Raw genomic sequence first — 57,968 nt, 5'->3', positions numbered from 1 at the left:
GGTTAACAATGCGTCTAAACTACCGTACAAAGCCGAAATCTGCATATATTGCTCCTCCCACTTTTGCAGCTGGCCCTGCCCCCAGAACGGACCTCAGCCCCCCGGCCAGAAAATGCTTCCCCTATGATGATGATGCAACATGGCTCAGTTGGCAGAATCGCAGAATTGGAGAGGATCCAATGCAGGAATCGAACCCACAACCTTGAGATTAGGAGTCTCAAGCGATTGCAGCGGTCTGGGGCTTTTTAGCTTAGGGGAACTGCGAGCAGAGGAGAAGGGACCCCCCCCCCCCGTAGCCCAACTCTGTGCAATGCAAGAATCTTACGCCCAAGGTGAACCTCGAACTCGCAACCTTGAGAATCTTTCGCCCAAGGTGAACCTCGAACTCGCAACCTGAGTCTCAGGCTCAAGCGACTGCAGTGGTCTGGGGCTTTTTAGCTCAAGGGAGACTCGAACGCGCGACCCGGTGTTTATAAGAGCCTCGCATTCTACGGACCGAGCTCTCCCCGGCTCAGAGCAGCTCGGTCCAGGGTTCGAGCCCCGCGGGTCCCTCGCGACTCTTCTGCGATCCCACTGGGCAGAGAGAGGCGCCCCCAACCCGGAACTCAACTGTTCTCGAGGCGCTGAAGGCTCTTGCGCCCTTTGGCCCGGGGAATGAGATCCGAGTTGCGTATGGCTTGGTTGATATAGTACTGCTTTCGCTTCGCCGGGGAAAATCTCTTGGCGGTGGGGCTGGCCAGCGGCGGCAGACAATCCTCGATCCTTCTGCAAAAAGGGGAAGCGAAGCGTTTTTAAAAATTGGCAGGCGCTCTGCAGCCGTGACCCAAATAAAATAAAAGAGCCCCCCAAATTCAAGAGACCTGCATCAATCCATTTTTATCAATGCAAAGAGCAGAAATAATCCAATTTATTGCAAACAAGCGTCGTATTCTAGGAGCGAGCGCCGTTCCACCTTGCCAAGAGCAAGGGTGATTCAGCCTTTTTTATTTATCCCCCCCCCAATAATATTTATTAAGTTTCCTACAAATACCACACATACAATATAATCAATGAAACGAAAAGGAAAAGGAAATAAGACAAATATAGCAAATGATAACCAAAAATCCAACCACAAACATATAGACAATAAAAATTAATTAATCAATTAAAAATCCAACAAATTACTTGACTTCCTCTAATCTCTTCCATCTGAATTTCCCTGTAACTGAACGTAGCAGTTTTCCAATATTGTTAATCAAAAATAAAATATTCCAATTATAATCAAATTTCTTAACATTCTATTTCTCATTTATTTATTTAATCCTAATTTAATCCTAGGCCTATTTGGTGCTTTCAAGTAACTACTAATCTTTAATGTTACAATATTTATTCAAATATTCTTTAAATTTCTTCCAGTCTTCTTGATATTCCTCTTTTTTCTGGTTGCGGATTCTCCCCGTGAGTTCAGCCAGCTCCATAAAGTCCATCATCTTCATCTGCCATTCTTCCACAATTGATAGTTCTTGTGTTTTCCATTTTTTGGCTATTAAAATTCATGCACCTTTACATCTTTCTTGGGCAGTTCAGAACCTAATATTCCAAGGAGAAAGGCCTCTGGTTTCTTTATAAATGTATAGTTCATCATTTTAAAAAATTCATTATAAATCTTTTCCCAGAAGTCTTTTACCTTGGGACAGGTCCACCACACATGATAAAAAGTGCCTTCCTTTTCTTTACATTTCCAACATACATTTTTTTAAATTGTATTTTAACTTGTATTTTAAATTGGTTTTTTTCTTTTTCTTTTTTCCCTATTATGTTTTTACTGTGATTTTATTGGTGTTATCTGCCCTGAGCCCGGCTCTGGCCGGGGAGGGTGGGGTAATAATAATAATAATAATAATAATAATAATAATAATAATAATAATAATAAATTATCACAGTTATGGTAAATCTTGTTTAACAGGGGTCAAGTTGATTCAGCCTTTTTTAGGAATGCAAACAAACAACTTTGCAAATAAGAAGCGCGACCAGTTTGACTACCGGCCTGAAGCAGGAACTTCGTCAAAGGAAAGGACGGCCGTACCCAGCCTCACGGACGCTTCGAGCGAAAATTTGGGGTCCCTTCCAATGCTGCAATTTCTATGGATAAAGATCAGGTTTGCAGAATTTACAGCTCTCGCGGCAGTCCACTACATGCTGCAAAGCTCTCCCCCAAAACTGGCATTTGCAGGTATTTTATAGGCTCTGGCAGCTGACGTCATTCAAGGAAGTTTATTCAGAGATGAGTAAGCGAGGCAAGTCATGTTTTCCTCCGTTGCTCCCGGATACATTCTGTGTATGTTTTTGTTTGCTTGTGTTATCTAACAACCCCGATCGGCTCTGGTGAAACCATGGCAAAAGGCTGCCTAAAATGTACTGTCTTGCCGGCGGAACTACCCACCACAAGAGACTGTTTCAGTACCTCTTAGGCCAGGCAATGAGGAAGGGTCCTTCTGCCAAGATGAAGCTCCAGCTCCGAGGCACCTTCAAAACGTCAGGTAAGCCAAACCGGCCGTGTGTGTGTGTTTGCACGTTGCGTCCCGCGCACCAAGCTCACGGTCTCCCCAGGGATTGTTGTTGTTGTTTAGTCATTTAGTCGTGTCCGCCTCTTTGTGACCCCCTGGACCAGAGCACACCAGGCCCTCCTGTCTTCCACTGCCTCCCCCAGTTTGGTCAAACTCATGCTGGTAGCTTCGAGAACACTGTCCCACCATCTCGTCCTCCGTCGTCCCCTTCTCCTTGCGCCCTCCATCTTTCCCAACATCACGGTCTTTTCCAAGGAGTCTTCTCTTCTCATGGCCAAAGTCTTGGAGCCTCAGCTTCAGGATCTGTCCTTCCAGTGAGCACTCAGGCCTGATTTCCTTCTGAATGGAGAGGTTGGATCTTCTTGCAGTCCATGGGACTCTCCAGAGTCTCCTCCAGCACCAGAATTCAAAAGCATCCATTCTTCAGCGATGAGCCTTCTTGATGGTCCAGCTCTCACTTCCCTACATCACTCCTGGGAAAACCAGAGCTTGAACTATACGGACCTTTGTTGGCAAGGTGATGTCTCTGCTTTTTAAGATGCTGTCTAATAATAATAATAATAATAATAATAATAATAATAATAATAATTTATTATTTATACCCCGCCCATCTGGCTGGGCCTCCCCAGCCACTCTGGGCAGCTTCCATAGAAACCAAAAATACAGTAAAATATCGCACATTAAAAACTTCCCTGAACAGGGCTGCCTTCAGATGTCTTCTAAATGTCAGGTAGTTGTTGTTCTCTTTGACATCTGGTGGGAGGGCGTTCCACAGGGCGGGTGCCACTACCGAGAAGGCCCTTTGCCTGGTTCCCTGTAGCTTTGCTTCTCGCAGTGAGGGAACCGCCAGAAGGCCCTTGGAGCTGGACCTCCATGTCCGGGCAGAACGATGGGGGTGGAGATGCTCCTTCAGGTCTACTGGGCCGTTTAGGGCTTTCAAGGTCAGCACCAACACTTTGAATTGTGCTCGGAAACGTCCTGGGAGCCAATGAAGGTCTTTCAGGACCGGTGCTATGTGGTCTCCACTCCCAGTCCCCAGTCTGGCTGCCGCATTCTGGATTAGTTGCAGTTTCCGGGTCACCTTCAAAGGCAGCCCCATGTAGAGCGCATGGCAGTAGTCCAAGCGGGAGATAACCAGAGCATGCACCACTCTGGCGAGACAGTCCGCGGGCAGGGAGGGTCTCATCCTGCATCCCAGATGGAGCTGCCCTGGACACAGAGTTAACTGCGCCTCCATGGACAGCTGTGAGTCCAAAATGACTCCCAGGCTGCGCACCTGGTCCTTCGGGGGCACAGTTGCCCCATTCAGGACCAGGGAATCCTCCACACCTGCCCGCCTCCTGTCCCCCAAAAACAGTACTTCTGTCTTGTCAGGATTCAACCTCAATCTGTTAGCCGCCAGCCATCCTCCAACCGCCTCCAGACACTCACACAGGACCTTCACCGCCCTCACTGGTTCTGATTTAAAAGAGAAGTAGAGCTGGGTATCATCCGCATAGGTTTGTCATTGCTCTTCTCCCAAGAAGCAGGCATCTTTTAATTTGTCACCATCTGCAGTGATCATGGAGCCCAAGAAAGTCAAATCTCTCCCTGCCTCCATTTCTTCCCCTTCTATTTGCTAGGAGGTGGTGGGGTGCCCTTCTCCAAATCAGGAACCCCCAAACGGAGTCTGATATGGCGAGCTCTCTGCACCCCGATTTCCTGAGTTGTGCCTCCGCAATGGAACCTCCAGTTACAGGAGAAGTCTATCTTAGGGGATGGATCAACTTGCTTGCTCCCGGAAGGAAACAGCTGTTGCATTGCCTGTTTGCTTGCAAGCTTCTTGCAAAGGTTGCTGAACCCACCCTGCTTTTATTGTTTTAAAGAAATCAATTGAAACCTCCTTTTTCCCAAATAAGAGGCACAGACATTCAGTGGCAAGGCTGCCCCCCTTACTCACCCATAGGGCTGGTTTAGGGGGGCTCCCGGTTGCTCCTGGTGGCCGCCTCCTCTTGCACCGCCAGGATCTGTCCCCTTGAGCACCACCATGGCTCGCCCGGATTGCAACCCCAGCCCAGCAAGATCCTGATGTCCGGGACCCGGATACCACCCCAGGTTTTTGCAAAGGCACCCGGCCCGGCCGCCTCCCCGGCTGCACCGCCCCAGGAAGACGCGTCAGCTGGGGGGGGGGAGGAGAGGGGAGCAAAGGGCTGGAGGAAGAGGCGGCGCTACGGGCCGGGAGGGAGTTCCTTGTAAAAAGCAAAGCTGATGCAACGGGCGACGCTTTTGCAATGTGCAGTTGGCTCCGGGCTATGCAGGGCGCGGCGCTGCGCGGGATGTGGTTGCGTGGCGATGCATTGCAGCGCGTGAGAGTTTTGCAGTTGCATTGCATGGAGTGTGTGTGTGTGCATTGAACGGAGTGTGTGTGTGCATTGAACCGAGTGTGTGTGTGCATTGAACCGAGTGTGTGGCTGCGTTGCACGGAGTGTGCATGCATTGCAAGGAATGTGTGTGCCGTGTGTGTGTGTGTGTGTGTGCATTGAACGGAGTGTGTGGCTGCGTTGCCCGGAGTGTGTGTGTGTGTGTGTGTGTGTGTGTGCATTGAACGGAGTGTGTGGCTGCGTTGCACGGAGTGTGTATGCATTGCAAGGAATGTGTGTGCCTTGTGTGTGTGTGTGTGCATTGCACGGAGTGTGTGGCTGCGTTGCACGGAGTGTCTGTGTGTGTGTGCATTGCACGGAGTGTGTGGCTGCGTTGCACGGAGTGTCTGTGTGTGTGTGCATTGCACGGAGTGTGTGGCTGCGTTGCACGGAGTGTCTGTGTGTGTGTGCATTGCACGGAGTGTGTGGCTGCGTTGCACGGAGTGTCTGTGTGTGTGTGCATTGCACGGAGTGTGTGGCTGCGTTGCACGGAGTGTCTGTGTGTGTGTGCATTGCACGGAGTGTGTGGCTGCGTTGCACGGAGTGTCTGTGTGTGTGTGCATTGCACGGAGTGTGTGGCTGCGTTGCACGGAGTGTCTGTGTGTGTGTGCATTGCACGGAGTGTGTGGCTGCGTTGCACGGAGTGTCTGTGTGTGTGTGCATTGCACGGAGTGTGTGGCTGCGTTGCACGGAGTGTCTGTGTGTGTGTGCATTGCACGGAGTGTGTGGCTGCGTTGCACGGAGTGTCTGTGTGTGTGTGCATTGAACGGAGTGTGTGGCTGCATTGCATGGAGTGTGCATGCATTGCAAGGAATGTGTGTGCCTTGTGTGTGTGTCTGTGTGTGTGTGTGCATTGAACGGAGTGTGTGGCTGCGTTGCCCGGAGTGTGTGTGTGTTTGCATTGCACGGACTGTATGGTTGCATTGCACGGAGTGTGTAGCTGCGTTGCCCGGAGTGTGGTTTTGCATTGAACGCAGTGTGTGTGTGTGTGTGTGCCTTGCACGGAGTGTGTGTGTGTTTGCATTGCAAAGGGCTTTTTTGGCATTCCACTGCAACGGTATGTGTGCTTGTGCGCTGGACATCACTGCAATAGATCTGCAGTTGTGGCCGCTGCGAGGACCTCCAGATGTTGCTGTCCTCCTACCTCCCAATCCCCAGCCCCTTAGCCAGCAGGCCCAATGGTCAGGGACGAGGAGAGATATAATTCAGCTCTGTTGCATGCCAGCAGCATGCACAAAGATCAGGGCTGGATGGGAGTCCAGCAACCTCTGCCAAGCCCCTGGTTCCCCACCCCTCGCGCCACCTGCAAAGGAAACTCCTTGTTGCCCCTCTGCATGAGTCCCTGCTCTGTCTTGCATTAGGATTGACAGCCAATGGGCGTTCCCATGGGAGAGGAGCGTCGCCTGACGACAGCACCCCTCATTTGCATACTGCCGTCCCCACAATCCAGTGCGGTTGGACACCATTAGGAATGTACCATACTTCACATATGCGTTGGAAATAAAGCGCCAAGTCATCTTTCGGAAGCGAGAAGAAGATTTTAAAATAATAAAGTAAGCAAAGACTTGGTAAATAAAGAAATAAAAAATTAAAGGGCAATTCATTTTAGTTCATCATAACTTTGAAGTCCTCTGTAAGGAAGCCTTTAAATAGGAGATGGAGCAGATGTGCATTTGTGCTCGCTTCGGCAGCACATATACTAAAATTGGAACGATACAGAGAAGATTAGCATGGCCCCTGCGCAAGGATGACACGCAAATTCGTGAAGCGTTCCATATTTTGATGCATCCCTGCATTACTTTTCTTGCAACGTGGCTATTGCACCCGAATAATGTTATATGCATGCATGCAGCAATTGATGCACCCCATAATCTCACCTTTTGGGAAATTAGGACGCCCCTGAAGGGTTTTGAACAAAGGATGAAGCAATAAATAATAGTATGTTTTGCTGGTCTTAATGCAGCCCCATGCATAGGCTGGGCTGGATGAATCCCTTGTTGTTGTTTAGTCGTTTAGTCGTGTCCGCCTCTTCGTGACCCCCTGGACCAGAGCATGCCAGGCCCTCCTGTCTTCCACTGCCTCCTGCAGTTTGGTCAAACTCATGCTGGTAGCTTCAAGAACACTATCCAACCATCTGTCGTCCCCTTCTCCTTGCGCCCTCCATCTTTCCCAACATCAAGGTCTTTTCCAGGGAGTCTTCTCTTCTCCCGAGGTGGCCAAAGTCTTGGAGCCTCAGCTTCAGGATCGGTCCTTCCAGTGAGCACTCAGGGCTGATTTCCTTCAGAATGGAGAGGTTGGATCTTCTCGCAGTCCATGGGACTCTCAAGAGTCTCCTCCAGCACCAGAATTCAAAAGCATCCATTCTTCGGCGATCTGCCTTCTTTATGGTCCAGCTCTCACTTCCATACATCACTCCTGGGAAAACCAGAGCTTGAACTATACGGACCTTTGTTGGCAAGGTGATGTCGTGGCGAAGGGGCTTGAAGAACTCAAAGAAGCTATGAACTATGCTGAGCAGGGCACCCAAGATGAATCCCTAGGCGGAATTAAAATTGCTGGAAGAAATATCAACAACCTCAGATATGCAGATGACACAACCTTGGTGGCAGAAAGTGAGGAGGAATTAAAGAACCTTTTAATGAGGGTGAAAGAGGAGAGCGCAAAATATGGTCTGAACATCACAAAAACGAAGATCGTGGCCACTGGTCCCATCACCTCCTGGCAAATAGAAGGGGAAGAAATGGAGACAGGGAGAGATTTGACTTTCTTGGGCTCCATGATCACGGCAGATGGTGACAGCAGCCAGGAAATTAAAAGACGCCTGCTTCTTGGGAGAAAAGCAATGACAAACCTAGACAGCATCTTAAAAAGCAGAGACATCACCTTGCCAACAAAGGTCCGTATAGTTCAAGCTCTGGTTTTCCCAGTAGTGATGTATGGAAGTGAGAGCTGGACCACAAAGAAGGCTGATCGCCGAAGAATGGATGCTTTTGAATTCTGGTTCTGGAGGAGACTCTTGAGAGTCCCATGGACTGCAAGAAGATCAAACCTCTCCATTCTTAGGGAAATCAGCCTTGAGTGCTCACTGGAAGGACAGATCCTGAAGCTGAGACTCCAAGCCTTTGGCCACCTCAGGAGAAGAGAAGACTCCTTGGGAAAGACCCTGATGTTGGGAAAGATGGAGGGCACAAGGAGAAGGGGACGACAGAGGACGGGATGGTGGGACAGTGTTCTCGAAGCTACCAGCATGAGTTTGACCAAACTGGGGGAGGCAGTGGAAGACAGGAGGGCCTGGTGTGCTCTGGTCCAGGGGGTCACGAAGAGGCGGACACAGCTATCTGCCCATCACCCATTCCCACCACCCTTCGAGTAATACCCCTCCCCACCTTCTCACTATATAGAAGGGTCTGGAAACTTCTGTTTCAGTGTATCTGAAGAAGTGTGCATGCACACGAAAGCTCATACCAAGAACTGACTTAGTTGGTCTTTAAGGTGCTACTGGAAGGATTTTTTTTGTTTTTTGTTTTGACTGTTTTGCTGATTTTGAATATGCTGCATGCATGCATTAATATATCATTATTCGGGTGCAATAGCCACGTTGCAATCAGCTGGCATTTTTGGAAAGAGGGTTTTTTGGGGGGGTGGTTGGGGGTAAAGAGGGATGGAAAAGGGGTTGCAAGTAATGTGGAGTTTGCAAAGTGAAGGGTGAGGGGGAGCCAAAGAGGCGTGTCTTCGGCCTGAGGTGCAAGAAAAGTAATGCAGGGATGCATCAAAATATGGAACGCTTCACGAATTTGCGTGTCATCCTTGCGCAGGGGCCATGCTAATCTTCTCTGTATCGTTCCAATTTTAGTATATGTGCTGCCGAAGCGAGCACAAACCTAACCACTACCGCAGCCATATATAAACCTCTGATTTGAAAACATTTCCAAGTTATGGTATGAAAATGTTATTGTCTTTCCTTCCTGTGTTTTCTCCTCCTGTTCTGTTTCTAAACCCCCACCAAGCTACCCCTTAGTCTCCTCGCCTTCTCAAATTAATCCATCCTATTTCTTTTAATTTCCCGCATCCCGATGCATGCTGGGAGGCCGCCTATGCAAATCTGACCCCTCCTAGTCTCTTCCTATTGAACAGGCGAGAGGCGGATTGAGAGAGAGGTCCCCACTCTGTCTTTCGAACTGCCTGAAAAGAAAAGGGGAGATTTGACTCGCCCCACTGAAACGAGCCCGTCTTGACAGAAGAGGGAAGGGATGCGTGTAGTTGCCGTGCGGTTTTTAAAATTATTTTATTCCGGCGGTTTGTTGTTATTTTTTTCAGGCACTCCTGAAGACAGCCGAGAGGAAGGGGTCCTTAACTAGGGCAGCAGGAGTTCGCGCAGGCGCAGAGCAGCTGGGCAGCCTGGATAGAGCGTTGGTGAGTAGGGGGGGAATGGAAGAGTTCATTTGTTACCCCTGGGGGGGGGAATATGCCCAAAACTAGCAATTTAACCATTTTAAGTGCTGGGTAATCACCCCAATAGGTGTTTTTCAGGGCAATTTCCAACTCCAGGGGGATTTCTCCCCTTTTTCTTGCTGGGGCAATTAATCTTTGCGGTGCAATTGAATTAAACCTGCTGTTGCAATTCCTTGCACTCTTAATTTTGCAGATTTAAATGCATGCCCTAGCAGCTGGATTTGCAAAATTAAGAGTGCAATGATTTCTCCTAAAAAAATAATTTAAAAAACCGGTTTGGAAAAATGCTCCATTGGCTTTCTTAAAAAAAAATGAACTCACCATGTTAGCTGTCATTGCCAGTGAAATTCAATTTTCCCTTTCTTGCAAAGCAGAGCTCTTGGGAGCCAGCAAGAAAGGGGTGGTCTTAACTGAACCAAACACTAGGAATTAAAATTGCAAAATTGCAATTTCTTGCTTTCTTTTATTTTTAAAAGCTTCCTGGATTTGCAAATAAATGATTATCAGGTCATTGAGGGCATTCGAAATAATTGCAGGTGCAAAAATATTTATTTTTACTCCCTTCTTTCCACAAAAGGAAATCGATGGTAACGCCATGCTATAAGTGGCTTTCACAGGAAACTTAAAATAAATAGGGTTTTGGTTTAGCAACAGGGGTGTTGGGCAGTGATTCAAATGTGGGGCTTTTCCCATGCAACCATGTAACAAAATACAGGGGTTCCTTGGATTATTGGTTTTTCAAAATTTTAAACAAACAAACATACATCTTAACTGTACTTGGTTTAATTTTAGTTACATTGTTAAGTGACTTCCTTAAATCCCCCTTGCTGAGTTTCAATGTATATCATTGTAACAGTTTTCCAAAACCAATTTTCTCATAAAATTAACTTAATCGCTTAACATCATACTTTAGCTTCATTTTGACTTTAAACATATTATTCTCTAACATCACATAATTAAATCCTAGGCCTATCTGGTATTTGCAAGTATTCCCAGTTAAGTTATCTTGGCATATTTAACTAAATAGTCTTTGAATTTTATCCAGTACTCCTGGTACTCCTCCTCCTTCTGGTCGCGGACTCTTCTGAAAAGTCCATCGTCTTCATCTGCCATTCCTCCACTGTTGGGACTTCTTGTGATTTCCCATTTCTGGCCAACAAAATTCTAGCTGCAGTTGTGGCACACAAAAACAATCTAACATCTTTTGGGGGCAATTCCAAGAAGAAAGGCCTCTGGTTTCTTAATAAATGTATATTTCAACCTTTTTTCAATTCATTATAAATCTTCTCCCAGAAGTCTTTCACCTTGGAGCATCTCCACCACATATGATGAAAGGTACCCTCTTTTTCTTTGCATTTCCAACATAGATTATCAACTCCTGCCCCGCGCCGCCGGTCTCGGAGCAAGATGGACCTGGCGTACGTCTGCGAGTGGGAAAAGCGCCCCAAGAGCAACCACTGCCCCTCCATCCCCCTGGTCTGCGCATGGTCCTGCCGCAACCTGATCGCCTTCACGACGGACCTCAAGAACGAAGAGGAGAAAGGTAATTTCTTGCAGGGAAAAGCCTGTGGAGAAAACCCAGAGCGGCTTCTGATCTCCAGCTGAGCATCCCTCGTAAGTCTAAGGCTGGCTCTCCTCGTTTCTTTTCGCCTTCTTCCTTAGACCTCACCCACATGATTCACATCCTGGACATGGAGCACCCCTGGGACGTCTGCTCCATCAATTCCGGACACGTGGAAATCATCACTTGCTTGGAATGGGATCAGTCGGGTAAGGAAACCCTCAATGCAGCTTGCGAAATAAACGTAGCAATGAAATATATAAGCGTAGCAATTCTGTGTATGTGTTTGTGTGTGTGTGTGTGTGTGTATGGAGGCAGTGAGAGATTTTACTTTCTTGGGCTCCATGATCACTGCAGATGTTGACAGCAGCTACGAAATTAAATAACGCCTGCTTCTTGGGAGAAAAGCAATGACAAACCTAGACAGCATCTCAAAAAGCAGAGACATCACCTTGCCAACAAAGGTCCGTATAGTTAAAGCCATGGTTTTCCCAGGAGTGATGTATGGAAGGGACCATCAAGAAGGCTGATCGCCGAAGAATGGATGCTTTTGAATGCTGGTGCTGGAGGAGACTCTTGAGAGTCCCATGGACTGCAAGAAGATCAAACCTATCCATTCGGATCGTCCCTGAGTGCTCACTGGAAGGACAGATCCTGAAGCGGAGGCTCCAAGACTTTGGCCACCTCCTGAGAAGAGAAGACTCCCTGGAAAAGACCCTGATGTTGGGAAAGATGGAGGGCGCAAGGAGAAGGGGACGGCAGAGGACGAGATGGGGGGACAGTGTTCTCGAAGCTACCAGCATGAGTTTGACCAAACCAGTGTGTGTGTGTCGAGTTTGTACAAACTAAATGATTTGGGGGGGGGGGTTTCCTGCAACAGTTGCCTTGCATTGAAAACAGGACCAGATTTCGGTTTGACGAGGCCCTAAGCTACTGAAGGTAATAGGGCCCTTTATATGTCCAGCTGTTCTTTGTCAACCACAAATGGCCGCTGTTTTGTATGTGTTGAATATATGCTATATGGTCGTTTATGGACCTAATTGGTATCTCAAGCCATTTGCACATCAAAAAATATGTATTTTATCAAAGTAATAGTTGAATTGAGATACAATTAAGAAGAGGCGTGTTCTGGTGCATGGGGTCATGAAGAGTCGGACACGACTAAACGACAACAACAATAATTGTTGAAATGAAATACAATTAAGAAGTATATTAATAGTGAATTATGAATTCTGGTGCTGGAGGAGACTCTTGAGAGTCCCATGGACTGCAAGAAGATCCAACCTCTCCATTCGGAAGGAAATCAGCCCTGACTGCTCACTGGAAGGACAGATCCTGAAGCTGAGGCTCCAAGACTTTGGCCACCTCAGGAGAAGAGAAGACTCCCTGGAAAAGACCCTGATGTTGGGAAAGATGGAGGGCACAAGGAGAAGGGGACGACAGAGGACGAGATGGTGGGACAGTGTTCTCAAAGCTACAAACATGAGTTTGACCAATGTGGGAGGCAGCGAAGACAGGAGGGCCTGGCATGCTCTGGTCCAGGGGGTCACAAAGAGGCGGACAAGACTAAACGACTAAACAACAACCTGTGTGTGTGTGTGGATAATCTCTGCTCTGTGTGTTTGTGTGGTGTGTATGAATATATATACGTGTGTGTATATATATATGGATAATCTTATTGATCCATGTGTGTGTGTGGTGTGTATGTGTGTGTGTATGGATAATCTCATTGCTGTGGGTGTGTGGGCATATACACACACACACACACACTGTTTTACAATTTAAAGTGCAGTGGTACCTTGGTTCTCAAACTTAATCCATTCCGGGAGCCTGTTCCAAAACCAAGCCATGCTTCTTTCCCGTGGAAAGTCATGCAAAACGGATTAATCCGTCCCAGGCTTTTAAAAACGACCCCTAAAACATCAACTTAACATGAATTTAAGATGAGCCTCCAGGTGCAATGATGCGTTTGGGACGCAGGGCGGGGCAGAGAAAATTGGCCTTAAGAACTTCGACTGGAAAGCTTTCATAGATCCAGGGTGAGAGGCTGTCCAGATCCGTGGGGAGGTTTTTTTTCTGGCGCTTCTTCCAGAGGGGGGAATTGCTACGGCCGGGCTCCTCCGAGCTTTTTCGACTCTCTCCCGCTGCAGGATCCCGGCTGCTGTCCGCCGACGCCGACGGCCACATCAAATGTTGGAGCATGGTTGAGCACTTGGCCAACAGCTGGGAGAGTGCCGTGGGCAGCGTGGTGGAAGGCGACCCCATCGTGGCACTCTCGTGGCTGCACAATGGCGTGAAGCTGGCTTTGCACGTGGAGAAGGTGAGCGAGGCCGGACGGGAGGGCTTTGTCGTCTAGGACTTGCCGATCAGAAGGTCGGCGGTTCGAATCCCCGCAATGACGGGGTGAGCTCCCGTTGCTCGGTCCCTGCTCCTGCCAACCTAGCAGTTCGAAAGCACAAAGTGCAAGTAGATCAATAGGTACCGCTCCGGCGGGAAGGTAAACGGCGTTTCCGTGCGCTGCTCTGGTTCGCCAGAAGCAGCTTAGTCCTGCTGGACACATGACCCAGAAGCTGTACGCCGGCTCCCTCAGCCAATAAAGTGAGATGAGCGCTGCAACTCCAGAGTCGGCCACGAGTGGACCTAATGGTCAGGGGTCCCTTTACCTTTACCTTTAAACAAGCTCTAGCTTAGGCCCCACTCTCTTGTGGACCCCCGCAAAAAAAAAAATTAAAGGAAAAAAAACCTGGATGTACATTTCCAAAAATCAATCAATCAATCTATCTATCTATCATCTATCATCTATCTATCTATCTATCTATCTATCTATCTATCTATCTATCATCTATCTATCTATCTATCTATCTATCTATCTATCTATCTATCCCAGTGTCAGATTTACATATAAGCTGAACAAGCTATAGCTTAGGGCCGCAGTCTCTTGGGGCCCCCAAAAAATTTAAAGGAAAAAAACACCTGGCTGTACCTTACCAAAATACAAGATAAAAAACAAATAAAATAAAACCTACATAGAGCAACAGTGTTTTGTGTTGTGTCGGCTCCTCTGATGTAAGTCATGGGTCCCGCCTGCTCGCCTGCTCCCTAAAACATCACTGCTTTGCTCCTTTTTATATATAGGGTGCCAACATTCTGCTATTTATTATTAGTAGTAGTTTGCATCATATATTTGCACCTCTTATTATTTCACGTTATAGCGAGTTTCTAGAGACTAGGTTGTGAGTCTTTGTAAATTGCGTTCCTAAAGGAACTTTTGCTATTGCCGAATGCCAATGTTTGCATTATTAAGCTTGTTTTGAATAATAAAATTCATTTTAAGTGTTTAATACGTATTTCACTATTAATATACTTCTTAATTGTATTTCAATTCAACAGTGATAAAATACATATTTTGTTATGTGCAAAGGGCTTGAGATACCTATCAGGTCCATAAATCGCCCTATAGCATAGATTGAACATAGATTGTTGTTGACAAAGGACAGCTGTGCATAGAAAGCGCCCCATGACCTTCAGGAGCTGAGTGCCTCATCAAACCTAATTCCGGCCCTCTATCCATCTATCATCTATCTATCTATCTATCTATCTATCTATCTATCTATCTATCTATCATCTATCTATCTATCTATCATCTATCTATCATCTATCTATTTCTATCCTGCCTTTCAATTCATGGACTCACTTTTTATCTACGCTTTTTTTAAAAAAATCATTTTTATTGGTTTTCCAATAAAAAACCTCCAATTAAGTATCCAATCCTAATACATCAATTAGAAAACTAAAAAAAAACTAAAATAAAAAAGATCAAATGGTATTTACTGATTTCTCAATTTTTTTATCCACCCAGTCGGGAGCGTCAAACTTTGGCGAGAAGTTCTCTCGGGTCAAGTTCTCCCCGTCGCTGACGCTCTTCGGGGGCAAGCCGATGGAAGGCTGGATCGCGGTCACCATCAGCGGCCTGGTGACGGTCTCGCTGCTGAAGCCCAACGGGCAGGTCCTGACCTCGACGGAGAGCCTGTGTCGCCTGCGGTGCCGCGTGGCGCTGGCCGACATCGCCTTCACGGGCGGGGGCAACATCGTGGTGGCCACCTCGGACGGCAGCAGCGCCTCGCCCGTCCAGTTCTACAAGGTCTGCGTCAGCGTGGTGAACGAGAAGTGCAAGATTGACACCGAAATCCTGCCGTCGCTCTTCATGCGATGCACCACGGACCTCGCCCGCAAGGACAAATACCCAGCCATCACCCACTTGAAGTTCCTCACCCGGGACATGTCCGAACAGGTGAGGCCTTTCCGGGTGGCGAGTTCGAATCCCCCCTCGCCGTAGCTGTCATCCGTCCCTTATTTGGCGGGACAGTCCCTTATCCCAGCGCGATGTCCCACTGCTGTCCCTTATTGATGACGTCCCTTCAATTTCCCGGGTTTCAAAGGAAGCAGCTCCTCTTCCTCCCTCCCTGACTTGTTGCCCTATTGTGTTTTGGTGTACAGTGGTACAAGGGATGCGGGTGGCGCTGTGGGTTAAACCCCAGAGCCTAGGACTTGCCGATCAGAAGGTCGGCGGTTCGAATCCCCGCAACAAGGTGAGCTCCCGTTGCTCGGTCCCTGCTCCTGCCAACCTAGCAGTTCCAAAGCACATCAAAAGCGCAAGTAGATAAATAGGTACCGCTCCGGCGGGAAGGTAAACGGCGTTTCCGTGCGCTGCTCTGGTTCGCCAGAAGCGGCTTAGTCCTGCTGGCCACATGACCCGGAAGCTGTATGCCGGCTCCCTCGGCCAGTAAAGTGAGATGAGCGCCACAACCCCAGAGTCGGCCACGACTGGACCTAATGGTCAGGGGTCCTTTTACCTTATACAGTGGTACCTCGGATTACATATGCTTCAGGTTTCAGACGCTTCTAGTTACAGACTCCACTAACCCAGAAATAGCACCTCGGATTAAGAACTTTGCTTCAGGATGAGAACAGAAATCGTGCTCCGGCGGCAGCGGGAGGCCCCATTAGCTAAAGTGGTGCTTCAGGTTAAGAACAGTTTCAGGTTAAGAACTCCGGAACGAATTAAGTACTTAACCCGAGGTACCACTGCACAGCATTTTTCTTTGCTCACCCTACAGATGTTGCTTTGCGCCTCTAATCAAAACAACAGTAATGTGGAGTGCTGGTCTCTCCGGAAAGAGGGCTTGCCGGTCAACAATATCTTCCAACAGATCTCCCCCACAGGTGAGTTTCCTTCTGACTCTCTCTTCCATCTCTCTATCTCTCCTTTCCTTCCTTCTGACTCTCTCTTCCATCTCTTTATCTCTCTTTCCTTCCTTCTGACTCTCTTTTCCATCTATCTCTCCTTTCCTTCCTTCTGACTCTCTCTTCCATCTCTATCTCTCCTTTCCTCCGACAACAACCCTGCGAGGTCGGTCAGGTCAGAGGCGCAAGTGGCCGGTCCCCCGAGGCGTCGCCCAGAGAGCTCTCAGGCTGAGTGGTGGGAGGATTCGAACTCAGGTCCTGGTCTGACTCTCTTAACCACTACGCTCCGCTCCTTATTTTCCTGCCTTCTTCTTATTTCTCAGTTGGCGACAAGCCACCCATGATTTTGAAGTGGCGGATACTCTCGGCCGCTAATGACCTCGACCGCGTTTCGGCCGTGGCTCTCCCGAAACTCCCCATCTCCTTGACCAGCACGGATTTGAAAGTCGCCAACGACACGAAATTCTACCCTGGCTTAGGTGAGGAAACCTCTCCCTGTCCCTGGAAATGTTGTCATTATTATTCTTATTTTGCAATATACCGTATATATATATATATATATATATATATATATATATATATATATGCTTTCGTAGATTTTCACGGGTACAGGAATGCAGGTTTTGGTGTCCTCGGGTGTCTTCCCGTGTAAAAGTTGGGGTGTCTAGGCGACGTTTCGACGAGGTCTCACTCGTCATCTTCAGGCTGGTGCTTTCGGCTTCTTGTTACTGGAACAGAGCAGGATCTCAGTGTTTGAGTTCCTATAAATACTGTTGAGGGGGTGTGGTGTATAGCCTCCAATGTTCTGGGCAGAGAGGAAGTTCCCAGGCTAGTGTGCCTTTTCTTCTTTTGTTCCTTAATTACTTGAGGGATATCTTGAGTGATTTCTTGAGTGATATCCTGAGTACCACCTTTGTAATTTGGCCACACGGGAAGGAAAAACTGGATAGCTTCCTCACACATCTCAACAGCCTACACCCCAAAATACAATTCACTATGGAAATAGAAGCCAACAACCAACTTCCCTTCCTTGACGTCCTAATCTACAAAAAACCTGATGGCTCCCTAGGACACACTATCTACCGAAAAAAACACACACCAACCGCTACTTACATGCACAATCACACCACCACCCTGCACAAATAAACTCCGTAGCCAAGACTCTCATCTCCAGAACCAAACGCCTGGCTGACAAAGACCACTTGACAACTGAGTTACAGAATCTCTCAAATGTGTTAATTGCCAATGGATACCAGCAAAACAGGGTTACGAAGCTAATCCAAAAAGAAACACCCCCCAAAAACCAAGACACAGAAGAAAACAATGGCATGGCCCTCCTTCCTTATATCAAGGGCACTACAGATAAAATTAGCAAAATCCTCCATAAACACAATATCAAAACAGCCTTTTGCACCAACCAAAAAATAGCCAATATCCTCAGAAACCCCAAGGATAAAATCCAGTTGGAAAACCAAGGGGTCTATGAAATACCCTGCAAAGTCTGCCCAGCCACGTACATTGGACAAACAAACAGACGAATAAATGCACGTATCGCAGAACACAAGAATGCCGTCAAAAAAGAAGAAAAAACTTCCTCTCTTTTCCAACACATGAAAGAAACAGGACACGAAATTAATTTTGCAGATTCCAAATTGCTCTTTAACATGGAACATCACCACAAGAGAATAATCATGGAAGCCATCGAGATAGAGAAACACCCTCACAACATGAACAAGCGTGACGACACATCCCGCTTGCCAGACATCTGGAAATTAGCCCTCCCCACAAAAACTGACACCAGATCCAGAGGCACACAGAACGCTATCACCAATCAACCACACCAGACCCAAACCCAGACCCTCTCCACAGATAAATTACAGACACCATCCAGTAGCCAAACCATGGTGGCACCTCCGGATGCTGCACCCCCCTGCAATCCCTACACAGATCTGGCTGACACAGGCCACAAAACCACAGCTCGCCCCTATACACGAAGCCAAGCCAGAGCACAACTAAGTGCAGTACAGCCATCTTCTCAGAAAAACTCTTCACAAAGTTCAAGAGGTCAAGACACAAAGACTTTAGCAACTAATCCACACCTAATGACCCACCTAAGTGGTACTCAGGATATCACTCAAGAAATCACTCAAGATATCCCTCAAGTAATTAAGGAACAAAAGAAGAAAAGGCACACTAGCCTGGGAACTTCCTCTCTGCCCAGAACATTGGAGGCTATACACCACACCCCCTCAACAGTATTTATAGGAACTCAAACACTGAGATCCTGCTCTGTTCCAGTAACAAGAAGCCGAAAGCACCAGCCTGAAGATGACGAGTGAGACCTCGTCGAAACGTCGCCTAGACACCCCAACTTTTACACGGGAAGACACCCGAGGACACCAAAACCTGCATATATATATATATATATATATATATATATATATATATATATATATATATTATTGAATTTTCAAAAGTTTGACATTTATCCTTTGGTATACCTCGTTAAGTTTATTGTTTCTCAACTTCCTGCCCCTTCCCCCCCCCCCGTGGCATTTAAATTCCCCCCTCTGCAGCTGAATACCTCATCGCTCGTCTTTTTTTTCTTTTCCCAATCTTTTTATCGGTTTTCCCTTTTAACGAAACGTCACTAAATTAATACACTTTCCCCCCTACAAAAGTAGACTTCCAGTAAACTCTTTCGTTGTCGTTTAACTGCATTGTAGTCCCCAGCTAGTTCCTTTTTAAAAATCCATTTCTTGGTAATCTCCTTCTTATTGCAACGTTGCCATTTTATGCATTTAAAAATAGACAGCTGTCCATTTACCCATACGGTACCGTATTTCCCGTGTATAGGACGAGGTTTTTTGACCCCAAAATCATGCCAAAAAATGGGTCGTCCTATACACGGATAATTGGCGGCCCGTGCGAGAGGGAGCTTCCCGCCTGCAGCGGCGTACAAATTTGATTGGGGAGTTCAGAATTTGTGGGAACGAATTAGAGATTTGCCCATAGGGATCAATGAAAACCGGGGACTCGTTATACAAACAAACCGATCGATCGATAGGATGGCGGCTAACAGATTGAGATTGAATCCTGACAAGACAGAAGTACTGTTTGGGGGGGGCAGGAGGTGGGTGGGTGTGGAGGACTCCCTTGTCCTGAATGGGGTGACTGTGCCCCCGAAGGACCAGGTGCGCAGCCTGGGAGTCATTTTGCACTCACCGCTGTCCATGGAGACGCAGGTCAATTCTGTGTTCAGGGCAGCTCCATCTGGTACGCAGGATGAGACCCTCTCTGCCCGCAGACTGTCTGGCCAGAGTGGTGCATGCTCTGGTTATCTCCCGCATGGACTACTGCCATGCGCTCTCCGTGGGGCTGCCTTTGAAGGTGGCCTGGAAACTACAACTAATCCAGAATGCAGCAGCTAGACTGGTGACTGGGAGCGGCCGCCGAGATCATGTAACACCGGTCCTGAGAGATCTGCATTGGCTCCCAGTACGTTTCCGAGCACAATTCAAAGTGTTGGTGCTGACCTTGAAAGCCCTAAATGGCCTCAAAGACCCAGTATACCTGAAGGAGCGTCTCCACCCCCATCGTTCTGCCCAGATGCTGAGGTCCAGTGCTGAGGGCCTTCTGGCAGTTCCCTCATTGCGAGAAGCAAAGCTACAGGGAACCAGGCAGAGGGCCTTCTCGGTGGTGGCTCCCGCCCTGTGGAACGCCCTCCCACCAGATGTCAAAAGAGAACAACAACTACCAGACTTTTAGAAGACGTCTGAAGGCAGCCCTGTTTAGGGAAGCTTTTAATGTTTGATGTATTACAGTATTTTAATATTTTTTGGAAGCTGCCCAGAGTGGCTGGGGAAGCCCTGCCAGATGGGCAGGGTATAAATAAATTATTATTATTATTATTATTATTATTATTATTATTATTATTATTAATCATTTCGCGAGTGACTTCTGGGGAACGCATTGTGTTCAGTGTGTGGGTCTTGAGCTCCAGTTTCCCTCTGAACTGTCCCCTGCCTCATGCTATCCCCTCCCCCCGCCGCACCAGGACTCGCACTCGCCTTCCACGACGGCAGCGTCCACATCATCCACCGCGTTTCGCTGCAGACCATGGCGGTCTTCTACGGATCGACGTCCCAGCGTCCAGCAGAAGAACAGGCCATCAAGAGGCAGAGGACGGCCGGACCCCTGGTCCACTTCAAAGCCATGCAGATGTCCTGGACGTCGCTGGCTTTGGTCGGCGTCGATAGCCACGGGAAGGTAAATGGAAAACTAACAATGAATAATCTTTATATCACAGCACTGTATATATTTTCCAAATCTAATATAAAAGGTAAAGGGACCCCTGACCATTAGGTCCAGTCGTGGCCGACTCTGGGGTTGCGGTGCTCATCTCGCTTTACTGGCCGAGGGAGCCGGCGTACAGCTTCCGGGTCGTGTGGCCAGCAGGACTAAGCCGCTTCTGGCGAACCAGAGCAGTGCACGGAAACGGCATTTACCTTCCCGCTGGAGCGGTTCCTATTTATCTACTTGCACTTTGACGTGCTTTCGAACTGCTAGGTTGGCAGGAGCCAAGAATTTTTAAATAAAAGCACGCATTCTACTCATGTAAAAACACCAGGCAGGCCCCACAAATAACCCAGAGGTGCATTTAAAATAAAAGGGCACATTCTACTCATGTAAAAACACACTGATTCCCAGACCGTCCATGGGCCGGATTGAGAAGGTGATTGGGCCAGATCTGGCCCCCGGGCCTTAGGTTGCCAACCCATGTTCTAGTAGCAGGTGGTTCCCCAGACTTGCTTGCCTGAACTGAAGTTCAATCCGGATAATGCAGAGAGGTTTTAGTCTAGGGGCCAGCAAACTTTTTCAGCAGGGGGCCAGTTCCCTGTCCCTCAGACCTTGTGGGGGGGGGGGCGGACTATGTTTTGGAAAAAAATAATGAACCAATTCCTATGCCCCACAAATAACCCAGAGATGCATTTTAAATAAAAGGACACATTCTACTTGGGCAAAAACACGCAGATTCCTCGACCGTCCGGGGGCCAGATTGAGAAGGCGATTGGGCCGGATCCGGCCCCCGGGCCTCAGTTTGCCTCCCCATTCTTTAGCCCATTGCATCGCCACCCCTTTCACCTCTTCATCTTGAGTATGATTACGCTTATTTGGTGGTTAAACGGTTATCGTCCCTTCCGACCTCTCGCCACGCCAGCTCAGCATGCTACGGATCTCCCCGTCGATGGGCCATATCCTGGACATGAACATCTCCCTGCGACACTTGCTGTTCCTCCTGGAGTATTGCATGGTGACCGGATACGACTGGTGGGACATACTGCTTCACGTCCAGCCCAGCATGGTGCAAAACCTGGTGGAGAAGCTTCACGAAGAATACATGCGCCAAAATGCGGCCCTGCAGCAGGTGAGGCGGGAAGGGAGAAAGCTCCTTCGCCCGGAGTGCGTTGGAGTTGAGTGGATGGCGCCGAAGGGTGCTGACATGCATGGAGGCGCCGTTTTGCAACCCGCCAGCAGGTGGCGCTAGCCATCTCAACCTCCTCCGGGATAGGAAAGGGTTCCTTTGCGATGGGCGCATATGTCATTTTGCATTTCCCAGTGCAGAAAGTGTGGCTCTGATGTGCGTTGAGATCTTTCCTTCTCCACTTACACCCTTGTGCAAATTACTGTATTTTTTGCTCTATAAGACTCACTTTTCCTCTCCTAAAAAGTAAGGGGAAATGCGTGTGCGTCTTATGGAGCGAATGCAGGCTGCGCAGCTATCCCAGAAGCCAGAACAGCAAGAGGGATCGCTGCTTTCGCTGCGCAGCGATCCCTCTTGCTGTTCTGGCTTCTGAGATTCAGAATATTCTTTTTCTTGTTTTCCTCCTCCAAAAACTAGGTACATCTTGTGGTCTGCTGCGTCTTATAGAGCGAAAAATACGGTGATTGAAACAAACTGTGTCGTTTATGGTACGAAACTCACATATGCATGGACAAAACTCACACATTATTATTATTTTTTGGAATTGAAATATTTTATGGTCACTTGTGCCCCGTGATGCAGTACGAAAGGACACTTTCAGTTGTGAAATATTTGTGAGTTTAGGGAAGCTTTTAATGTTGTTTTTTAATATTTTGTCGGAAGCCGCCCAGAGTGGCTAGGGAAACCCAGCCAGATGGACGGGGTAGAAATAATAAATTATTATTATTATATGCATATGTTAGTCACGGATATGACCTCCGCTATTTTTAAGCAGCATTTGAACACGGTTTGGCATGGAGTCTACTAGTTTCGAACAGTCCCTGTTGATTTTCGGAGCCCTCTACCACACTTGAATCAGTTCTTTTGTAGAACCTCAATATATTGCGGCGAGCGCATCATTCCCTCTATCGGCTGCCGGCTTCCAACACCATAATGGTCCACTGACTTTTCGCGTTTGTTTTGAGTACAGGATTACGAGTAAAATATAAAAAACACGCTTTATTTCAATTAATTTGCACAAGGGCGCAATTCAGGAGGGTTCTGGGAGCTTCTTTGTGTGAAAGAAGCAAGCAGAAGGTGTGTGATGTTTGGGTTATATACCTTAGACAGGGTGGTAAAGGTAAAGGGACCCCTGACCATTAGGTCCAGTCGTGGCCGACTCTGGGGTTGCGGTGCTCATCTCGCTTTACTGGCCGAGGGAGCCGGCGTACAGCTTCTGGGTCATGTGGCCAGCAGGACTAAGCCACTTCTGGCGAACCAGAGCAGCGCACAGAAACGCCGTTTAGCTTCCCGCCGGAGTGGTACCTATTTATCTACTTGCACTTTGACGTGCTTTTGAACTGCTAGGTTGGCAGGAGCAGGGACCGAGCAACGGGAGCTCACCCCGTCCTTGCAGGGATTCAAACCGCCAACCTTCTGATCAGCAAGTCCTAGGCTCTGTGGTTTAACCCACAGCACCACCCGCATCCCCTTAGACATGGTGGACTTGATTGAAATCAAATTGATTTCAATCACGATTTCAATCGCTAGCCAGTAAGGCTTGATTTAAATCATCATTATTTTGCAGACAGACTCATTCTTGCTGGAATCGTCTTAATATTTACAACCGGGCGACTGGATTTCTTAGGGACAGGGCCCTCAGTCTCAGTTCTGCCTTCAGTCTCAGTGAAGCTCCGTTGGATGAAATATTCATTGCCTCTGGTCTATTCTGGGGGGATCCTGCAACGTGCTTTAAATTTTTACTGCGCTGACTAACACGTCGGAATCTGCTCTGGGTCAATATTGCGTGGGATTTCCCGACAGGGTGACCCTTTTTTTTGCTTTGGCAGGTGCTCTCGACCAGGATTATTTCCATGAAGGCGTCGCTGTGCAAGCTGTCCTCGACCACGGTGTCCCGGGTGTGCGACTATCACGCCAAACTGTTCCTGATCGCCATCAGCTGCACCCTCAAATCGCTCCTCCGCCCCCCAGTCCTGAACACCCCTGACAAAAGCCCCGGCGACCGTCTCACGGAGATCTGCTCCAAGATCACCGACGTGGGTGCGTGGCAGTCTCCCCAGTGACATACCGTATTTTTTGCTCTACAAGACTCACTTTTTCCCTCCTAAAAAGTAAGGGGAAATGTGTGTGCGTCTTATGGAGCGAATGCAGGCTGCGCAGCTATCCCAGAAGCCAGAACAGCAAGAGGGATTGTTGCTTTCACTGCGCAGCGATCCCTCTTGCTGTTCTGGCTTCTGAGATTCAGAATATATATTTTCTTGTTTTCCTCCTCCAAAAACCAGGTGCGTCTTGTGGTCTGGTGCCTCTTATAGAGCGAAAAATACGGTAATAACAAGAACTCCCTTTCCAGATATCGACAAAGTGATGATCAACTTGAAGACGGAGGAGTTTGTCTTGGAAATGACCACTTTGCAGTCTCTCCAACAGCTGATTCAGTGGGTCGGCGACTTTGTCCTCTACCTGTTGGCCAGCCTTCCGAACCAGGTGAGACCCCCCCCAAGCCCCCCCATTGCGCCAACACTTTCCCAAATTCCCTTCCGGGTCGACCGGCGATCCGACTCTCCGCCTACTTTCCAGGGACGGCGCGTGAATTCAAATAGTCTTTAAATTTCTTCCAGTCTCCTTGGTGTTCCTCTTCTTTCTGGTCGCGGATTCTCCCGGTGAGTTTTGACTTTCCTAACCTGCCCCCTTTCCCCCCAGGGCTCGGGTCCCGTCCGCCCGGGACACAGCTTCCTCCGCGACGGCTCCTCCCTGGCCATGCTGCGGGAACTGATGGTCGTGATTCGCATCTGGGGCCTCTTGAAGCCCAGCTGCCTGCCCATCTACACGGCCACTTCCGATACGCAGGACAGCATGTCCCTCCTCTTCCGGCTCCTGACCAAACTTTGGCTGTGCTGTGAGTAGGGGACGAAGGCGCGAGGCTCCATGCAACTGCAGATTTTGCAATATAGAAATGAAATTAAAGCGGAATCGATTCATTCAGCCTTTATCCGCATAATTCAGACCAGGGTGGATAAAAATTAGTGCAAACCAGATTTGGTTTTATTTAAATCAGATTTTTAAAATAAAGCGCTAAGTTGTTTTTTTAACCAGATTTGTTTTTCATTTAAATCGGATTTTTAAAATAAATTGCTGAGTGTGTGTGTGTGTGTGTATACACAGACATATATATGTATATAAAAGGTTTAACCACATCAGTTAACAAACATGGATACACATGCTGTAATTTATCGTTTTTTTATTTCAATTGGATTTTTAAAATAAAATGCTTTTAGAGGGGTAAAAAATATCTCTAAGTTACATTATAGTCCAAAGGCTGTTAATCAGGAAAGAAGGATTTCAGTTTTTCATGTGTGCTAAAACTCCGTCTGAGTAAAACCTTGCTCCCTGGTCTGCTAGATTTCTAGGTGCAGGGAGTCTGAAGGCAAATTTCAGGGGGCAGCTTTGCGTGTTTCAGGGGAAAACCCTGCAGGAATGGAGACGGGGCTTTCTGCTCAGCTTTGCATGCAAAAGCAATTTTTTTACAAAATGTGCAAGTAAAACCTTGCTCCCTGACGCGCTAGCTTTCTAGATGCAGGGCGATTTAATTTTTTTTCGAGGTACCCAGATTCACTTCCTCTGTGCCTGACCTCCCCCCCCCCCCCCGTTGCCCCTTGCAGGTCGCGACGAAAGCCACCCCAGCGAGCCGGACGAAGCTTTGATTGACGAGTGCTGCCTTCTGCCCAGCCAGCTGCTCATCCCGAACCTCGACTGGTTGCCCGTCAATGACGCCATCATTCACAAGCTTCAGAGCAAGCAGCCCGTCCGGATGCAGTTCGGGAAGCCCCCGGGCCAGGGGCAGGGCCACCCCGCCTCCCTGCAATTCGACGCCTTCGTCAGGTAGGTGTCGGGCGGTGGGGAGACAGCGGAACTCCCTGCCACAGGAATGCCACCACCAGCTGTCATGGCTTATTTAAAAGAGGAGTGGGCATACAGTGGTACCTCTCAAATCAGAACCAGTGAAGGTCCGGTGTGAGTGCCGGGAGGCGGTTGGAGGATGGATGGCGGTTAACAGATTGAGGTTGAATCCTGACAAGACAGGACTGTTTTGGGGGGAGAGGGGGCTGGCGGGTGTGGGGGATTCCCTGGTCCTGAATGGGGTAACTGTGCCCCTGAAGAACCAGGTGCACAGCCTGGGGGTCATTCTGGACTCACAGCTGTCCATGGAGGCGCAGGTCAGTTCTGTGTCCAGGGCAGCTCATCTGGTACGCAGGATGAGTCCCTCTCTGCCCGCAGACTGTCTGGCCAGAGTGGTGCATGCTCTGGTTATCTCCCGCTTGGACTACTGCCATGCGCTCTCCGTGGGGCTCCCTTGGAAGGTGACCCGGAAACAGCAAATAATCCAGAATGCGGCAGCCAGACTGGGGACTGGGAGTGGAGACCACATAACACTGGTCCTGAAAGACCTACACTGGCTCCCAGGACATTTCCAAGCACAATTCAAAGTGTTGGTGCTGACCTTGAAAGCCCTAAACGGCCTCAGCCCAGTATCCCTGAAGGAGCGTCTCCACCCCCATCGTCCATCCCGGACACCAGGGTCCCTCTCCCAAGGGCCTTCTGGCAGTTCCCTCCCTGTGAGAAGCGAGGTTACAGGGAACCAGGCAGAGGGCCTTCTCAGTGGTGGTGCCCTCCCGTTAGATGTCAAGGAAATAAACAACCATCTGACTTTTAGAAGACATCTGAAGGCAGCCCTGTTTAGGGAAGCTTTTAATGTTTGATGTATTACTGTATTTTAATATTTTGTTGGAAGCCGCCCAGAGTGGCTGGGGAAACTCAGCCAGATGGGCAGGGTATAAATAATAAATTATTTATATAATTTAATAATAAATTAATAAATTATTATTATTATTATTATTATTATTATTGCTTCCCAAACGCCGATGTTTTGCCTCCTTAATTCAGGGCCCCCGGGCAGCCGAAGATCGACCATTTGCGGCGGCTCCACCTTGGAGCGTACCCCACGGAGGAGTGCAAATCTTGCACTAGGTGAGTGGCAGGGGAAAAACAAAACCCCGGCGATGGGAGGCAGCGTCGCTCAGTGGTTACAGCATCCCCGGTCCCGTCTTCCCCGTCTCCTGGCGGGAGAGCGGCGGCCAGTCAGCCTCGGGTTCGAACACCAGTAGGGCTGGGGAAGGAGAAGAGGGGGAAATACCCATGTGGTTTAGAGACCTCCGGGACGCTGCTGCCGAGCCGTGCCGACAGTATGGAGCTAAGATGCAACTTCCGGTCTTGACTCCGCAGGTGCGGCTGCGTCACCATGCTGCACTCTCCCAACAAGACGACGGCCGTCAAACAGTGGGAGCAGCGCTGGATCAAGAACTGCCTCTGCGGCGGGCTGTGGAGGAGGATGCCGCTGGGCTACTCGTGACGGCGCCCCCGCCAGGCTGGGAGGAAGGACTGCAGGGAAGCTGGACCCGGAAAAAATAAGGCGATTTTGTAAATATAAAGGTTCTGAGTTTTGCAAAAAGGCTGTTTTCGTGTTTCTTGGCATTCCCTCTCCTGCAGTTTCTCTGCTTTTTCGAAGATTGAAACGCCCACCTCCCGTCGGTTTGCTACAGGTTCACACTTTTTCATGTATGTTTTTAAAAATCGTTTTTAATGATTTCGTCCGATCCGGATTTCGCGATGCGCTTTTGCAAAAACCACAGAAAACTGTGGGGTAACGAGCACGTCCGTGGAAACGACGTGCAAAGCACCTTGCGCCAGGAGAAGTTGTCGCTTGCGGGAAACAGCGGGGATTGTACAAAAAAATAGAGAAAATTGTGCTGAAATGCCGAAGGATTTTTTTTTTTTGCAGATTTAGAGAACGGAAGCCTGGAACGTGGAGGAAAGCCATGCAAAACCTTCTAATTTTTGCCTCTTTTTATTATTAATTTTATTTAACATAATTATTAGAAAATATTGCAAATATTTCAGATAAGCACACATATATAAAAAAAGAACGAAAAAGGAAGAAAGGAAAAAGAAGGAGAAGAAAAGTTGGAAGAGTCAATCAAATTTTATTATTGAGATATTTGTAGAATAAATTTGGAAGAAACTTCCAATTTTTGCATCCTAAATTTGCACGGCAGGGAGAGATCCTTTAGCTATTGGCTCTTAAATGGCCGCCAGGGATCTGCTGGTTGCGTTGGCCAAGACGCTGTCGATCCATCCGGCGTACGGAGCGGTTCGGGTGTAGATCCCGGGTTTCTTCCAGTTGCCGCAAACTCGCGAGCCGGTGGAGACGATGGCTTCGGCGACGCCGTTGCAGACAAGGGGACCGCCCGAATCTCCCTGGGAAAAGGGTTGAGAAAAAAGCAAGAACGTCAGATTTTTGGCACTACTCTATAAGCCTGGGGTCAGCAAACTTTTTCAGCAGGGGGCCGGTCCACTGTCCCTCGGACCTTGTGGGCTGCCAGACAAAAAAATAAATGAACGAATTCTTATGCCCCACAAATAGCCCAGAGATGCATTTTAAATAAAAGCAACATTCTACTCATGTCAAAACATGCTGATTTCTGGACCGTCCAGGGGCTGGATTGAGAAAGCGATTGGGCCGGATCTGGCCCCCGGGACTAAGTTTGCCCACCCATGTTCTAGTGGCAGGTAGTTCCCCAGACTTGCTTGCCTGAACTGAAGTTCAATCCGGATAAGACAGAGAGGTTCTAATACAGGGGTCAGCAAACTTTTCCAGCAGGGGGCCGGTCCCCTGTCCCTCAGACCTTGTGGGGGGCCGGACTATATTTTGAAAATAAATAAATGAATGAATTCCTATGCCCCACAATAACTCAGAGATGCATTTGAAATAAAAGCACACATTCTACTCATGTAAAAACACCAGGCAGGCCCCTCAAATAACCCAGAAATGCATTTTAAATAAAAGCACATGTTCTACTCATGTAAAAACACGCTGATTCCCAGACTGTCCACGGGCCGGATTGAGAAGGCGATTGGGCCCGATCCGGCCCCCAGGTCTTAGTTTGCCTACCCATGCTAATAAGCCAAGTCCTGTGTTCGAATTATGCCTGCACTCCCAGGATTCTTGATGATGATGGTGGTTTCTCATTAACATTTTATTAAACAGACACGACATACAAAAAAGCCAAACCAATCTTGCATTAGATACTTCTAGAATTAAGAGATCGTTATCACAGTATACGTAATCAAATTGTCAAGAGATCTAGAATAGAGTGTGTTATATAATGGAAATAAAAAGAAAAAGAAAGGAAAATGCCCAACGATAATAGCGAAAAGTTGGGGTAACTAAAACTATCAAAGAAAAAGCAGTAATTAATTCATTCAAAAAAATAAATACCGTCTTTTTTGCTCTATAAGACTCACTTTTCCCCTCCTAAAAAGTAAGGGGAAATGTGTGTGCGTCTTATGGAGCGAATGCAGGCTGCGCAGCTATCCCAGAAGCCAGAACAGCAAGAGGGATTGCTGCTTTCGCTGCGCAGCGATCCCTCTTGCTGTTCTGGCTCCTGAGATTCAGAATATTTTTTTTCTTGTTTTCCTCCTCCAAAAACTAGGTGCGTCTTGTGGTCTGGTGCGTATTATAGAGCGAAAAATACGGTAATTTTGCAGAGGGTCATTTAGTGGGGGAAAAACCCTGCGACGCGGCAGGGTGAGTTGCGCACATTGGAATCCTTCTCTTGCCCCGTGCGAAGAGGAGGAACTCTCGTGGAAAAAAGTACCTTGCAGGAATCTTTCTTCTTGGAGTCGGCACACATCATTTTCTCGGTCACTTCCCCATCGTGGTGAACCCGCTGGTTGCATTTGGCTCGGCCGATGACCCCCAGCTCCACGTGCTGCAAGATGTCCGGCCGCTTGCCCGTGTTGCGAGTGATGCCCCAGCCGGCCACCTCGCAGAGGGTCCCTTCGGGGACGTCCCTGCCCTGGCGTTGGAAAGCCAGCTTCTGCACGTCCGGGTTCAAGGAGGCCGCCTCTTCCAGCTGGTTGGCAGAGACGGAGAGAGACGGTTGAAAACAGAGGAGGTTTTCATAATAATAATAATTTATTATTTATATGCCGCCCATCCGGCTGGGTTTCCCCAGCCACTCTGGGTGGCTCCAAATAGATATTAAAAACATGATCAAAATATTAAAAACATGATCAGAATATTAAAAACACCCAACATTAAAAGCTTCCCTAAACAGGGCTGCCTAAAGATGTCTTCTAAAAGTCCGGCAGTTGTTTATTTCCTTGACATCTGGTGGGAGGGTGTTCCACAGGGCGGGTGCCACCACCGAGAAGGCCCTCTGCCTGGTTCCCCGTAACCTCGATTCTCGCAGGGAGGGAACCGCCAGAAGGCCCTTGGGAGGAGGATCCCTGTGTCCAGGGTGGACGTTGTGGGTGGAGACGCTCCTTCATGTCTCCTGAGCCGTTTAGGGCTTTAAAGATTAGCACCAACCCTTTGAATTGTGCTCGGAAACGTCCTGGGAGCCAATGTAGGTCTTTCAGGACCGGTGTTATGTGGTCTCCACTCCCAGTCCCCAGTCTGGCTGCCGCATTCTGGATTAGTTGCAGTTTCCGGGTCACCTTCAAAGGCAGCCCCACGTAGAGCGCATGGCAGTAGTCCAAGCGGGAGATAACCAGAGCATGCACCACTCTGGCCAGACAGTCCGCAGGCAGGGAGGGTCTCATCCTGCGTACCAGATGGAGCTGCCCTGGATACAGATTTGACCTGTGCCTCCATGGACGGCTGTGAGTCCACAATGACTCCCAGGCTGTGCACCTGGTCCTTCAGGGGCACAGTTACCCCATTCAGGACCAGGGAGTCCCCCACACTCTCCCGCCCCCTGTCCCCCCAAAACAGTCCTTCTGTCTTGCCAGGATTCAACCTCAATCCGTTAGCCGCCATCTATCCTCCAACCTTGGCATTTTCAGCGTCACACTCTCACAATTAGCCCAAACTTCTCGCGTTTGCCAGAATACCCTGCGTCTTATTTGCAGAAGGGATTTCCCGTAATGGAAACATCATGTTTTCTGGAGAACCGGTTGTTCAACATTTTTCCACCTCTTTGGGGGAATTCCCCGAAACTGCCCTCCTCCGAACGTCTCGATTTCTGAGATCAGCACTCCTTGCTTCCTTGTCGCAGAGATATGTTTCGGGGAAAGGGCAGTCAAATGGGCAAGGCGATTCTGCTAGGGCTACCCAAACCAGCCTGCCTTTGCCCCCTATTTTATTTTCAATTTAAATCCTTTTTATTGGTTTTTACAAATGCAAAAATACAGTTAAATAGAACATAAACAAGCATAGAGACACATTACACTGGTCCTGAAAGACCTCCATTGGCTCCCAGGACATTTCTGGACACAATTCAAAGTGTTGGTGCTGACCTTGAAATCCCTAAATGGCCTCAAAGGTCCAGTAGACCTGAAGGAGCGTCTCCACCCCGGACACCGGGGTCCCTCTCCCGAGGAACTTATGGTGGTTCCCTCCCTGCGAGAAGCGATGTTACAGGGAACCAGGCAGAGGGCCTTCTCGGTGGTAGCACCCTCTCCCGTCAGATGTCAAGGAAATAAGCAACTATCTGACTTTTAGAAGACATCTGCAGGCAGCCCTGTTTAGGGAAGCTTTTAACGTTTGAAGTTTTATTCTGTTTTTATATGAACTGGAAGCCGCCCAAAGCGGCTGGTGGGAAAATCAGAGAGCCAGTATGGTTTAGGGGTTAGAGTGACCTACTGGGAACTGAGAGACCCGGGTTCAAATCTCCCCCTGGCCCTGAAGCTCACTGGCTGTGACTTTGGGCCCGTCGCTGCCTCTCCGCCTGACCTAGTGAGGTTACAGGGAACCAGGCACAGGGCCTTCTCGGTGGTGGCACCCTCTCGCCAGATGTCAAGGAAATAGACGACTTTCTGACTTTTAGAAGACATCTGAAGGGCAGCCTTATCTAGCATCACTCACCTGTACCAGCAAGAGGTCATCGTGGTTGGTGTCTCGGTGGCTTCCGGGGTGGGCGATCAGCTGGCGGACCCCGTACAGGCGCTTGTGGGGCTCAGGGAGAGAGAGAGATCGTGCCCCCAAGAGAACCGCAAAGGTCCCATTGCCCCTGCGTGGAAAACCACCGTTAAGTTACTGAGCCAAAATGCTAGATTTCTGCAATGGGGTCTTTGTGGGGCTGCCCTTGGGCCCGGATTCAGGGGCCCAGATCACCGACACCATTGCAGAAAAAGCCCCACCGGTCGTTCCCTTACTATTGAGCCGGGTTCGAGGTCTTGGTACTCATTTGCAAATCAGTCCCCGTGCAAAATCCTATTGAAGTTGAAAAATGTCCCCAAATCCATTGGGGAAAAAATCTGGGAAACTTTATTTACAAGGCCCTGAACAACTTAGGTCCAGGGTCCCTTGGGAACGGTCGGAATAATTCCTCAATAAATTTTATTGGGATTTATAAAGAGAAATGCAATGCTTAATATCGGATATTAACGAAAAACATTTATCTAAATGCAAAAAATAAAAAAAAGATTGGCTTCCTTCGACTACAGTATGGTTCCTATCATCTCATATCTCGGTTGTCTGTAATCGTTTTAAACTTTGTGGAGAGATAAATTTGTTCACCTGCGGAGTTTTCGATCTAGACTATGCCGGTCACAATTTGTGGAAGCTACCTTCTTTGTATAATTTATATGAATCGTATAATCATTCTCTCCTGATTTTTTTTCACCCGATTGATTTATTTAGAATGATTTGACGCAGGATCTACTGTTTCCGCCAAGCGACAGAAAGGATTGGCTCGGCAGAGCAGTGAAACCCAACGGGGAGATCCAAGGGGACAGCTCTGTCGGTTTAGAGCCCGGTGTGGAGATCACACCAAGGTTGCGGGTTCAAATCCTGTATGGGGCATCTGAATTGCGGCGGGTCAGGCTAGATGACCCCCCAGGGTCCCCTTCCCGACTTGACAATTCTACAATACTGTGAATACGTACGCATCCTCCAGGCAATGGGCGGCGCTCAGCACCCATTCGTCGGCGATGAGCAAGCCCCCACAGAGGTGCTGCCCATTCAGTTGGAGGGAGGCCATGTACGGGCGCCGGGGAGCGTCCCGGCCCCCCAGGATACGGCCTCTGGGGCGGCTTGCTGAGAAGGCAATAGCACAGAGGGTTAGATCATGGGTAGGCAACCTAATGATCTGTATGCATATAAAAATGGTTGCTATTAGAAAAACGGAAAATAAAATATTTTTTTAAAAAAACATATTAAAAGGGCACAGCACCAAAGGAAAATGGGAGGAGGAGGGCAGAGGAAAGGGAACGCAAGCCAGAATAAAGCAGTTTCTATGTTCCGGTGCTGTTGGGGGGGTAGCACAGGGGTCTGAAAAGCCCCAGATCTGCCCCCCAAAAACCCCAGAATGCACACTTTTTGAACAAACTTGCTTAATAGGGCAGCATATTGAAACTCAATTGCACTTTTGTACAATCTACTCGGCGTAGACCTGTTGAAATGAATGGTGGCGTGTTTTGATGGATCTGGGAGCCCAGAAAATCTTGTATTCTTAGAGTAAACCCTAATTTGCAAGAGTCGTGAGGCTCACCCAGCAACCTCTGAAAGTCGGCCTATATTTGCATCGATTAGCATATGCAGATATTATGCAAAATTCGCATCCTGGACCCTGTGTTGTCTATGAAGTCCCTTGGAAGACACAGACAGCATTGGACCACAAGGCAGCATAGCGGTTAGAGTGCTGGACGAGGTTCTGGGTTCGAATTCCTCCCGAACGTCTCTTTGCGTCCACCTCCTTCTCTCTCTGACCAGCCGCACAGGGTTGTTGTGAAGTTAAAACAGAGAAAAAAAGGAAAATGTCTCACTCCCTGGACAGGATAAGGCAGGCGACCTCTATGTAGGACAAGAAGCTACAGTTAGAACTGGATATGAAACAACTGATTGGTTCAAAATTGGGAAAGGATTCCGACAAGGCTGTATATTGTCTCCCTGCTTATTTAACTTACATGCAGAATTCATCATGCGAAAGGCTGGGCTGGATGAATCCCAAGCCGGAATTAAGATCGCTGGAAGAAATATCAACAACCTCAGATATGCAGATGACACAACCTTGATGGCAGAAAGTGAGGAGGAATTAAAGAACCTTTTAATGAGCGTGAAAGAGGAGAGCGCAAAATATGGTCTGAAGCTCAACATCAAAAAAACGAAGATCATGGCCACTGGGCCCATCACCTCTTGGGAAATAGAAGGGGAAGAAATGGAGGCAGTGAGAGATTTGACTTTCTTGGGCTCTATGATCACTGCAGATGGTGACAGCAGTCACGAAATTAAAAGACGCCTGCTTCTTGGGAGAAAAGCGATGACAAACCTAGACAGCATCTTAAAAAGCAGAGACATCATCACCTTGCCAACAAAGGTCCGTATCTCTAAAGCTCTGGTTTTCCCAGTAGTGATGTATGGAAGTGAGAGCTGGACCATCAAGAAGGCTGATCGCCGAAGAATGGATGCTTTTGAATTCTGGTGCTGGAGGAGACTCTTGAGAGTCCCATGGACTGCAAGAAGATCCAACCTCTCCATTCTGAAGGAAATCAGCCCTGAGTGCTCACTGGAAGGACAGATCCTGAAGCTGAGGCTCCAAGACTTTGGCCACCTCAGGAGAAGAGAAGACTCCCTGGAAAAGACCCTGATGTTGGGGAAGATGGAGGGCGCAAGGAGAAGGGGACGACGGAGGACGAGATGGTGGGACAGTGTTCTCGAAGCGACCAGCATGAGTTTGACCAAACAATAGAAGACAGGAGGGCCTGGCATGCTCTAGTCCAGGGGGTCACGAAGAGGCGGACACGGCTAAACAACAACAACATAATAAATACTTAAATAAGATATCTATATATATGAGAGAAAGCAGGATTTTGCAGCCGACTCACCATCTGCGGCGAAGAGGCCCAAAACAACCGGGAGCCAGATGGAAGAAAAAGGCATCTTCGAGTCAGGCTGTCAGGAATAAGTTCTGCTGAACTTAGGAAAGATATATATTGGTGTGTTTGCATGTGATTTCCAGGACGTATTTTATCGGCTCCGAAGCGTGGGATTTTATTTTTTCCCTTCTCTGCACAAACACAGAAGAGGAAGCAGCCTGTTTGCCTTGGCAATCTGGCTGCTTCCTTCTTTGACACACGAAATCTGATAAAAGCTGTTTGCCAGAGCTCTGCAAGTTGTGTGGACCGAGTCCTTGGGACAGGCCTATGTCATATGTCCATCAATTGATAAGTCACTTCCTTTGGGGCGTTAAAAGAAAACCTCTTTTGGGTTTCCCTGAGGAGGGGAGACTCAACAAATTTGGGGGTTTCCCTAGGAAAAAAACAGCTCAAATGCAATAATAATAATAATAATAACAAACTTGCCTAAAATCCAGGACAAATTGGAGCCAGTAAGTTGTATATAGCACAATTTGAGGTTTTTTCTGCTTCTAAATGTTTTCCAACCACTGCTTTATATTTTTGTCGCAATGATTGGAGATCCGCCCCCCCTCAAAGGCTTCTAAATAAATAAAGTATGTCACCAATGAATCCTGCCGGCCGTTGCATGTCAGGCCCCGCCGACGCTGCCATTGCATGTCACCTATCAAGGTCCACAAACACCACCTGGGCATGAAAACCAGACTTTTAAACAGACTATTTTGGGTGAATATTGGGCAAGGATTCCTGGGATATATTGGAAACCAGGGGGGACCCAAACAGTGGTACCTTGGCTCTCAAACGCCTTGGTACTCAAACAGCTTGGAACCCAAACACTACAAACCCAGAATTAAGTGTTCCGGTTTGCAAACTTTTTTTGGAAGCCAAATGTGCTCCGCTTTGAGTGTTACGCTGAGTTCTGTCTGTTTTCCCTACTTATTTTTCTTTTCTGTTTTTGCAACTGTGGAACTGATTGATTGATTGTGTGACTGCAGTACATTGATTATTGCTTTATGGGTCAACGGTCTGGTTAGAGAGTAAAATTCACGTTAAGTTGCCGTTTTGGGGGTTGTTTTTAAAAGTCCGGAACGGATTAATCCCTTTCGCATTGCTTTCTATGGGAAAGAGCGCCTTGGTTTTGGAACGCTTTGGTTTTGGAACGGAATTTCCGGAACGGATTAAGTTTGAGGACCGAGGTGCCGCTGTATTGAGATCATGATGGCCAAAGGGAAGCAGGATCTGTCCCCAGCTGCCCCCAACAGCTGTGGGATTATCCAAGTGGCTTAACCTAAGCCTCTCCGCTCCCAATAAATGCTGGGGCTCAAGTTTCCTCCTAATTCATAGCCTGGGCTCAGGAATAAGGGGCAGCCACTCTGCACGAGCTCAGAGGAAGCTACCTCCGAGCCCTTCGTAGTGAAAACAGGTTTGGGGGCATAAACCCAGCCCCAACCCCTCCTTTTCTTCCGGTTCCCCCAAGGTACAGTTAACCTGAAGACGGGAACAGGTGTACTTCACAAACAACGAAACCAGCTCCCATAGGATTTAGCTCTCTCTGTGCTGGAACTACTCCGCCTATGCTCAGAGACTACTTCCACCCACTTCTCCCCAGGATGGAGAAACGGATTCTTGCCTGAATATATTTTTAAAAGTGGGTTTAAAAGGCTACACCACCCTCAGTGGCGTAGCATGGGGGGTGCAGGGGGGGCCGGCCGCACCGGGCGCAACATCTAGGGGTTAGGGGGCGCAAATCCATGGGTTAGGGGGCGCAAATTACCGTATTTTTTGCACCATAACACTCACTTTTTTCCTCCTAAAAAGTAAAGGGAAATGTCTGTGCGTGTTATGGAGGGAATGCCTACGGGTTGCATGCCTACGGATTTTCCTCCTCTAAAAACTACGTGCGTGTTATGGTCGGGTGGGTGTTATAGAGCGAAAAATACGGTACTTGCCTTGCCCCGGGTGCTGACAACCCACGCTACGCCACTGCCCACCCTCCTCCCCAAGGGTTACGAAATGGATTCTTGCCTGTTTTTTGGGGAAAGTGGGTGAGATGCACTCTGTTTATGCTCAGGGGCTACCCCACCTTCCTCCCCCAGGGTTTTGAAATTTATAATTGCCAGGTTTGTTGGGAAAGAGGGTGGGACGCACTCTGTTTACGCTCAGGGGCTACCTCACCCTCCTTTCCAAGGGTTATGAAATTGACAATTGCCTGGTTTTTTAGGAAACTGGGTGGGACGCACTCTGTTTATGCTCAGGGGCTACCCCACCCTCCTTTCCAAGGGTTATCAAATTGACAATTGCCTGGGTTTTTTTTTTGGAAAGTGGCTGAGATGCACTCTGCTTATGCTCAGGGACTACCCACCTTTCTCCTCAAGGCTTACCAAAGTGATAACTGCCTGATTATTTTTTTTGTTTCTAAGTGGATGGGACGCACTCTGTTTACGCTCAGGGACTACCCGCCTTCCTCCCCAAGGGTTATCAAATTGATAATTGCCTGGGTGTGGTTTTTTTTTTTGAAAGTAGGTGGGATGCACTCTGCTTATGCTCAGGGGCTAACCCCACCCTTTCCTCCCCGAGGACTGGGGAACCGTTTCCTCCCTAATAATAATAATAATAATAAATTTGGCCCTGTTCTAAGGGAAACTAAAAGAGAAGGCGGGGGAAAATCTGCCTGGGGGGGTTTGAAGCCCCCGGACCTGTTTTTTTTTCACCGAGAAAGAATCGGATGGGGGACCTGGCATTTTCTGTTGCTGAGTCTGTGCAGAGAGACCCCCCTCCTTGCGCAGTCAGTGATGGAGGGTGTGGCTCACGAGCCCATCTCTCCCCCCATAAAGAACCCCCCCCCCAGCATACCCTCCCCGCTCTCAAAACAACGCGCAACCCCAAATTTTGGCATTTGGAGATGCGCTCTTTGCGCCCAGACACCCGGGCATCCCCGCGCTCTCTATGGAAACCGGAGGTTAGATAGAGACGCGCGCGCGGAGGAGCCGCCACCCACCGCCTCCCCCGCCTCTCTCCCCCCCCCCCCACAAATCAAACCAGCGCCCCCCCTCCTCTTTTTCGCCCCTTTGTGCTCAGGCTTGCAGGAGCTGGGGCTAGAGAGAGAAAGAGGGAAAGAAAGAGAGAAAGAGAGAAAACCATGCTATCCATTTTTGGCTAGCGCAGAGCGCAGGGAAAGAGAGGCGGTCTGAACCCCCCCACCCAGTTCCTGAGCGCCCCCCCTCTCTCCTTGGTGGGGTGCAGGTGGTCATTCTTCCAGTGCCAACCCACGCGCACCCCCACCCGGATTTTGAAAACCTCTCTAATTTCAGACCCTTTTTAACCAAGGATAAAGGAGAATTGATTATTTTTTCGCTCTTCTCCAAAACCCCCCGGTGGTGGTGGGCGGAATCTAAAACTGGAAGGAGACCCCCCCTTTTTTAAAAAGCATGCACCCCCTTCGCCACTAATCCCAGCAAGAGGAGGCGATGGAAATGTCCTTTTGCATCCCGGAGCGGCAAAAAGGGGCGAGATAAGATTTTTATATATTTTTGGAGAGGGTCGGCTCCCTAGATGCGCGCGCGCCCCCGCCCCGTTTCCAGCTGCAAATCGGGGGGGTGCCTCGCAGATGCGCCGGGCAGGTAAGTTTGATTTTATTTTTAAAAAACTGTTTTTCCTCCCCTCGTTTTCTTTCTTTTCTTCTGCCTCCATCATCCCTCTCTCTCTCTCTCTCTCTCTCTCGCTCGCATGCAAATCCAGTCGTCTCTATACCCACCCCATTTTGCGTCTCCAAACAAAGGGATGGTTTGGACTCTGTGTCACGCTGACTGCAATGAGACCCCCCCCCCCTAAAAAAAGCAAGCAGGGGGCTATCTCTCTCCCCCCCCCCGCTCCCCAGCTCACTCTCTGACATTTGCATTGTCCTATTAGAACCCATCCCCGAACAATAGCCGCAAAATATCCAACCCCAAAAAATTAAAGGAGAAAATAAATCGCAGAACAGTCCATTATTATTAGGGCGATTATTCCCAGCCACACATCACTTTGGGTTTTGGGGTGGAAATGGTCTGAGAACCAACAAGAGACACACACCCCGTTTTATGCTGCGATGAGTATTTTTAATGATCAGTCGATCGATCGCTTATAGCCTCTCGGTCCTTGAAATGGAAAAGGGATTTTTTATTTTAAAAAGGATGGATGAAGCTGTCTGGCCACTTGTAACTTCTGAAAGCATCCATTAGCTCTGGGGAGGGCGGGAACACACACACCTTGGGTTTGCGGGTTCCTTCGGAACTCACCGCCACAAGATGCCGGTGTTGGTGGTTCCTTGCCCGCCTTCTGAACGAATCGGTTTATTTCGGCCGCTGACCAGAGAGCTCTCCGCCTTCTTTCGAAAGGGAGTGGGCAGTTTAGATGCACGTTATTGGTGTCGGCTGCCAAATGGAACCTCCATGTGTGTATGAAGTCTATCTGCGAGTAGCAGGGGCTGGTACAAGAGGGTGCTGTGACCTTGTAGGATTTCTCAAACTGGGATTGCTGGATGGAAACGGACCCTGAAACACTTCCCTTATTGGGTTGACTTAAAAAATAATAATACATTTCTACGGCCATTTGATGCATCCTCTTTCAATGTTTTCTTTGCCTCTGCAACAAGAGCCCTGGAGTCAGAAGTTTGCCATTTCTGAGCCTCAGTTGGCCACCTCTGTAAAATGGGTTGATACTGATATTCCTCCTTTTTTGTTATCCCATGTTATAGAAGTAGCCAACAGAGACTCAACAGGGGTATGGCACAAACGCAGCTAAACCTCAGGTCTGGATCTGAGCTGGAGAGGTGCGGAACAAATAATAAAGAACGCAGCAACTCAGAGCATGTGCAGAGTGCACACGTCTCCCTAAGTAAATCCAGGATTGGATCTGGGATCTGGGGAGGGGACTGGATTTCATAACGAAGGACGCCTTGCTCTGGGAAAATCCCAGGAGCTGTGAAATAACTGCTGGGTGAGTTATTTAAATTCATTCTCTCCAATGGACAATATGGGCTTAATCGTTTTTTAAACAACAACAACAAAAACCTGTATTTCACGTTTAAAGCTTGTTTTTTTCTATTTTTTTAAAAAAGATATCTTTTATTAAGTTTCCAATTTTACAATTCCAAATCAACATTTTACAAACTTTAAAATACCCAACGACTTCTTCTCTTTCCGTGGTTCGTTTTACATTTCACACATCTCTGCATTTTTCGCTATAACTGTTCAAATCGGTTCTCCGCTTTCACATCCATCAAATATTATTTCCCCCCGTTTTGTTCTAATCCATCCTGGTCTTTGGGAGACAGTTCACATATATTCTGGCCTATTCGACCTCTTTTTCTTAACGGCGACACGGACCGTTCGTAACACGGGAATATTCTTCCCAACGTGGAGCAGGGGGGGACGCGAAGGCAATCAGCAACAAATCGCTAAAACGCCGTTCGTTCGTCCTGCTCAGGCTGCACAGAAGTAGAATTTCGGTTCCTGAAATTCATTCCGATTGTGCAAGTAAAATATAACAGATGGAATTCTACAGGGTGGGGTCTTAAGTGTGTGAAAACAGTCCAGTTTCAAGGATCCCCAGATGGCAGAGGCGTCAGGTGTCATCCTGGCGTCCGAGAATCTTCACTCGGTGGCAAACAGCCAAAAGCCGAGTGCGAAATACGCCTGGCTAATTTCGAACGCTGTCTGCTGTGGCTTTCGAGACAGATGTTGGGCAAGAGATGTTTCAGAGAGAGAGAGAGAGAGAGAGAGAGAGAGAGAGAGAGAGAGAAAGAAAGAAAGAAAAAGAAAGAAAGAAAAGAAAGAGGAGGTTTCTCCTTTCCATTTTTTAAACTGTATTATGAAGCCGCTTGCGTTCCTTGGATGTGGGAGTGGATTAAATAAGAAAATACAGATATGTTAGATCTGGAAGGGCATGATAATAGATTCGGATGGCATGCGTATTTATGGCATGAGAAAGTACATAAAGGATTTTGCAACCATATAATTAGGAGATCACTTTCAAAAGTGTGGGAATAATATAAAGACCCATTGGAACAAAAGACTCCACAGTGGTTGTCTCCAACAGAGGTAATGGCAATCAAAAAAATAAATAGGGAGGTGATATGGCTTACATATAGGGACCTAGTAATGGAGATAGATGGGAAATTATAATATATAAAGTACCCTATTAAATCTAGAATAGAAAACAATGTATTTTTAAGACTGTGAGAGATATAAAATTAAAATATTAAAACTCTAAAAAAAGTCAATGTAAAGTATTAATAAGGGGTGAGTTTGTGTTTACACCTGGCACCGGGCACCAAATATATAATGTTATTTTGTAGTCTGTTAAATCTGGTGCCAAATTTTTGGATGTTCGTATGTACCGAAAGCGATCATTTCCCTTGGTGGCATGCTGCCAACAACCCCGCCCCCCCAATAGGATTGCAATAAGCCCCCACGCTTTTTACTAAGGGTCCGCGATCGCCGCTATGACCGCTGGGACTCCGGGTATCGATTTGGGTGTTAAATGGGTCATTTTGACAGACAGTGAATCTATAGGACCTGGGGGGACGGGCGGAGAGAAGGGACGTGCATCTAAATAGTGTCAGATCCAATGTCAGTCCCGTTCAGAGTAGACCTGTCAAAATCAATATGCCTACAGTCTGGCCACGCCTGTGGATTTTAACTGGTTGGATCCATCGCTAGTCAAGTTCAGAGTAGACCCGTCGGAATCAACGGCTAACGGTCCTGAGAGATCTGCATTGGCTCACAGAATGTTTCCAAGCACAATTCAAAGGGTTGGTGCTGAGGTTTAAAGCCCTAAATAGCCTCAGCCTAGTATCCCTGAAGGAGTGTTTCCACCCCAGACACTTGGGTCCACCACCGAGGGCCTTCTGGCGGTTCCCTCCCTGCGAGAAGTGAGGTTAGAGGGAAGCAGGCAGAGGGCCTTCTCGGTGGTGGCTCCCACCCTGTGGAACTCCCTCCCACCAGATGTCAAGGGAATAAACAACTACCTGACTTTTAGAAGACATCAGAAGGCAGCCCTGTTTAGGGAAGATTTTAATGTTGGGTATTTTTAATATTATGTTGGGAGCCGCCTAGAGTGGCTGGGGAAACCCAGCCAGATGGGTGGGGTATAATTATAATTATTGGTCTTGTTGGTTTCAGCAGGTCTCCTCTGAGTAGGGCTCAATTGGATCCGACCGGTATAGGTCAGCATGAAACTTTTAAGCTCATCGTTGTGGGTTTGAGTCCCGCGCCGGGCAAAACGGGTTGGGCTAAATGACCACTAGGGTTCCCTTCCAGCTCTACAATTCTGTGATTTTAACTCCTGCTTGTTTTGGCTCTGTGATGTCCCGCGGCAGCGATGAGCAGGACCTAGGCTGAGACCCCGACCCACCAGATTCCTCTGAACCCCACCGCTGACACCATGATCTCGGCAAAGGAGAAGGCCAAGGCTCCGAAAGACAGCATGACTCTTCTTCCCTGCTTCTACTTTGTCGAGGTAAGCAGAACTTTTCCATCATCTATACAGGTAAAGGTAAAGGGACCCCTGACCATTAGGTCCAGTCGTGGCCGACTCTGGGGTTGCGGCGCTCATCTCGCTTTACTGGCCAAGGGAGCCGGCGTACAGCTTCCAGGTCATGTGGCCAGCAGGACTAAGCTGCTTCTGGCGAACCAGAGCAGCGCATGGAAACGCCGTTTACCTTCCCGCTGGAGCAGAACCTATTTATCTACTTGCACTTTGACGTGCTTTCGAACTGCTAGGTTGGCAGGAGCAGGGACCGAGCAACAGGAGCTCACCCCGTCATCGCAGGGATTCGAACCACCGACCTTCTGATCTGCAAGTTCTAGGCTCTGTGTTTTAACCCACAGTGCCACCCGCGTCCCTATATCTTTTGTTTAGGAGAACTTTATTTGGTGGACGTGCAAGATAACCAAAGCATTCTGGGGAAAGATATATACAGTGGCACTTTGGTTCCCAAATGCCTTGGTTCCCAAACACCAAAAACCCAAAAGTGGGTGTTCCGATTTTCAAACGTTTTTCAGAAGCCGAACGTCCGACACAACTGTTGGCTATTGTTTCCAGTGCGCCTGTGCCAATCAGAAGCCACGCCTTGGTTTCTGAACATTTCAGAAGTCAAACAGACTTCCGGAATGGATGAGGTTTGAGAACCAAGGTACCGCTGTATTTGGTGCCATCGAAATTATTCCATCAGGCTTACAGTGGGACCTTGGTTCCCAAATGCTGAAACCCCAGAAGTGAGTGTTCTGGTTTTCAAATGTTTTTCGGAAGCCGGACATCCAACCCCAGACGTTAAACCCTAGGATTTGCCGATCAGAAGGTCGGCGGTTCGAATCCCCGCAATGATGGGGTGAGCTCCCGTTGCTCGGTCCCTGCTCCTGCCAACCTAGCAGTTCAAAAACACATCAAAGTGCAAGTAGATAAATAGGTACCACTCTGGCGGGAAGGTAAACAGCATTTCCGTGCGCTGCTCTGGTTCGCCAGAAGCGGCTTAGTCCTGCTGGCCACATGACCCGGAAGCTGTACGCCGGCTCCCTCGGCCAGTAAAGCGAGATGAGTCGGTCACGACTGGACCTAATGGGTCAGGGGTCCCTTTACCATTACCCAAAATATAGCGCCTGCTTCTCCCCCCCTCCCTTTTGTCTCCCAGCTGCCCATTGTGGCTTCCTCGATTGTGACTCTCTACTTCTTGGAGCTGACGGACCTCTTCAAGCCGGCCAAGGTGGGCTTCCAGTGCTACGACCGGGCCCTTTCCATGCCCTACGTGGAAACCAACGAAGAGATGATCCCATTGCTCATGCTGCTCAGCTTGGCTTTCGCGGCCCCCGCGGCCTCCGTAAGTAGCGTTCCGGCCCCTCCTTCCCTCTTGGGTTTTTATTCTAGCTACAGTCGGTAGAGGAGGATGCGGGTCGTGGATACGGGTCCCACACTGCGGAAAAGATTCCTGCTTTCCCACACCCAACCAGCGTTTCTCGGATGAAAATAGGGACATTATTGTTGTTGTTGTTGTTGTTGCCTTTGACTAGACTTTGCCGTCCCAGGGTCCTTTACCTTTACCTTTTACCTTATTATTATTCTAGTTACAGGTAGGTAGCCTTGTTGGTCTGCTGTAGTTGAAACAAAATAAAAAAAATTCCTTCCAGTATCACCTTAGACACCAACTAAGTTTGTTCTTGGTATGAGCTTTCGTGTGCATGCACACAGTGTGTATCTGAAGAAGTGTGCATGCACACGAAAGCTTATTATTATTATTATTATTCCCTGCCCATCTGACACCAGCCACTCTGGGCGTCTTCCAACATATATAAAAACATAATGAAACATTAAACAAAAAAAACCCACAAAATAATATACAGGCCTGCCTTCATATGACTCGGGGGTTGGATACCTCCATCCCCTCCAACGTTTCTCCCCTGAAAATAGGGACGTCCTCTTCCATCCCCTCCAGTGTTTCTCCCCTGAAAAGAGGGACGTCCTATTCCATCCCCTCCAACGTTTCTCCCCTGAAAAGAGGGACGTCCTATTCCATCCCCTCCAACGTTTCTCCCCTGAAAATAGGGACGTCCTATTCCATCCCTTCCAACGTTTCTCCCCTGAAAAGAGGGACATCCTATTCCATCCCCTCCAACGTTTCTCCCCTGAAAATAGGGACGTCCTATTCCATCCCCTCCAACGTTTCTCCCCTGAAAACAGGGACGTCCTATTCCATCCCCTCCAACGTTTCTCCCCTGAAAATAGGGACGTCCTATTCCATCCCCTCCAACGTTTCTCCCCTGAAAAGAGGGACGTCCTATTCCATCCCCTCCAACGTTTCTCCTGTGAAAATAGGGACGTCCTATTCCATCCCCTCCAACGTTTCTCCCGTGAAAATAGGGACGTCCTATTCCATCCCCTCCAACGTTTCTCCCTTGAAAATAGGGACGTCCTATTCCATCCCCTCCAACGTTTCTCCTGTGAAAATAGGGACGTCCTATTCCATCCCCTCCAACGTTTCTCCCCTGAAAATAGGGACGTCCTATTCCATCCCCTCCAACGTTTCTCCCCTGAAAACAGGGACGTCCTATTCCATCCCCTCCAACGTTTCTCCCCTGAAAATAGGGACGTCCTATTCCATCCCCTCCAACATTTCTCCCCTGAAAACAGGGACGTCCTATTCCATCCCCTCCAACGTTTCTCCCCTGAAAATAGGGACGTCCTATTCCGTCCCCTCCCATCCCTTGTCAACAAGCCCCGCCCACCTTGGCGGAGAAGTTGCCGGGAGGGGAGGGGCTTGCTCTGACCCCGCCCCTCTTCCCTCCCTCCCTCTCAGATCATGGTGGGCGAAGGCATCATCTACTGCCTGCAGTCCAACGTCAAGGGCCGCGCCAGCTCCGAGGGCAGCATCAACGCAGGCGGCTGCAATTTCAACTCCTTCCTCCGCAGGACGGTCCGGTTCGTGGGTAAGTTCGTCCACATCCTCTGGTAAAAGGTAAAGGGACCCCTGACCATTAGGTCCAGTCGTGGCCAACTCTGGGGTTGCGGTGCTCATCTCGCTTTACTGGCCGAGGGAGCCGGTGTACAGCTTCCAGGTCATGTGGCCAGCAGGACTGAGCCGCTTCTGGCAAACCAGACCAGCGCACGGAAACGCCGTTTCCCTTCCCGCCGGAGTGGTACCTATTTATCTACTTGCACTTCATGCTTTCGAACTGCTAGGTTGGCAGGAGCAGGGACCGAGCAAGGGGAGCTCACCCCGTCGCAGGGATTCGAACCGCCGACCTTCCGATCGGCAAGCCCTAGGCTCTGTGGTTTAACCCACAGCGCCACCCGCGTCCCTCTCCCCATCCTCTGAGCCCCCCCAAAAAAACCCCACTTTTCAGGGCATACACAGGGCAGAGACTGTCCGTCTGTCCCTTCTCATTCAGCCTTGCAAAAAAGAAACACACAAAATTCTTAGCATCCTCCCGAAGCCCAAAAAGCAGAAAACTCCGTAGCTCACTGGCAAAGCATCTCCTTCCTTTCCCACCCCCCTTTGCCAAATCATTTTTATTGATTTTCCAAATCTTAACGAATCAACCACAAGCCAAAACTAATTCAATACAGTTTTTCAACATTCCCACACTCAGTCCAAAATTTCCTCTTTTTGTGCCTCTTGCTGCCGCAGTTATTTCTAATTCGCTTTCCATTCCTTATCCTTAGCAGGGATTTTTGTTTGTTATTTTTAACCTATTATCCTTACCCATCTGCTACCCGTTTGCCAATTCCTACATTTGCTGTATTTTAACACTTCCGAAAGCTGTGGTTGCTCGTGAAACCGCAATTGGTCGATAATTATTATTCCTAAAATAAACCCCCTTCCCTTCCTTCTGCATGCACGAGAACCTAATAGTTTGCATTCATTAGATGGTCTCCCTTTGCTTCTTAATTAAGCACGGTCCACTTTGTCCAAGATTCCTCCGGCCCAAATCCACTCTAATTTCCAGTCCATTTATCTCCCTCCTCCTCTCATGGTCTATTGTCCATTTCAAAACAGGAATTTCAATGACATCCACCTTATTGAGCTGATTTACGTCTAAGCTAAACAAGCTCTCACTTAGGGCCTCACTGTCTTGGGGGCCCCCAAAAAATTTAAAGGGAAAAAACACCTGGATGTACATTTCCAAAATATAAAATAAAAAACAAATAGAATAAAACCTACATGCAGCAACAGTGTTTTGTGTTGTGCGGGCTCCTATGGTGTAAGTCAGGGGCCCCGCCTGCTCCCTAAAATATCACTGGTTTGCTCCTTTCTATATATAGGGTGCCGACATTCTGCTATTTATCATTCTTAGCAGTTTGCATCATACGTCTGCACTTATTTCATGTTATGGCAAGTTTCTAGAGACCAGATGATGAGTCTTTGTAAACTGTGTTCCTAAAGGAACTTTAGAAATGTGTTTGCATTATTCAGTTCGTTATGCATCAAAAACCATTTTGAGTTGGAGCATCACAATCATTTCACTATCCATATACTTCTTCTTAATTGCACTTCACTATTAATATACTAGGGACACGGATGGCGCTGTGGGTTAAACCTCAGAGCCTAGGACTTGCCGATCAGAAGGTCGGCGGTTCAAATCCCCGCAAATGACAGGGTGAGCTCCCGTTGCTCGGTCCCTGCTCCTGCCAACCTAGCAGTTCGAAAGCACACCAGTGCAAGTAGATAAATAGGTATCGCTCTGGCAGGAAGGTAGACGGCGTTTCCGTGCGCTGCTCTGGTTCGCCAGAAGCGGCTTTGTCATGCTGGCCACATGACCAGGAAGCTGTACGCAGGCTCCCTCGGCCAATAAAGCGAGATGAGCGCCGCAACCCCAGAGTCGGTCTCGACTGGACCTAATGGTCAGGAGTCCCTTTACCCCTTTACCTATTAATATACTTCTTAACAGTGTTTCAGTCCCACGATGACTTTGATAAAACACATCCTTTGTGATGTGCAAATGTCCTGAGATACCTGTGAAGTCCATAAATGACCATGTAACATATATTCAACACACACAAAAAGTGACAATTTGTTGCGGACAAAGGACAGCTGGACATAGACAGGGGCCCATTCCCTTCAGGAGCTGAGGGCCGCGTCAAACCTCAATCTGGCCCTGTCTGTGGTCCTGGCTTGGCACCAGAAACGGGTTTGGAGAGCTGGATAAGGACTCCATGCCCAGGCTTGCGCCCCTGGGCTCCATCCCTGCGAGAAACAAATATTTTATGTCCCGGCAGGTGTCCACGTTTTCGGTCTCTGTGCCACGGCCCTCGTGACGGACGTAATCCAGCTGGCCACAGGGTACCATGCCCCGTTCTTCCTGACGGTCTGCAAGCCCAACTATACCCTTCTGGGCATCTCCTGTGACGCCAATCCTTACATCACGCAGGATATCTGCTCGGGGCAAGACCAGCACGCCATCCTTTCGGCCAGGTGAGGCTGGGACGCGGTTCCAAAATTCGGTGGTGACCGGGGTAATATATTACCCCGGTCAAATTGGCGAAAATGTACAAAAGGGGAAACAAAGTTTGTTGGAAATGTAAAAATAAAGATGGGGACCATTATCATATGTGGTGGCTATGCGAGAAAATGAAGAGATTTTGGAACCTGATATATAATGAATTACAGTGGTACCCCGCAAGACGAACACCTCGGAAGACGAAAAACTCGCTAGACGAAGGAGTTTTTTGTTTTCTTAGCCGCTTCGCAAGATGCATTTCCCTATGGGCTTCGCAAAAAGAAGCTTGCCCCGGAAGCTCCGGGGATAGCGGGGAAGCGCAGCGCGTCTTCCCCTCTCTCCCCGGACCCCTTTTGAACCAAGGGGCGGCAACGGGGAGAAGCAATTCTCCCTGCTGCCCCTTGCTTTAAAACAGGTCCGGGGACAGAGGGGAAGGCGCGTGGCGCTTCCCCCCTGTCCCCGGACGGTCTCCATAGGAACACATTGATTGATTTTCAATGCATTCCTATGGAGACCGTACTTCGCAAGACGAAAAACTCGCAAGAAGAAAAAACTTGCGGAACGAATTAATTTCGTCTTGCGAGGCAGGCACCACTGTAAATAAACTTTTTAGATACACCTTCCAAAAAAACCCGGAGGGTTAATAGGGGATGAAATAAAAAAAGAAGACCATCAGTTATTTCAATATGCAGTGGTGGCAGCTAGAGTCCTTGTAGCACAGAAATGGAAGTCATCAGAGATTTCAACAGTCATGGAATGGCAGGTAAAACCTTTTGAATATGCTGAATTAGCAATAATGACAAAGTTCACAGAAGAATGGAGTAAATTTGTGACGTATATAGAACTGAACTGTAGAAGTTTAAGAACTACGGCAGGATTAGGATAATTCCTGTGATGTATGTACAAAAGCGGAAGAAAATGTAAGAGGAGATGTGCATTATGAAAACCGCAACTGGGAGGGAAGGCGCGATTTAGCGCAATGTAAATAAGACGACTTTAAGAATGAATGTAAAGATTGTTTTATTTTGTGTGGGTTTTTTTGGAAAATGACAATAAAAAGTATTTTTTTAAAAAAATTCGGTGGTGACCGCCGCCGCCCGCTGGAGCTAAGCGGGGGCCCCCCGAATCGCCCCCACTCTGCACCCCAGCCTGTAGCAATTGCTCCTGTATAACGTTTCCGTTTTTTCCCTTTCCTTTCCCCAGGAAAACCTTCCCTTCCCAACACGCCACGCTCTCCGCTTTCGCCGCCGTCTACGTGTCGGTGAGTCCCCGGTCCCCGGCCGCGATCCGCTGGCTGGATGATCAGAATCGGCTGCTGATTCCTGGGAAACAACTCTGTGATCCAGGCTAGGGTGGGGTTGAGTACAGTGGTACCTCAGGTTACATACGCTTCAGGTTACAGACTCCGCTAGCCCAGAAATGGTGCTTCAGGTTAAGAACTTTGCTTCAGGATGAGAACAGAAATCGTGCTCTGGCGTTCGGCGGCAGCAGGAGGCCCCATTATCTAAAGCGGTGCTTCAGGTTAAGAACAGTTTCAGGTTAAGAACGGACCTCCGGAACGAATTAAGTACTTAACCAGAGGTACCACTGTATTGGGCTACAACAAGGCTCCCACCCCAATCTGCTTCGGTTTCAAGCCTTCGCAGCAAGGGTGGCGAATTTTGCAATCTTTAAAATTACGTTCTTGTTTTTTAAAATGTTTTTATTAGCAATTTCAACATAACATATCATATTCATTATTTTCCCCCTTTTTTCATCACCCCCCTCAAACCCTCCCCCAGAGACTTCCCTCAGTTCCTCTCTCTGATTTCTCAGCACATCTTATATTCTGCATGTTATAAAATTATACACATCCTTACATTATCTGTCTACCATGTTATCATTTTTATTGATCTTCCAAAACTTAACAAATCAACTTAACGAATCAACCTCTTTTTCTGCCTCTCGCTGCTGCAGTTATTTCTAATTCACGTTTCACTCTAGAGACTAGACGATGAGTCTTTGTGTTCCTAAAGGAACTTTAGAAATGTGTTTGCATTATTCAGTTTGTTATGCGTCAAAAACCATTTTAAGTTGGAGCTTAATAACCATTTCACTATTAATATACTTCTTCTTAACTGTATTTGTGAAAAGTTCCCATTCTTCTTTAAAGTCACAGTTGTCCTTATCTCACAGTTGGTGTGTCCGTTTTGCCAGTTCTGTGTAGTTCATCCATTTCTCTTGCCACTGTTCTTTTGTCAGGGTTTCCTTCCTAAAATTACATTTTCAATAGTTTAGCATGTATACTTTGTCATTTTTCCAACTGCCTTTCCTGTTTTCCATGGCGCGGCGGCAAATGTTGAAGGGCAGGACCTTAATTGTGGTGGCCCCCTTAGCTGTGCTCCCGCAACAGGAGCACACAGTCATGACCCAATGAGTCCATAGCATTTCCACCCCCCATCATCCATCCCGGACGCCGGGGTCCAGCTCTGGCAGAAGTTAAGTTACAGGGAAGCAAGAACAGGGCCTCCTCGGTGGTGGCACCCGCCCTGTGGAATGCCCTCAAGGAGATATTTACCTGACTTTTAGAAAGTATCTGAAGGCAGCCCTGGACCGGGAAGTTGTTTTTTTGGAAAGTGTGATGTTTTATTATGTTTCAAAGAGTGCCTTCACGACCCCCGCCGTCAATCTTTGCAGATGTACTTCAACTCCATCATCTCCGACAGCACCAAGCTCCTCAAACCCATCCTGGTCTTCGCCTTTGCCATCGCAGCCGGGATCTGCGGCCTGACGCAGATCACACAGTACCGCAGCCACCCCATCGATGTCTACGTGGGTTTCCTGATCGGGTCCGGCATCGCAGCCTATCTGGCAAGTCTCTTCTCCTAAGACCCCTTTCCCGGACTTTGGGGGGGACACGGGGTTTGGGGACACCTCAAGCTCAAGAGGTCCACGGCGAGTCGGGTCCTGGGTGGGCGAACACGTGAGAATGTTCAGGGAGGCAGGAGAGGATGTATTGCTTATTAATATCCTTCCTAATTTGTGCTGGCAAGTTCTATAACGGGTCGGCAAACATTTCCAGCAGGGGGCCGGTCCACCGTCCCTCAGACCTTGTGGGGGGCTGGACTATATTTTGAAATATAATAATAATTATGAACGGATTCCTATGCCCCACAAATAACCCAGAGATGCATTTTAAATAAAAGCACACATTCTACTCATGTAGAAAAACACAAGGCAGGCCCCACAAATAACCCAGAGATGCATTTGAAATAAAAGGGCACATTCTACTCATGTAAAAACACACTGATTCCCCGACCGTCCGTGGGCCAGATTGAGATGGCGATTGTGCTGGATCCGGCCCCCGGGCCTTAGGTTGCCTACCCATGCCCATCTAGAGTCCTTAAGTCACTTCCCTATCGGTAGGAGGAAACAACAGAGGCCATGCAGATGACACAAAAGGAAAGAGGGATGAGGAGGGATGAGGTTGTTGTTTTTTAAATCTTATATTTTGGAAATGTACATCTAGTTTTTTCCCCCTTTAATTTTTTTGGGGTCCCCCAGAAAAGCAGGGCCCTAAGCTGTAGCTTGTTTAGCTTAGACGTAAATCCAGCACCAGTCTTTAACATCTGTCATTTTCTGCCCTCAAACAGGCCTACCACGCCGTGGGCAACTTCCGCGCTCCGGCTGAGAAGGCCCCGTCCAATCCCCCCGCCAAGGACGCTTTGAGGGCCCTGACCCAGCGGGGCCACGACTCGGTCTACCACCAGAACAAGTCGGTCAGCACCGACGAGCTGAACCCGCAGACACGGCTGGAGGGCATCAACCGTCAGGTTCAGCGCGAGAAGAACTCCCTGGGCAGCCTGAAGCGGGCCAGCGTTGACGTGGACCTCCTGGCCCCCCGCAGCCCCATGGGCAAAGAGAACATGGTCACCTTCAGCAACACACTGCCGAGGGTCAACACGCCCTCGATGGATGACCCCGCCCGGCGCCACATGACCATCCATGTCCCCGTGGACGCCTCACGGTCCAAGCAGCTGATCACCGAATGGAAGCAAAAGTCCGTCGAAGGCCGGGGGATGACCTTGGCCGAGGAAGTGGCCCGGCGGGTCGGCTCCGATTGCTTGGTCGGAGAGGATGACGAACATATCCCGCCGTCGCTGTACCCCACCGTCCAGGCCCGGACGGCCGAGCGCGCCGCCATGGGTCCCCGGGTCCTCATCCAGCCGAGACCCGGAGCGACCCAGCTGGTCCACATCCCCGAGGAAAGCCAGGCGAACGCCGGGGCCAACATTTCGCCCAAGAGCAGCTCGGCCGTGCGGGCGAAATGGATGATGATGGCCGAGAAAGGGTCGGCATCCCAGAGAGTGGCCAACCCACCGCGCCTCATGCAGGTTATCGCCATGTCCAAGCAGCCAGGGATGGTTTCGGTGACACCCAAACACTCGGAGACATCTTCATCGTCCACCAGCTCCGATTCCTCGCAGTACCGGTCGCCGTCGGAACGGGACAGCTCCAGCGTCGTCACCATCGATGCGCACGCCCCGCACCATCCGGTCGTGCACCTGTCGTCCGGGAACGGGCCATGGGAATGGAAAGCCACCCAGAAAGTGCCGGACGGGATGGACACTTACGAGCTGAACGACATGGCCAAGGATTTCCGCGGCTTCCGGCCGGCCAAGAGCGCCGGCGTCTCCCCGGGGTCGTCGGTCAGCGACATCGAGCAAGATGAGCCGCGGTACGGCAGTGTGGCCACCATCAATGTAGCGGCGGGAGTGGGGGGCGGAGAGACCAGCCCGGCAGAAAACATGCTCGGGGGGCCCAGCCGCGAGTCGACGCTGCGTCGCAAGCCGACGAGCCTGACGGTCGGCGAGAAGGACGGCCAGGCGGAGGAGACGGAAAACTTCTACAAGAAGATGCAGGCCAACCGGCGGTTCAAAGACTAGGTGCCGAAACGGGATGGGAACGATTCCTCCCCACGTTTCCAAAATTAAAATTGATTTCGGTTGCCATCTCTGTGGCAAAGATCTCCATTTACCAAGCGTTGAACAGCGGGGATCCAGTGTCTACTTTGGGGAAGCTCTGTGGACCAAATATTTGGGATTTCCTGCTGTTTTTTAGCTAAGGAATTGCCCGCCCCTCTTCTGGATTATCACGGGGACATTGTGGGACCGCTGAAGGGATTTTTAAAAAAATACCTGACAGATTACCGGTGCTGTTGATTTTCAGGACAAGTGTAATTTATCCGTAACTACTGATTGTAATGCTGGCCAGAGCGGGGAGCCTGGAGTTGGGTGGTTTAAACATTACGGAAGGGACGCAGAACCGTACCCCTTGGTACGATCTCCCATCGCCCTGGAGCCCGTGCATTTTTGGGAGGGTGTATCATATTTGGAAAGTCAAGGTGGGCGGGTAATTTAGCTTGCTAGATGACACCTCCCTACCGGTGATGATTCAGAGACATTTTATTTGTCTCCAATGAAAGCGGGGAGGGAGTCTGCAAATACCTGGGGTGCCCAAAAGAGACAGAAGAGGATGATAAAAGTATTGGGAAAAGACAGGATGTCCAGCTAGGGTGCTGGGGGAACAGAAGAGTCCATCGTGTCTGTTCTTCCCTGCAGCGGCCAAGGAGATTATAATAATAATTTATTATTTGTACCCCGACCATCTGGCTGGGTTTCTCCAGATTATACTAGGAGGCGACAGATGTGGTTTACCCCAAGCATTTAGTCTCTGGAGATAGACTGCCCCTGTCCTTGGGGGCTCTGGCTTTTGGCAGGCCCCCCAGCAAGCATCCGAAGTTATCAGGCCGATACGTTTTGTTTGGGGCAGGCGAAGGGGGCATTCTTGGGGCGCTGGATTCTGCCCTCCCCCCAAAATTGGCACAAAGCGAAGGCAGCACTAGCGGGGTAGGGGAGACCTCGGTTGCCCTGTCTGGGGAAAAACGGCGGCCGTTATTAGTCACGAGGCTTCTGGAGCAGATTCTGTCATGCCCCTAAGAATGTGATGGGGAGATATACATATTATGAGGGTTTATAGGGTGGCATGGCTCAGTGGTTGGAGTAGGGAGGGAATGTAAAATGTATAGCCTTATGGGGGGGCCTTTGGGGTTGTAGAGGGGGCGGCACCCCCTCTTCGCATGAGATGGGTTTATTAACTTGGGGGTCGGGATGGGGAGGGAGGAGTGGGGCTCAATTTCAAGATGCAACGTTACCGAGACGTCAAAATTGGAAGTTGCTACCGTGAAATCCCGTATTCCTATAGACCAGGCTCAAACTCGGCCCTCCAGATGTTTTGGACTACAATTCCCATCATCCCTGACCACTGGATGGGAGTTGTAGTCCCAAAACATCTGGAGGGCCGAGTTTGAGGAAGCCTGCTATAGACAACCAGATGTTACCTTAACTTGGTTCCAGATGTTCTTAGACTCCTGCCGATGGGATTCGGAGTCCGGCGACATCCAAAAGGATGTCAGGTTAACAAGGCAGGTTTAGGAAGTTTAAGTAAACCAGGAATGCCCTCGCTGCCGAAAACTGAATACCCCTTTAACGATTATCCATAATTTATCCTCTTCCTGCTCAAGCGAGGGAGTTTCCTGAAAGATGAACTAGCCATGGTTTCCACCAATTTGACGGAATTGCATTTTTAAGCAAGTGCCTAATCGTTGCTAGTGGAAAAGGCTGTCCTTTCTTTGGACTTTGTTGTTAGGAAAGCTTCTGGGCAGACCCCCCACAAGGGTCCCTATTTTCCAGGGAAAGTCCTGGATATACAGAAGCCGTCTTAGTTTCTGATTTGATCCCAGAATACCCTGCTTTCCCTTAGGACGTCTCTATTTTCAGGGGAGAAACGTTGGAGGGGATGGAATAGGACGTCCCTCTTTTCAGGGGAGAAACGTTGGAGGGGATGGAATAGGACGTCCCTATTTTCATGGGAGAAACGTTGGAGGGGATGGAATAGGACGTCCCTATTTTCAGGGGAGAAACGTTGGAGGGGATGGAATAGGACGTCCCTATTTTCAGGGGAGAAACGTTGGAGGGGATGGAATAGGACGTCCCTATTTTCAGGGGAGAAACGTTGGAGGGGATGGAATAGGACGTCCCTATTTTCAGGGGAGAAACGTTGGAGGGGATGGAATAGGACTTCCCTATTTTCAGAGGAGAAACGTTGGAGGGGATGGAATAGGACGTCTCTATTTTCAGAGGAGAAACGTTGGAGGGGATGGAATAGGACGTCCCTATTTTCAGGGGAGAAACGTTGGAGAGGATGGAAGAGGACGTCCCTCTTTTCAGGGGAGAAACGTTGGAGGGGATGGAATAGGACGTCCCTATTTTCAAGGAGGGAAGAAACGTTGGAGGGGAAGCAACTTAGGAGCTATACCGAGCTAAGCTATACTGAAACTCGAGCTTTGAAATGAGTTGGCCTTTTAGTCCTGCCCATTCATTTCAATGGGTCTCAGTAGGAGTTAGTCTGTGATGAATCCTATATATATATATATAGTTTGGGGTAGGTGGAGGGGAAGACTACCCAGCATTGTGGAGGACTCCCCAAAAGGCCTCCGGGAATTCTGGGCCTCTGTTTCCATAGTTACGCCGGCTGGGTACCCGAGCCCTGTGTGCAGGATCCGTCTTAAGGGGAATGTTGGCATGGATAGAAGCGTTTATGTCTGCGAGGAAGGAATGTATAACCTTATGGGAAGATGATAGGGGGGCTGTTGTTTTAATAGGGCCCCCCAACAAATGGCATGGTTAGGTAGGAAAGGGGGGGTCCTTTGTGAAAGGGGAAGCATGGGGAGAAATGGGCACAAGGTGGGCATTAAAGGCATTTATAAAGTTCCTCTCTCCCTGGTACTTTCAAGGAGCAAGAAGATGCATTAAATTGGCAGGTGCCAATTTAAATGTGCCACTGCAAACCTCCATGGTCTTGCTGGCGCCGTGATTTGCAATGCATCCACCGTTCCTGTGAACATTTTTTAATACATATATAAATAGGGGGCAGAAACAGGAGACTTGGAGCCCACCCTTTAAGAACGACCCCCGCAATTCAGGTGTCAGGTGGGTCGTTGCCTTTGAGATATTTTGGGAAGCCTTGCTCTGTCACCGAGAAATAAAAATTAATCCTGGACCGATTTCCAAGCGTGTGGTTTCGAGAGCATGGCGGGGTCGGCGGTGGGAACGGTGCTATGTCAATTCCCCCATCGGAGCCTGCTTGGGTATAGCTGCTGCTGCTGTAGCCAGAGTGCTTTACATTGGCTGCAAATCAACTGCTCATGAAGAACTAGCAGTGTGTGTTAATAATAATTCACCAAGATGAGCTACGGGCCTGGCGTCTTCCCAGATGGAGGCAGCACCCAAGTCAAAATCCACACTCAGCACACACCTCTTCAGCTTCTTCGGCGATCCCTTGTAGCCGAGTAAGATTGTCCTCCATAAACACGGTCTTAACAGTGAGTCCATAAGTGACTGTGGAGGCCGATTATGGATCCCCACGTCCTTCCACAGTGGGGACATTGGTGGGAGTTGATCCCGGTGAGGGTGTGCCAAGCGTGCCTTCCTCTTAGCACGTTTCTCCCTTGCGTCCTGAGTTCGAGTGTCTTCAAAGCCCACAACACCTTTGGTCAAGGCTGTTCTCCAACTGGAGCGCTCACAGGCCAGTGTTTCCCAGTTGTCGGTGTTTACACTACATTTTTAAAGATTTGCCTTGAGAGAGTCTTTGAACCTCTTTTGTTGACCACCAGCATTACGCTTTCCATTTTTAAGTTCGGAATAGAGCAAGTTGCTTTGGAAGACGATAATCAGGCGTCCGCACAACATGACCAGTCCAACGAAGTTGATGTTGAAGAATCATCGCTTCAACACTGGTGGTCTTTGTTTCTTCCACTACACTGGCCTTAGTTCGCCTGTCTTCCCAAGTGATGTGTAAAATATTTCAGAGACACCGTTGATGGAATCTTTCGAGGAGTTGCAGATGGTGTTTATAAGCGGTCCACGTTTCACAAGCATGCAGTAAAATTGGTAGTACAATAGCTTCGTAAAGGAGCAATTTGGTTTCCCTACAAATGTCACTTATGCACAGCTACGCAGAGCAATCTGAAAGCCAGGTTGCATCATCACGGCGGGGAATCCCAGGCCATTCTGCAACCATCTCTTTCTGTTTGCTGTCTCCCGGGAGTTTGGCAAGAAAAAACACTTTCGCCCTTTGCGATTTACTCCTTCCAAAGCAGCTAAGCCTTTAATATCTCCTCGCCGAAGCTTGCTTTTTTTATCTGGGCGCACAAAGCTAATTAGAGCTCAGCTTGGCTGCGAGAAAAAAACCACCAGAATCCTCTTTTTTCCCCCCGGCAGCTGGAAAAACGTTAATGCCTTCCTCCTTCTCGCTTCTGTGCAGAGGAAATGGCCAAATCTGCAATATCTGGGTGAATATTCTGAAAAGGGGATTTCCCACACACACCCCACACACAGAAAAATTCTGCACCAAAAGGAGAGATTCTGCAAATCCACAACGGGACTTTCCGGGGGAAACAAAATCTTCCTTAATTTCATTGTCCGCTGGGAGTTGCTAAGAGACTCCTCATTCCTCTTTGCAGAGCTACAATTTCCAGGTTTCCTTTCAAACCTTCCAGAGTATTTGGTGTCACAGCTGAGAAGGATCAACTTATATATTTAGCCAGTCAACATCTGGCCAGGGTGTGTGTTGGGATTAACTACGAATAGCTTCAGCCACCTGCCTCAGTTCCTCTCGATTCAGGCCCTCTGCCGCCAAAGATGCCATTATTTTTCAAGCTTTATATACCGCCCGGTGTTAAAAAAGGGCACAGGGCATTTGACGGCAAAGGGCACCACTGGCGATCAGTGTCAACACATTGCCTAAAGGTAAAGGTAAAGGGACCCCTGACGATTAGGTCCAGTCGTGGCCAACTCTGGGGTTGCGGCGCTCATCTTGCTTTCTTGGCCGAGGGAGCCGGCGTACAGCTTCCGGGTCATGTGGCCAGCAGGACTGAGCCACATCTGGAGAACCAGAGCAGCGCACGGAAACGCCGTTTACCTTCCCGCCGGAGCAGTACCAATTGATCTACTTGCACTTTGACGTGCTTTCGAACTGCTAGGTTGGCAGGAGCAGGGACCGAGCAATGGGAGCTCACCCCATCATTGTGGGGATTCAAACCGCCGACCTTCTGATCAGCAAGTCCAAGGCTCTGTGGTTTAACCCACAGCACCACCCACGTCCCTAACACATCGCCTAACAACCATGCAAAAAAATAATAATAATTCAGCAATGCACAATATCATTCCTGCAGCAATAATAATAATAATAATAATAATAATAATAATAATAATAATAATAATAATAAATTTTATTTATATCCCGCCCTCCCCAGCCAAAGCCGGGCTCAGGGCGGCTAACAAAAATAAAACAGTA

At 48.7% G+C, this 57,968-nt stretch overlaps 4 protein-coding genes across 5 annotated transcripts in view; 2 read left to right on the top strand and 2 right to left on the bottom strand.

Moving 5' to 3' along the window:
- R3HDM4 (R3H domain containing 4) overlaps window positions 1–4,708 on the bottom strand; it is a 14,205-nt gene extending 9,497 nt beyond the window's left edge. Inside the window, exons 1-2 of the mRNA XM_081895855.1 lie at window positions 4,486–4,708; window positions 611–765 (exon numbers count right to left, since the gene is read on the bottom strand). Of these exons, the coding sequence (XP_081751981.1) occupies window positions 611–765; window positions 4,486–4,574 (244 nt within the window). The 5' untranslated portion in view covers window positions 4,575–4,708. The remainder of the gene's footprint in view (window positions 1–610; window positions 766–4,485) is intronic.
- Window positions 4,709–9,257: 4,549 nt separating this feature from the next.
- MED16 (mediator complex subunit 16) lies at window positions 9,258–27,193 on the top strand. The gene is made up of 15 exons (XM_081895484.1): window positions 9,258–9,358; window positions 10,765–10,940; window positions 11,060–11,167; window positions 13,109–13,278; window positions 14,818–15,249; window positions 16,076–16,181; window positions 16,526–16,681; window positions 20,260–20,471; window positions 21,424–21,630; window positions 23,517–23,727; window positions 24,038–24,171; window positions 24,388–24,583; window positions 25,347–25,566; window positions 26,629–26,712; window positions 26,968–27,193. Exons 2-15 carry the CDS (start codon window positions 10,805–10,807, stop codon window positions 27,092–27,094), a joined length of 2,499 nt encoding a protein of 832 aa, XP_081751610.1. The 5' UTR covers window positions 9,258–9,358; window positions 10,765–10,804; the 3' UTR covers window positions 27,095–27,193.
- Window positions 27,194–27,653: 460 nt separating this feature from the next.
- CFD (complement factor D) lies at window positions 27,654–34,772 on the bottom strand. The gene is made up of 5 exons (XM_081895876.1): window positions 34,573–34,772; window positions 32,635–32,785; window positions 31,613–31,757; window positions 29,400–29,657; window positions 27,654–27,999 (listed from the first exon to the last, which is right to left on the bottom strand). Exons 1-5 carry the CDS (start codon window positions 34,625–34,627, stop codon window positions 27,823–27,825), a joined length of 786 nt encoding a protein of 261 aa, XP_081752002.1. The 5' UTR covers window positions 34,628–34,772; the 3' UTR covers window positions 27,654–27,822.
- Window positions 34,773–37,587: 2,815 nt separating this feature from the next.
- PLPPR3 (phospholipid phosphatase related 3) lies at window positions 37,588–53,210 on the top strand. Of its 2 annotated transcripts, none has more exons than XM_081895539.1 (8): window positions 37,588–38,222; window positions 41,963–42,102; window positions 43,274–43,459; window positions 44,933–45,062; window positions 47,353–47,548; window positions 48,777–48,834; window positions 50,250–50,423; window positions 51,206–53,210. In XM_081895539.1, exons 2-8 carry the CDS (start codon window positions 42,028–42,030, stop codon window positions 52,496–52,498), a joined length of 2,112 nt encoding a protein of 703 aa, XP_081751665.1. In that variant the 5' UTR covers window positions 37,588–38,222; window positions 41,963–42,027; the 3' UTR covers window positions 52,499–53,210. The 2 variants fall into 2 exon arrangements, with proteins under 2 accessions (XP_081751665.1, XP_081751666.1); XM_081895540.1 differs by lacking the exon at window positions 37,588–38,222 and adding an exon at window positions 39,504–39,579.
- The last annotated feature ends 4,758 nt before the right edge of the window (window positions 53,211–57,968 follow it).

This window comes from Podarcis melisellensis (genome assembly GCF_964234715.1).
Source record: "Podarcis melisellensis genome assembly, chromosome: 18".
Classification (NCBI taxonomy): Eukaryota; Metazoa; Chordata; class Lepidosauria; order Squamata; family Lacertidae; genus Podarcis; species Podarcis melisellensis.
The sequence above is the reverse complement of the archived record's forward strand: the minus strand, read 5'-3'. Positions and strand labels throughout refer to the sequence as shown.

Excerpts from the sequence above, each read along its gene's own strand:
- PLPPR3 (XM_081895539.1), top strand. The coding sequence starts at position 42,028 with ATGATCTCGGCAAAGGAGAAGGCCAAGGCTCCGAAAGACAGCATGACT. Across the intron at positions 45,063-47,352 it reads CAGGACGGTCCGGTTCGTGG|GTGTCCACGTTTTCGGTCTC; the intron begins GTAAGTTCGTCC and ends ATGTCCCGGCAG. Across the intron at positions 47,549-48,776 it reads CACGCCATCCTTTCGGCCAG|GAAAACCTTCCCTTCCCAAC; the intron begins GTGAGGCTGGGA and ends TCCTTTCCCCAG.
- MED16 (XM_081895484.1), top strand. The coding sequence starts at position 10,805 with ATGGACCTGGCGTACGTCTGCGAGTGGGAAAAGCGCCCCAAGAGCAAC. Across the intron at positions 11,168-13,108 it reads CTTGGAATGGGATCAGTCGG|GATCCCGGCTGCTGTCCGCC; the intron begins GTAAGGAAACCC and ends CTCCCGCTGCAG. Across the intron at positions 23,728-24,037 it reads CTCCAAGATCACCGACGTGG|ATATCGACAAAGTGATGATC; the intron begins GTGCGTGGCAGT and ends CTCCCTTTCCAG.
- CFD (XM_081895876.1), bottom strand. The coding sequence starts at position 34,627 with ATGCCTTTTTCTTCCATCTGGCTCCCGGTTGTTTTGGGCCTCTTCGCC. Across the intron at positions 32,786-34,572 it reads GGGCCTCTTCGCCGCAGATG|CAAGCCGCCCCAGAGGCCGT; the intron begins GTGAGTCGGCTG and ends TTGCCTTCTCAG. Across the intron at positions 28,000-29,399 it reads AGAAGAAAGATTCCTGCAAG|GGAGATTCGGGCGGTCCCCT; the intron begins GTACTTTTTTCC and ends CCCTTTTCCCAG.